At 37.2% G+C, this 62,183-nt stretch overlaps 1 protein-coding gene across 1 annotated transcript; it reads right to left on the bottom strand.

Annotated features, from left to right (window-relative positions):
• Positions 1–4,806: 4,806 nt before the first annotated feature.
• CPB1 (carboxypeptidase B1) lies at positions 4,807–38,903 on the bottom strand. The gene is made up of 11 exons (XM_045813620.2): positions 38,778–38,903; positions 38,591–38,666; positions 31,860–31,984; positions 24,016–24,115; positions 23,827–23,928; positions 22,881–22,982; positions 19,780–19,890; positions 19,601–19,691; positions 18,513–18,715; positions 6,970–7,054; positions 4,807–5,175 (listed from the first exon to the last, which is right to left on the bottom strand). The coding sequence occupies exons 1-11, from the start codon at positions 38,846–38,848 to the stop codon at positions 4,988–4,990; spliced, it is 1,254 nt and encodes a 417-aa protein (XP_045669576.1). The 5' UTR covers positions 38,849–38,903; the 3' UTR covers positions 4,807–4,987.
• Between the last annotated feature and the right edge of the window lie 23,280 nt (positions 38,904–62,183).

Raw genomic sequence — 62,183 nt, 5'->3', positions numbered from 1 at the left:
CAATTAATGGTTGCTTAAGTGTTTGTTCATTGGCTGCTCTCTTTAGGGTCTGGATGCAGGGTTCAATAAATGCTTTCAGAAAGTTGAATTAATGAAAGTCATTTATAGACCATTATAAATAGTCTCTTGAGGGGTCTTTAATTTTGAACATGGATTATTTGGGAGAAGGCAACACCTCTACTCAGAATTATAGGTAATCTAATGGAGTGAGTAAATTTAGCTAATCAGATAACTTATTAAAATTTCCTTTTAAAAACTACTTCTTCACATTGACAAATGCAGGTAGATTGTCCTATAGGAATCTTCTCAGAGTCATTGTTATATATTTTTATTATCAGAATAATAGCACTGGGGGAGATGCCCATGTTATATGTACAGCAGCAATAGCTTCATTCCTCTGTTAGGTGTGTGTTGGAACATATCCCCCAGGGAACTCCCCTTGCCCTAACCCTGCAGGTAAGGGAGAGGAGGGTTTTACAAATGCCTTCATGTTCTTGACATTGGACAAGCTCATCAGCACTAGAAACTCCCAAAGCAAATGTTTGCTCCATTGCTTCTGAGGTTGTATTTGGTAGGGGGACAAAGGAAAAGGAAGAGCTTGATGTTGCAGTTAGACACATGTAACCTCAGAGCGGCTCCTTCACCCTGAGCAGGCTGCCTAGTCATTCTGGGCCTTGGTTTCCTCATCTGTAAAATGGAGATGCAAATTGAACTCTGGCAAGTGCTGTGAAGGCTAACTGAGATAGCAGATGTGAAGGACTTGGTGGATGGTAGGTGCTAAAAAATATGCTCGTGCCCTCCCAGCAGTTGATAAAATTGCTAGGTTCTACAAATAGACTTACAGTTGGCCACTGGACTATCAGCATGTATCGTGTGGTAGATTAAAGCAGTGGCTGCAGGGGTGCCTGGGAGGCCCAGTTGGTAAAGTGTCTGCCTTCGGCTCAGGTCATGATCCCAGGGTGCTGGGATCGAGTCCCGCACTGGGCTCCCTGCAAGAAGAAGCAGGGAGCCTGCTTCTCCCTCTGCCCCTCCCCTGTTATGTGCCTGTTCTGTCTCTCTCTCCCTCTCTGACAAATAAATAAAGTGGTGGCTGTATCCTTTAGGGGTGAAATGTCTTTTTGTATTTTTTTTAATGTAGCCTACTTCAGAAAAAATTTTTTGTGTTACAGCTTTTGTTTTTGGAGTTTTATTTTCTGATTCTTCAAGCAATAAATGCCTACTGAAAATAATTTAGCAAAAACAGAAAGTTTGAAAGAAGAAAATAGAAATAACCCTTAATTCTAACATTCCTGTATGTTTTCTTAAAGCCTGTTTCTGTGTGACTAGTTTTAGAACTGTGGAGAAGGCTTGTATGTCTGTTTTTCAGGTCAACTAGGAAGGACACTTCTGTTTTAGTTGGGGATCTAGGTGAATGTGTGAAGGATCGTGGTATCTCTCAGGATAAGATTCTGATTATAAATAATCTTGGACTTCTTAATCTGTTACATATTTCAGTTCTCTGTTTCTGGAATAGGACATCGTCATGTGGTGCTTTTAAGACTTCCCACTCCTCCCCAATTTATTTAGCCTCTGAAGAATAGATACAATAGATGGATTTCAAGAGTATTCTGGAGCTTTTTCTCAGAACAGGTGTGATTTCTTGGCAGGCATAGTTCTGAACAATCTGTATTATTGCATTGAAATTTGTAAAAGATCTTGGCATATGTACAGAATAGGTTGAATAGCTACTGGACAACATATCATTTTAGGCTTCAATTTGTAAGGTGGTGTGATGTTTCATAGGTCAAATTAATCTCTTTAAAAAGAAAAGATCCTTCTGGATCTTTGTACTCCTAGGAGTTTTGTAGTAGTATATGTCCAGGCACAGTTTAAAATATTGCTTTAGGGACACCTCCGTGGCTCAGTTGGTTGGGTGTCTGCCTTCGGCTCAGGTCATGATCTCAGGGTCCTGGGATTGAGTCCCACATCAGGCTCCCTGCTCAGCATGGAGTCTGCTGCTTCTCTCTCTCCCTCTGCCCCTACCCCTTGCTCGTGCTCTCTCTCTCACTCTCTCTCAAGTAAATAAATAAAATCTTAAAAAAATAAAATAAAATATTGCTTTATTTTTTAAACTGTATTTTTATGCATATTTCAACATTATCACTATAAAAGATATTCTAGAAAATAAAAGAGATATTCTAGAAAATTAAAGTGAAGATTCTCTTGTGATTTTACTAGAGTCTTTCAAATAATTCTCCATCTTCAAATCAAATCCAATAAACTTCTGGAGTACCTTTAGATATCTCATAATGGATATGTTGAAAGAAAAATTTGTTGCCTTTAGTTGTGGATATTGGATTCTTAACATTTAAATGAAGCTGCTGTGCAAAATGCTGCAGGAAACTTGTCTTCTTTAGTTGGAGGAAAGGTGGCATTTCTGGACAAAGATGTGGGTGTGTGGTTCAGGCAGTGTCAGACCTGGCCAGAGGGGGAGTGACTGCCTGCTCAAATGAGATGATCTAAGAGGATCATCAACACCCCATTTGGCCCCCAAATAACCTCATTTGCTGTCATGGTTCCTTCTGTCTTTCTTTGGTGTCTGAAATTTTCTTTGAACAATTCTTATAGGTTAGCTGGCAAAAGCAAGTGAATACATGGGATGTTATTCTAGATATGAGGAACTCTCATATTCCAGACTGGAAAACCAGTCTTGCTATGTTGTAGCAACACCATTTGAGATAGGAAAGATTCAGGGAGCCATTTTTATGCTGTTGGTTAATTAGTGGCTTGGGGAGATAAGAGGTTGGGACTGAGGAAGGGCTTAGAGCCTGTCCTGGGATCTCAGTGTGGAGTAATTTAAAGGAGAGAGTAAGAGAGTCAGAGGCTCCAGGGTGGGCAAGGCTGGGCAGGAATGCTTGGCAGTCCATGGTCTGCCTGGAAGGAGGTCATATGGTATTATTGCGCTGGGAAGGACTAAAGCAGGCATCTCTTTCTGTTTTTTTTCTCAGTTTAGCTCAGGCAAGTGGCATTCCTTTAAGTGGGCCAGAGATACAGCAACAATGTTTCTGGTGTAAGAAATCTTGGATACATGGGATTTTAAATGATAATATTTGCATATTTACTTTACTAGTCCTTATTTTTCTTAAAAATTCCTTGAAATTTTTAGACATTTCTAATTTCTGATTTAAAGCATTTAGTTTAGAGACTTTGGAAGGCTCTTTATGGTTTACACACATGACTTCTGAACTTTGGGTCACACACAGCATTTCTTAGTTAGAAGTTAATGTTACCTGCTAGAGGTGAAGTATGGGAGTGTCTTGTGGAACTATCTATGGATCGAATGATATATGTCCAGCAAGATAACTTCACTCAGGTAGCTCTCCAATTCCCAACATGGATATAATTTAAATAAAACAGGGAAAGATAATTTAGCTAAATTACATCTATTTTTTTTATTATCGTCAGTACTGCTTGAGAATCATGGGAATTTCTTTTTGCACTTAAGTGTCTGTCTGTGTATCTGTTTAAATGATGTATTACTAAATTATTTTGAAGATGATTGCTTGACAAATTGTAGCAGCTGCACTGCTACCATCTAGTGGACAATTAATGAAATTAATCATTCTTTGGCTTGACAACTTTCAAAGGACTCTTTGAATAGAACACTACCATAGATATTTTAACATGTTTTGCTATATTTGGAATCCTATTTTCCTTGGATCCACATAGAAAACAGTGAGCTCATATTTTAAAGTAAATAGAGTACTACATTTTAAATTAAGAGATGCCCCCGAATTGTAACTAAATACCTATTCTTATATTTTAAAATTTGAACTTTGTGCATAATACTCTCTGACATTAGCATGTTCATTTCTAATTCTGGGAAACTTCAAGTCATGGAGTAGTTTTTGCCTCTTTTGTTTAAGGCCCAATACTCTCTTGTTTTACCTCCAATCTGCTTTGTAACACCCTCCTGTAACAATCTCCTTATAACATCCTCCTGAGACCCTCTTGTTTTACCTCCAGTCTGCTTTCCACCTTAGTTGGTTGATGTTTTAAAAATTCTGATCATGTCATTTGCAACTGAATCTTTTCCAAGGCTTCCTATTGTTCTTAGACCAATGTTCCAAACCCTTAAGCTCTAAACTCTGCCTGATAGTCCCCCCGCCCTCCCTCCTCAGCCCTTCTTCCCTCAGGGAATTTCCCCAGGGAATATAGAAAACTACCTTTCTTCCTATGAATTCTGCATCCTCATAGGGCTTGGAAGGGGCACTCCCTTTGTCCAGATGATTGTGACTTATTCTTCAGGTTCCAGCATTCCCTGAGAGAGCCTTCTCTCCCACATCAGGGAGGCAGACCTTGACCCTGTATATGTTCTTTTAATGTAATTTTTCTAGCAGTTACTTGCTTAATATAAATTAAATCCTGAATTATTAAATAATTAGTGAAATAGCTGATTATTTATTTCATGTCTGTCTTCCCAAATGTCCACCGAAGGCAGAACTGTCTTTCTTTTTCATTGCTCTGTCCCTAATTGTTTGACATGAAATAGACAGTTCACAGAATAAATAAGCTGAGATGAAACCTGAAACAAGATGGGGTTTTTTCACCTAGACTACATTTTCCTAAATCTTCCCTTGTATGTCATCTTCCTCATAAGCCCCCAATATAACCTGTATATCTCTGCACTCTGCCAGTGTTGACAAATACCTTGAGGACCTTAATTCCTATATAGCTGATCCACATCATTACCTGTGGATGCCTTGCTTAGTCATTGGTTCACATCATTTCTTTTTTTTCCCCCAAAGAAGTAGACAGTCTGTCAGGTTTCTAGTTATAATGATTCATTTTTATTATGATCAGTATTAAAAGATCTGTAGTTTAATAGACTAGAAGCTTAAAAGAAAGATTGGGATCTAGAAAATATCCAGGCAGACAAAAATAAGAATTCAGGATAGAAAAGAAACAAAGAGTGAGCACTTTGAAATAAGGCTGTCAGCATTCTCTACTAGTACAGATGTTCCAGGACGTATCTGGCAAGGTGCTTGACGGCCAGCATTGTCTCCTCACAGGTTGGCTGAATCTGGGATTCAGGGAGGACAAAGCCGTATCTGCCTTTGTCCCGGAGTTCAAAGGTAAAGGAGTATTTGATTCCTTGGTCATAAGCCCAGTCATCAGAGCCCCCAGCAGCAGGATCTGAAATGTGCAAAGAGCAGAAACAAACAAACCAACTCCAAAAACTTTAAATACAGGAAGGAAATTAAAAAAAAAAAGCTAACTTTCTTTTATAATTACAACTGTTTCACTGGGCAAAATATTATAGGTAGGCCAATTTTCTAGAAAACTGGATTATAAAAGATATGGGGGGCTGTTTTAAAAAAAATCAGTCCAATCTTACCTCTAAACCTAATTAATGGGAATGATGTGTTTAATACCCTAGAAAGTATGTAATTTATAATATAAACTTCTCACTGTGCTTGTATGCAGTGGTAAACTATGTCATACGTAGTTTGTTTATAAGATACAGGTACTTTCTGGGAAAAGAAAGTTTCCTAGGAAAGTAGGGAAAGCTGCATGATGACTGGTGGTAGGAGAGAACTCCAAACCCCAAGGAGACAGCACTGACTGATGAAGGTGGAGCATGTGGAGGGCGGGGCTGGGCCTTGTTTGTGTTTCCTCAGGGCCTAGCAGGTGGTGTGGCTGAGGTTCCGCACTCGTTCAGTTCTTCATTCAGTTACAGTTATGATGTCACTGCCTGGTAGATTTCGTATCTGTTCAGTCACTAGGTCATTTGTTCACTCATTCATTAATTCATTCTTTCATCTATTACAGTCAACAGTGTACAGCCCTAACGGAGCAGCAGGCCGTGGGCTCTCCTCTGGAGATGCTAGAATAAAGGAAATATGTGACTTCTGCCCTCCAGGGTTTACAGTATAATGAAAAAAGAACCCTCACTGAACTAGTCTGCGTAAAACATAGAAGTTCACAGTCTATGAATAGGTGGGCTACTTCTGCTAGAATCCCCTTAGGAAAACACTATATCCCATGTAATTCAGAGCAGGTTAAAAAAGGACAAGAATATAGAAAACTGTATTCTATAGAAAACTTAAAACAAAACAAAACAAAACCCAGGATTGGAGCCTCTCCAACTTCATGGGAGGCCCTGTGATGACAGGACTGGACCTTTCCCATTGTATTTCTAGTCCTTTCAGATCTGGGGCAAAAATAAGTCATACAAAGGGAAAGGGAATTATAAGTAGAAATTTAAAAGGGCCTGCAGGATGTGCCTTCCCAGTGAAATTTAAACTCTGTAGCATCTAAGTGAAATCTGGGGTCTAGCCCCTAACTCTCTTGCTGTGTGTCTCTTGCCACTTGCTCGAATACACTGAGTGACTGGTCTGTGGGGCTGATATCTACTCCTGGAAAGTGGCTTGAGCCTGAATTAGCCCTCACACCTGCAATCTGTTTAGTCAGGAAAACACTCCTTCTTACACTTTTCTTCAGCAGTTGTCCTTCCAGGTAAAGCTTCTGTGTCATTGTCGTGGGCAGTCATCCCCGATGCTGTGGGATGCGCTGGTTGGTGCTGGCGTGTGCTCTTTCCTTGTGCACCCTCTGTCATAACATCTAGCACCCCTATATTTAGTTTTCCTGCTGCCCTACTGTGGGTTCTTTGAAGACTGTGCTGGTTCCTCAACTTCCCTTTCTCCTTTTCTCTTGCCTTCTCTCCATCCTTCCTTTCTTTCTTCCCTAGTACCTAGTGAGGACCTGGCACATAGTAGTGGCTGCTCAATGGATGTTTACTGAGTGCAAGTGTTTTCTTGGGTTGGAAGGGATATTTTTTCTGAACAGAGAACTGATGACATGTCGTATAAAAAATCCACTGTCAGGCAAAGCCACATGCTTTAAATGATCTGAAAGGAAAGGCTCTGGGAACCATTTGTCGCCTTTTTAGGCATGTGGTCTCTGCACAGTTCTGAAGCCAAGACTCACAGATTGTTGTAGCTCCTGGGCCATATGTGTACTTGGTGCCGTGCAGGGTGGCAAGTTCTTTTACTGTAGCTTTAGCCAGGGCATTCTGCAAAAGAACCAGCAGTTCGTGAGTAAATAAAATCACACACTGCCAAACAAACAAACAAACAAACATCTGTACGTTATTTTTAAGACATCGAAGAGCTATAAGACACAATCTGGGTTAGTTTTTTTCCTGCTCAGTGCCCATCCAATTTTTCTAGCTAACCTGGTCATATGATCCAAGCAATTCCTGTGAAAATATGTCTTCCCTAATGCCCTCTCCAGGCACTCACTCTGAGCTTCCCTCTGAATGTGTCATATTGTGGCAACACCATTTGCTGGCCTCCGAGTTGTCAGTGACTTTTTCTGTCTTTTATCTCCATGTCTTCAGGGTCCAGGCCAAGGCTTACCACTTAGTGGTTGTCCACCTATTTGTTGGAACTCTGTGGGTAATTAGCACTCTTCTTATCCTCCTATTTGAGAATTAGGTCTTTATATTCATTTTAAGTCATTGTTGCAGTAAGATATGGGTCCTAGCAATAACTTTTATTTTAGTCGGAGGGCAATCTCTTTTCTTTTCTTTTCTTTTCTTTTCTTTTCTTTTCTTTTCTTTTCTTTTCTTTCCTTTCCTTTTCTTTTCTATTAACATAGAACTTAGTGTGTCTTTTTTCTCAGATATTCTTCCTTAGGCTTGTTAAACATCTTGTTTTTTTAAACCTTAGTTTAGGCTAGAGAAATGAGGCTATAGCAATTTTTAACTGTCCCAGATATTACATTTATTGATTTAGTAAAATGTCACTGTGTATTAAGAATTAGGTTATGTGTAAGGATTGGTTTGGCAAATCTATATTGTCTCTGGAGCTTGTAAGAGAAAAGCAGGAGAAAAGGAAGTCTTTGTGGTTGTACAAAGAGGTTGTCTGCCTAATACAGGTAAACAAAAATCAAATACATACAAAATAACCCCCAAAAAACAAAACAAAAACTACCTGGAAATGTGGCAGGTTATAAAGCCAGGATAAGGTAGAATTACATGAGCTGAGGCAGGAGTATTAACAACTAAACATATGAATTATTGGATACCCAATGCAGTGTTCATTGCCAACATAGAAATACTTAGGCAGTTCCAGAGATGAGGGTGGTTCCAGCTTGGAAGATTTTTAGACTGAAGAATTAGACAACATCTACTCTATTTCAAAATGAAGAACATTTGAATTCCAGAATTTAAAAAAAGAGAGACGTATTAGCTTACGTGTATTTTTTCTTTATGAAGCAGCTTCATTTTCTCAAAAGAACCATTGCTTTTCTGCCTCCCTGCCCCCCAACTCTTCAAGGACAAGGGCTCTGTATCCCCAGTCCCCCTGTGCTGTAAACTTCCCAACATCCACTGATATACTGCATATTTAAATGAATCACTCGAAAAGTAAGGCCTGACTTGGCTGTCTTGGGAATACAGATTTGAAAATCTGATTGTTTACTACAGGAGAATTAGCCATAATTCATTCTGGTTATGAAACTAGCTATATTTCATACTTTGGCATCATAATTATGTCTTGTACATATGCTTGGAAAGCGATGAGGTTGATGATGAAATCAAAATACTCCTCGTTTTACAAAGTAGCAGCTTCCCTTAGTCCTTGTTCTAATATCGAAACCAGTTTAATAGTGTCTTATGTCAAATTGACAAGGACATGTCTATAAAACTTCAAATTTCCAGCTCCCAAATTGTTAATGCTTTACCAACCAAGTGGAAAATTAGAAAATTTAAAAAGAATTAGAAAATATAAGTCATGATTTTCTGGTCTGGGGCACTGAAATGGTATAATCAGTTTCTTGGAGCTCATTTATTGTTCTTAGAGTTTTAGAACAGTAACTTGAAAATTTTAGAATTTTATTTCCCTTTTTCTCCAGTCTGGTAACCTAATATGTGCTTTCTCTTAACTGCATGGAATCCTTACTATTGTGATCGAAATGTATAGCTCCTGTTGCTTAATCTTATTCTAACCAACAAACTAGAGCTAGGTCTTCTCTCTACCCTTTAGTATAGGGCCTATTGCAGATTGAAATGAGAATAATCAATTAACAATTGCATAGTGCTCAGAATAGATTTAAAACCATCTTGTGGAGATGTGAAACGTGGTGAGGTACTATTTTTTTGGTAAGTAAATAGTACCTTTTCAACTATTCTATAATTTCTTTAACTTGCCATTTGTCTGAGGACATCTGTAGTTATTTTTGGTAAGGAAATAGTACCTTTTCAACTATTCTATAATTTCTTTAACTTGCCATTCGTCTGAGGACATCTGTAGTTATTTTCTGTAGCAGAACCTCTGATTCTAAAGAACTCTTATTCTTCTCCTAGTTACCATTCTGAGGCTTTTCATCTGTTCTGGTTCCCTCTTTAAGCTTGAATTATTCCTTCTGGTTAGAAATACAGTTCTAATAAGTTCTGGAGATCTAAGGTATAGCATTATGACTATGGTTAGCAGTACCGTGCTATATACTTGAAGGTTGCTTTGAGAGTAGAGCTTTGATGTTCTCATCATAACAAAACAACAAAACAGCAACAACAACAAAATGGTAGTTATGTGAGGTAAAGGTTGTGTTAACTAATGTGGTGAACATTTCCCTATATTTATTTGCATCAAGTCATCACATTGTACCCCTTAAACTTACACAGTGTTATATGTCAGTTATATCTCAATAAAACTGGGGAAAAAAAAGAAGTATGATTTATTAGGATTAGTTCCAAACATAAACAGTTATGAAGACTAGAGAAGATTTAAAACAAGAAGGTCATTGTCGTTATCTGTTAAACTCCTGTGTGCCTGTTGACCTTCAAGTCTGTTAATATGTTTATTGGTGTGACATAATATATGAGTTATCTGACAAAACTGAAGGGGCCTACTTGTGATCTGTTATCGCTTCTGACTTAATCAACTTATCATTTTAGTCATAACTACCATTAGGGCCACACAAAAATGTTCAGTTTGCCTTTCCTTAAAGTGATAACCAAGTGCTTTCTAAGACTTCATAGGCATCTTCTGGAAGTACTTGTTCTGCCTCTGGTGCTAACTGCAATATTTAAGATTGATGTTAGTTTAAAAAGGATGGTAATATGTTCCTGTACTGCTGCACATTGCAGGAACATTTAGTTTGTGTCAGCCTTTGCTCTCCTTGTCCTCAGTTGCTCTGTCCTCTTGATGTCAACCTCATCACTCATCTTCTGAGTGTCACCTCATCACCACATCTTTCAGTGGCTATCTCACCTTCTCATGAAGTCCAGCTTCCTTTCTTGGCGTCAAGGGTGTGAGCTAGCCCCTCCCTTCTCTTTCAGTCTCCCTCACTTGCTGTGCATTCCCTGTTCCTTCTGAGCTAGGTTTCCCTGAACTTCTTCCGTATACACCTGTTCCTGCCCCTCCTTACCTCCCTTGCTTTGGGTATCCTTCTCCCTTTGTTGGAATCGTCTTCTTGTCTTTGTTCACTTGGAGAATTACTGTTGTTCTTCCAGATTCAGTTTTAGTGTCACCTTCTTTGTGAAGCTGCCCCTAAATCTCATAGGGAGCATCGATCCCCCCTCTTTTGTGAAGGCTAAAATCACTGTCAGAGTTCCTGTTACTCTGTTCTGTAATCAGTTGTTTTTGCATTTATTTGCCTCCCAGGCAAGCTCCTTGTGGGAAGGGATTCTTGGCTATTTATTTGTATACTCAATAGATTGTATAGCATCTAGCATATGGTTGGTTGATTGAGTCTTATCCTAGGACTGGTGCATTACAGATGGGCCTGATTTGGCTGGGTGTGCAGGACGCTGAGCTCTGCAAAGGCTGTGACATCTGTGAATGGAGATGGGGGATGTTTGTGGGGAGGGTGGTGGTACCATGTAGTGATGGTTGCTGGGTTGCCACATTTACACAATGACTTCTGCTGTGCATTTTACTTATTTCCATTAGTTTTTTTTTTAAAATGAAGTCTGTAGACCCTTTCCCTCTGCCCCTCTGAGGCCAAGAGACAAAAAAATCAGAACAGAGATTAATTGACCAAAATATCATATTTTAAATTCCAATGATCTTAACAAAAATCCCTGGAATCAGTGTGGGTCTTTTCTTTTGAAGAGTTCAAATACTTTCACAAATGTTACTCATTTATCTTTCCAACACTATCTGTCCACATTTCATCGGCATAGAATTTTCTCGCAGAATGGAATGCCACGTGGGGCAGCACGCTCAGTGGGAATGTTCCAACCAAGATGGGTGACTGACCCCAGCCAGGAATGGTAAAAGAGAGATAATTCCTGCATTTGCTAAAATGTTAGAGTGGTAACTCCTTTCCCTTGTACATTTCTGTAAAAAGGGACTAAGACAGCTGACGAAAGACCTGCAGAAGCAATAGCACATCAGAAAGCCTGATCCACATCTTGAAACTCCAATTAAAGACACTTCTATACAACCTGTCATTTGAGGGACATCTTACATCCTTGCTCAATGGGTTCAAAATAAGAACTAACATTTACATAAAACCTTAGACTTTACAAAGAGCTCTTGATAAGAGCTAGATATTTTTATCCCCATTTTACGGATAAAAGAACTGAAACTCAGAGAGGATAAAAGAACTTTCCCAAGGGCATGCAGCCCCATAAGTGGCTGACTTGAGCTAGGTTCTTCTTGCTTTAAATCCTGTGCTCTTTTTCACTTCTCCTTGTGGCCTTCGAATACTTCAAAAGAAGTGTTGCTGGAGCTGGTTTTACCAATTGTAAAGAACAGAAGGAAGCTAAATATAAATCAGCCTCAGAGAAAACTTTGCTTTCAGTCAAGGCCAAACATGGCCAGCCTTTATTAATCCTTAGATATGAGTTTCCTACCATGTCTTATGCATGTTCTCTTTTGTCACCTGTTTTCTTAAAAAGAGGCCTTGGTCATAGAGCAAAAGACAGAGAGAGTCTAAAATGTCACATCTAACTCAAAGCCCAAGAGACAAAAGACCAACTAGTGTAATGTTTCCCAGGCTCTGAGCTCCAGGGGGCTGGTAAGATGAATAGGGCGAGGGTGTTCTTTTCCACTGACCTGCCTTTCCGATAACATGTGACCAGGAAGCCCTTGTCTCATGGCTGTGCTCACGGTCCTCATTGCAAGCCAGTGTCATGGGAGGTGGGGGGCTGCCTCTTCTAATCTTCCACTGGTCCCTTATTATGGTACAAGAAAACAAAAGTTCCAAACTGACTATGGGGTATAAGCCAGTTTGAAGGAAATTTTCTCCAGAACTTTGTTTCTAACTTGAAGTTCTGAGTTTAATTATTCCTCTGGGTGAATACATGTGATAATGGAAGCATCAAAATGATCTTTAACTGCGGTTTCCTTCCTTCTGTTCTGTGATAATGGGTAACTTACACCAAGGGACCAATGAGGAATTTAACTTTTATAATTTTGATGCGAGAGGAGAAGCCCGCAAGGCCTACAAGCAGGCACTGAGGAGAAACCCTTTGGGATTTGAAAAAACAAATATGTTTCTGAGAAAAACAGGAGGGTAAACAAGTGCAGGCTCTGGTTGCAAAGCCTGAGATTAGAGAAAGGCAAGGAGTTAGGGAAAGGCTTGGCTTGGGAGAGCAGGGCCTGCCTATTTTGGCAGAGCCCTTGGGGAGTGTGGGAATGCTTTCACTGATGTAAAGCAATTTTTTTCTTTGGCTGATCTGCATGCATATTTTTAAACTCTTTAAAATTCAAGGAAAATGTGAAACGTGAGTCAGCTGAAGTTGTAAAGTCTAGAGAATATTTGTGTGTGTGTGTGTGTGGAGGTGGTACTTCTTCCAAATAAATATTAGAAAATAAACGCTGTATAATGGGAATGTACTGGATCTCTTGCACTTCAGATTTGCGGAACACTGTAAACTATTTGTAAGGAGGGTGAAAGCCAGGGGCCTTTAGCCAGGAATGTGACTCTGTTCTTATCTTAGCTTAAAGCAGGGTTTCTCAGCCTTGGCACTCTTGATCTGTGGGCGGGAGAATTCTTTGTTGTGGGGGCTGTCCTGTGCATTGTAGAATGTTTATCAGCATCCTCTGTACTCTACCCACTAGATGCCTGTAGTACTCCCACAGTTATAACAACCAAAAATGTCTCTCCAACATTGCCAAATGTCTCCTAGGATGTAGGGGAGGGGGCAAAATTAGTTTGAAAGAAATCAGATAAAAGATATAAGTATGGTGAACATGAGTGTATTTTGGAGAAAATTAAAAAGGAAGACAACTCGTTTTGAAGGTGCTCTGAATGCCTGTCTTCTTTGCCGATGATAGTACAAGTGTCTATTAAAGACTGCTGCTAGGTCAGTGCTGCTAAAATATCCCTGTACTAGCAGGGTTGCCAGACCTTGCCAAAAATATAGCATATCCAGTTAAATGTAAATTTCAGATAAACAGTGAATACTTTTTCAGTATAAGTCTGCAATATTTGGAAAACACACTAAATATTGTTTATTATTTATCTGAAATTCACATCTAACTGGGAGTCCTGTATTTGACTTGGCAATCCTGTTTGCCAGGTTACTAGCTCCAGGGCCTGCTATGACACGGGGACTCATTGTGCCATTTAAGTCTCTCGGTAATCTCATTACCTCACTTGCACTCTTCCTTCACAGCAACACTGGAAATGGGTTGATCCTTCTTCCCTCCCCATTTTTCAGTGCTGTTGTTGGACATGTGTTGGCTCTTTTCTCTGCCTAAAATGCACTCTTCTGTCCTATGTTGCCCAAATCCTGCCCATCCTTCAAGGCCCAGAATAAATGGGATTTCTCCTTTCTATAACCTTCACTGACTAGCCTCATTACATATTACCATTTCCTGCCCTAAATTCCTACTACTGTGCTTAGTTTGAAACTCCGAATTTTGTACTTCTCTTGTATGGTTTCTGATACCTGAGTCTTACCATTTCAATAAGATCTTACATTCTTAATAATTAAACCCTGGTTTATGCTGAGCACTTAATAGGTACTCAGTGAAATTTCTGGTAATTGTCTGATGAGCTGTGTTCTGACCAGGCCTCTGTAGGACAATTTTAACAGGTCAAGAAGTCTCTTAAAATGTATAGTGATAAATCAATAACCAGTTTCTCTAATTAAATAAATTCTGCAGTTGTCCTCTGATTTTTAAAAAAATTTTATAAGTGAAATTTAAAAATTCTGAGAAAATACGTGATGTGGATATTTTGTGGTCCTGTCTGCCTTAGCTGCTGGTAGCCTGCTTGACAGCGGGACTATAGCCTTGTTATTCTTGTTATTAGGCAGGGACATGGGGACAGCTGTGATTGGGTGTGCACATGGCCCTGCAATTATCCACCTTCTAATCACAACATTTCTTTCCTCTGATTTTTATGTTTATCTCTAATCATGGTCTTGCTTTATGCTCACATGCTTGGTGGAGCAGTGGATTTCTATCTTGGTGGCTCATTAACTCAAATTTTAATTAAGAGATAGGTGCCTCTGAACTGAAAGGTATTAGATTTTAGAAATGGATTCTTATCTTTTGGTCAAGTTTAATAATTTTTCAGAAAGACTATCATCTTTCTCCTGGTTAGTGAATATATCCCCAGAGAGCATAGGGCCAGAATCATAAAGACTGGATCCTTAGAAGTTTGGCATCTCAGCTGACCACTGCAAATACTTAGCAATGTCCAGGCACAGAGGTAATAAGGTATTTGTGGGATAAAAAACTATTTGATGAATGTTCTGCAAAACGGCTACATGGGGTACCAACATAGAACATGGCCACACAAATATGTGTGGGTGTCTTTGGAAATTGGGGAAGTCTAGGAAATTCTTCAGGATCCACTGGTCTAGGCCCAAGGCTGGCTGTATTACTGTGTTGACTTAGGCAAGCCTTCATTGTTTCAGTTGGAAAATGAGAAAGCAGAACCAGAGAAATTCCAAGATTTCCAGCTGTAAGCTTCTGTGCTTCTAATGTAGAAATGTGGTGTGAGATGTGTGCCCTGGATCAGCACCTTTGTGGAGTGCATATCAGCTTCTAATTTGGTCATTCTGGGGAATGGGGCCAGATACTTAGTTGACCAGCTATTATTCTGCATTCCTGCTTTTGGACTTAGAAATGGTATTATGATAATAATGATAATAATTATTAACAGTGCCATGTAGGCCTTTTTTTTGGTGGGGAAGGCAGACCAAAGATTTGGAGTTTCTTCCATGCTCAATAAATGCAAAGATATGGATAGGTTTGGGAACCTTTTCAATTAAGTCTCCTTGATAAGAGGAGATACAATAAAGAGATCATACAATTCAATATTTCATTATCCTGAAATATATGTATATTTCATATACATATGAAATATATCATTTATCTGACAATAAAGAGATCATACAATTCAATATTTCATTATCCTTCAGAATTTTGAAAATGTAAAGTATATTCTTTTTGTGGGCCTTAAAACTTCCTTTGAAGATAGTGATAACTTCATATTGAAGAAGTCAATGCTGAGGAACTGGAAGGTGTGTGAAACCATTGGAAACTCACAGTATACTTTGTATTTTTTCTTTAAATAATATAGTATGTGTAAAAGCAGTTAGCAAACTGAAAAGCATTATATATGTAAGGTATATTTATGATCTTTCATACTTTTTACTGATCTGCCATAGATTTTTTGGTAGCTTTCTTTGTCATCCATGCTATTACTTCTCCTGTTCTTCTACTTCATTGGTCTTTTGCATTCTCATCTCTGCCTTTCTTCCCTCTGAAGGTTGTCTCATGATATGAATAATTTCAGGCAATCTACATGTAAGATCTTTCAGAAATGAAGCCACATACATTTTTATCATGACTCAGATATCAAAGATTGCTATGTATGTCCTAAATTTGGGCTGAGAATCCTAATAGAAGTACAGAATAATTTCCTTCAGTTTAAAGTCTTAGTCTCCTTGAAGCATTTTTTTTTGCTACAAATATAATCTTAAAAGTTTTATAAGTGTAAAGATAAATAAGAAATATATCTATATCTATATGCTGAATTCTGGATAAGACAAAGCCCACTTTGCATTACTTTAAGAACTTCTGAGTTATCCATAATGTGGTGTGCCAAGAATGCATCTTATAAATCTTTTCCTACCTTTAGTTTTCTACAGCAGGGTCACAATTTTCTAGCTGAAAATTCATATAGAAGCATTTGATTTGGATGGAACATTTATCATGCCTAGATCGAGACTTTTACTTTTTTTCTTAATATTCTCATTACAAATAAAAACCATGAAAAAACCAATATTTTTCTTTATGAGAGACTCAAATTCTCTTTTGGCTATATATATATATATATATATATATATATATATATATATATATATATATATATACACATACACACACACACACATACTCATTAACACTACGGTTATGAGTTGTTCTAGCAAAATGTGTTTAGGAAGTAAGTGAATTGGAATCATGCAAAATAAGAAAAAGATTGAAAGGAACTCTAGTTACTCAAAAGATTTAAGTTGCTTTGGGGTGCTGAACTAAATTCAGATTCCCAGTGAATCAACTAATCAAATTAACATTCACCTTAGATTTCACTAGTGGGATTTAAATATTTCTTTTAAGATGCTAGGCAAAAGCTTAATCATAGAAAAAAATTATTGGAAATTAATGTAACTTTTAAATCAATTAATGTGATATAAGTGCAATTAAATTTTGTAGTTTAGCCACCTATCTTATCATGCTTGGAAAGGATAAGAAGTAGCATGTATTTCTTGAATTTATTAGTTTTGTGAATATAAAATTAAACATCCAAGATAAGATTATTTTATGGTTTGTGCTTTTGTTGAGAATAGATTATGAATATTTTATTGTGATATAATTCTGTTTATTCCACTTCTTTGTTAATTAGAATTAACTTATTCCCCAAATAGGAAAAGGTACTGAAACTTTGTGAAGCAGCTCATTTCCAGAGAACACTTTTTTTCTGTTAGCATTTGTCTTCTAGAATTCATGTTTAAAGCTAGTTATATTAAACAAACTGGATATATTATTGTTACACTTAATATGGTTTATAATTTTAGTTTTAATATTTTACTTTTTAACTCCTTAGTGCTTAGTTATTATGGCTCTGTCTTTTTCTTTTCTGATGTGGTACAATTTAAACATATTCACATGAATAAAGCAAACAGTGTAGCTCCACCTTCTCTCCTCTGGGACTGAAATCAGGGATTGAAATGAGGAGCTGACCACACCCATCTCTGGGATAGCAGGACTGTGAGCACCCACTGGGAACATTCAACAGATGGAGCATAATTGGAAAACTGAAATAGTTAAAGGTTCCAACTAATGATGTTTTCCATTGTTTTTTTGGCTCTGGATAAGGAAAATGGGAAGCTTTATGAAAAAATAGCATTTTTTTTTTAAATGAGAAGGACCTGGCCAACTATTAGCTATCAATTTTCTAAGAGGCTGAGTCATTTTTCTGTTTTGCTCTTCACAAAATATTTATAGCATTACACGTTTTATTTGGTCCCTGAAAGACTGAAAATACAAACAACAATTTCCAGTTGTTAAAGTTACTGGGTCTTCAAATTTATGCATTTAGGTAAGCCAAATATCTATGTCATTGTCTAAGTGGAACACTTTTTTTTTTTTTTTTGGGCATAACTCAAATGCTTCAAATCTTACACTTGTTCTTTTAGATCACCGATCCGAACTTCTGGCAGCCAGATGTTTCATAAATTAGGAAAAAAATATTGTTCGAAGTGTTCAAACCTACTGATTTAAAAAAATTATGAATTGATATGTGATGTTTGTTAATGTGAATGTTATAAAACTCTTATTTTACTTAACTTTTCATGTGGTTATACCGTGATTTTCTAACAAGATTGCTAATCTTTTGAGTCATGGATTCTTAAATTTTTTTTGCATTGTTTCCTGTATCTAGTAAGGACCCATTCATATCATTTGTTCATTGATTGCTTTATTTCTGTGTCTCACCTAATCAAATTGTGAAATAAGCAATTTTAAGATCTTATCACTTAACCCAGTATCAACCAAATGTCCCAGATTCCTAGTGACACCTGCCATGCTTCTGCCTATGTCAAATCCAGCTCAAGGCAACTTGACAAAATTGACTTTCTTAATGTGTGTGAGACGAAGCTACTTTGTTGATCCCAGAGGCATCTGAAATCATCACGTGAGTTAGTATTGTGGTGAAGCAGGAATAAGTGTACCTATTGTCATTTTGAAATGGCAATACCACATGTACCACATTTTGAAATGACATGTACCACATGTCTAAATTGTCCAATTGTACCAATGACTAAACCGGTTTAACATGTTGGGAACTGTTTCCTGTATCAAAATCCTATCTCTTTTAGCTAATTTATCTAGCCAATTCCAGATTCCTTGCAAATCTGTAGTAAGTTTTTTTTTTTTTTGCTTCTACTATCAAAAATTAATAATGGAATCATTAGAAATTGTTCTTATAATTTTTACTCAGGAATAGGATTTTAAAAATCTCAACAGTGAAATACCATACTTACTACCATGACTACTTACCAACTCAGCATTGTTCTCTGGGAGTTTATAATCATAGGAATAAGGGTAGAGCATCATTTGGGAGTATGAGTGGATTGTCAGATATGCTTTGATGGAAGAGAGGTTGCTGCGGATGAAATTAGCCAGGGCCTTGGTCTCTCTTTCGGACTCTGCAGCAGGTCCACAGTAAGTTTCATCACAGGGGCTTCGAGAAGCTCCGATTTCTAGAAAAACAGGTTTTTAATGGAATGGTCACCTACTGAAGTTATCACAAGGCATGTTTCAAACTTTCAAATTAGAAAGTTAAAAATAAGCTGTTTTCACAGGAGTCCTTGTGATAATGTATGTATGTATATATTATAAAGCATGCATGCATTTAGTCACAAGATTAGGGTGGTATGTTTTTAAGCTAATGGGGTAAAAGTAGCATGTGAGGGGCGCCTGGGTGGCACAGCGGTTAAGCGTCTGCCTTCGGCTCAGGGCGTGATCCCGGTGTTATGGGATCGAGCCCCACATCAGGCTCTTCCACTGTGAGCCTGCTTCTTCCTCTCCCACTCCCCCTGCTTATGTTCCCTCTCTCTCTGGCTGTCTCTATCTCTGTCGAATAAATAAATAAAATCTTAAAAAAAAAAAAAGTTGCATGTGAAATCATCAGTGTGTCCCTGTGTAGTAATATACAATGAGATCAATATAGTCTGAAAAAATTAATAAGTAGGGGACAAACTAATATCCATGAGAAATTTCCTTACTACTGTAATCATTTTCTGAAAGTTAAATTACAAAATTAGGATTATATCACAGTTTCATTTAAATAATTCTTCAATGACTGTGTCCTCTAGATTATACATTTCGATGTAGTAGGATTATGTCTGGATTGCTCAGTCTTATGTTTCTAGCACCTAACACAGCTGGGAACATAATAGAGCACACAATACTTTTTTTTGAGTGAATAAATAAACTGTTTATTGTCTGTGCTTTCAGAAAGTTAGAATTCTAAAATATAAAACTTTACATTTTTTCTTATTTTAGACACTGTTGTGTTTTCCTGTGTTATTTTTCCTCCTGTGCTTTCCAACAGACGCTTGCAAAATGGTCAGTCAGATACTTACGGCACCAACCAGCATCAAAATTTCTGTTGGGGTCTGTGCCAATGCAGGTAGTTCCAGCCTGGGTGGAGCGGGTCTTTCTCCACATTCGGTTCTGAAAGTGGATTATGTGGTTAGCCAAGTATAATAAAAGGTGGGTTGGTTTAAATTTCATCAGGCCCTCTCAGTATTGGTTCATATACCTTGGTCCAGGTGTAGATGTAGCCGTCGATATTGACCACAGGCAAGACATAAAAGTCTAACTCGTCGAGAAGTTCTGTCATGTGGATCTCATGTCCATAGGTGCGAATAGCCTATGTATGAATTAGGAAGAGAATTTCATGGAAGTATGAAATGTGTGATGCTACTAAAATTTACATAGACTGGATGAATATTGACTTTGGTAATGAAAGCCATGTCCCCTATTGAGGTAGACATTATTAATATTTAAAAGGCAGTTAGCAAAATATTACCCATAGTTTTGGTTAAAATAGTTGTTTTTATTTTTATTTTTATTATTATTTTTTAATTTTTTAAAGAAGATTTTATTTATTTATTTAGCAGAGAGAGAGACAGCCAGTGAGAGAGGGAACACAAGCAGGGGGAGTGGGAGAAGAAGAAGCAGGCTCCCAGTGGAGGAGCCTGATGCAGGGCTCGATCCCAGAACGCTGGGATCACGCCCTGAGCCAAAGGCAGACTCTTAACAACTGAGCCACCCAGGCGCCCCTAAAATAGTTGTTTTTAATTCTTCTCTGTTTCCAGGATATTCTTTTATATCCATATATAACTCACATAACTATTTGACTTTTTACTTTAAAGATTAACAAAGATTTAATAAAATTATAGACTTTTAAGAAACATACATATATTCACTTATTTTGCAATAAGTGTAAAGATTTAATTTAATTTAATTTAATTTTTTTTTCAAAGTGAGTAGGATATGAGGGTAAGACCTATTCTTAGTAAGTAAGGAATGTCTATGGATGGCTGTGCATGTTTCTAATATAATCTAGAAACTTATTTAAGTTTTGTGAAACCTCCTGTAGATGGTCTCACTAGAGAGAGTGTCCAGTAAGGAAGAAGAATGAGAAAGCCTCCCATTATGAAGTGAGCTCACACTGATGGATTCTGGATGGCTGTCACCTAGGCTCCAGGCTGCATAATGATGAAAGTATCCTTCTTACTCCTCTATACTGAGTAGGGAATCCTGTAAGGAGACTAGTTCTCCCTGCTAAGTAATGTGGACATTTCTCCATGAATGAAGGACTTCATACTCATTTATTATGTTCTCTTAGTCATTGTTCCTCAGCCCCAGGATCATATTAAACTTAAATTCAACTCTTTCCTAGGCTTTCTTGAATAGACTTTAAAATATTTAAGGCTTCTATATATTAATAGTTTTTTTTATACTTTTTGTGACTCTATACATGTGTATTTATTACAATAACACATGATGAAATAAGTGATTTTTAGGCTGAAGGAGCCATAGAACCACGTTCTAATCTTGGAGATAACCGAAGTAGTGATAAAAGTTTTTTCCTTCTAGAGGGCAGATGGTGAGATATCCATTGAAGTTAAATGGTTCTTTTTTTTTAATGATTTTTTATTATATTATGTTAGTCACCATACAGTACATCCCTGGTTTCCGATGTAAAGTTTGATGATTCATTAGTTGCGTATAACACCCAGTGCACCATGCAATACGTGCCCTCCTTACTACCCATCACCGGTCTATCCCATTCCCCCACCCCCCTCCCCTTTGAGGCCCTCAGTTCAGAAGGGGGAATGAAACATGAGAGACTATGGACTATGAGAAGTTAAATGGTTCTAATTGGATACATAACATGTCTAGAAACCAAAACCATCACAAATAGATACAGAAGTGTTTCACACAAAAGATAGTATATTGTATATAATAATTTTCTTAATTTTAAAAGCACTTCAGTATTTTAAACTTCTAATTTTGAAGTAATTTTAGACTTAGAGAAGAGTTGCAAATTCAAGGAGTTCCCATATACCCTTCACTCAGCTTCCCCTAATGTTATTGTCTTACTTAACTGTGGTACAATGATCAAAGTGAAGGAATTAACATTGGTACAATAATATAAGTTAAACTGTAGGTTTTATTTAGAGTTCACCAATTTTTCCACTGTTATCCTTTTTCTGTTCTAGGATCCAATATACAATCCCACATTGCACTGGTTGTCATATCTCCTTAGTCTCTTCTTATCTATGAGTTCCTCAGTCTGTCCTTGCCTCTTGTGACTTTGACACAGTTGAAGAGTACTGATCTGGTTACTTTGCAGAAGGTCCCTCAATTTGGGTTTCTCTCTCTCTATATATATATTGGGTTTGTCTCTCTCTCTCTCTATATATATTTTGATTAGAGGAAGGTTATGAATTTTGAGGAAGAATACCCTACAGATGATGTGTCTTTTCAGTACATAGTATCAGGGGGTATATGATACTGATTATGTCTTAATGCTGGTGATGTTATGGGTGATGTTAACCTTGATCACTTGGTTAAGTAGTTTCTGCTAAGTTTCTCCACGGTAAACTTTGCCTTTGTAACGTAATAACATATATTGGGGGGGGGGGAATGGGGATACTTTGAGACTGCAAATATTCTATTTGTCTTTAAACTTTTACTAATTTTTGCATACACACATAGGCTTTCATGAATGATTATTACTGTGGTGTTCTAATGATAATTTTCTAGTTTGTTCATTCTTTGTACATCCATTAGTTGTAATTCTTCTTTAAGAAAGAGATGTTCCTTCTCTCCCTTTTATTTATTTATTGAATAATGTATCTATATCAATATGGGCTCATGGATTTTTAAAAACTTCAGTTAAAGGGCTTTCATATATATCTTATCATTAGACCTATAAGGAATGACAAACAGTATCATTTACAGTAGGGACTGCTATGTATTGTTTTTTTTTTCTGAAGTATACAATGATTATTGTTCAGGAGATAATGATCAAGCTGGTGGCTTATCCATAATCTTTAACTTTTAAATAACATATCTACTATAATACTGGTTAGTCTTTCCACCGAAGGTGGGTGAGAAAGTTCAAATGAGTTAAATATAAATAAATACAATTTGGTAACTGTTTTAAAGTCTTACCTTAGAAAGGTCTCTTGGTGAAAGTTGAAACTAATGCCCAAAAATGGGAACTTGGAATTGTGAGGTTTTTCTGTGTTTTTATTCTCTTTTATTATAGCTGGATTATAAGAAATTGATTTAAATACACAAAATACTTTCTACTTCCCTCGGCCAAAAATGATTCTACATACTAACCTCTCTCACAAACCATTGGCAAAATGCGGGGGAAATCCATTCTCTGGCATGGAAACCACAGTCCATGAAAATGGCAGGCTTATTTGGTCCAGCTTTGCCAACCTATTGCAAACAAAAGGAAAAGGGAAATTGTGATTCATCACAGTCAGGGGTTAACATTCACTACCCGTCTGGGCTTTGGATTCAACAGGTGAAACTTGACAGCAGCAAGAGATATATCCCATGATTAAATTAAAACATAATACTAGCACAGTATGTTCTTGCCTCTAGACACAATGTTTGAGCTGAAGGCTTACATGGCTGTTTATTATTTTTATTAAGCTTGACAAGCTCATATTTTCAGAAGATGCTGATTACCCTGCTTAATTGTACTCACGTGGAGGTTATTTTCAGCTGCTATTATTAGGTGACATGACCAAGACAACTGGATGAGTAATTAGAAGTAATCATGATTGTTGCTAATCTTGTAAGAATTTTTCCTTCTCTCTCACTTACTCCTTGTCTTTTTATTTTCTTCATTAGAATTACATGACAAAAATGGCATTAGAGGACGACAGAAACAAATCGTTGATACGCTCTGTAATGTTGTCTGATAGACATGAAGTTTATGAACCTCTTTAGCAAATGGATTTGCAAACAACATCTGGGAGAGAAGAATTTCATCAAGGTAGGTGATCATTTACATTGCTTACAGGAATGTGGGTAAATTTATAGGACTTCTCTTATTTTATTGCATTTTCCTTTTGAATAAATCAAAATAATGATTTAAAAATCCACATATGATAAAAGAAGCTGGGGAATCTGTTTGACTCCCTGGGGCATATAGGCAGGGAAAGAGTTATAACAATGTTTGGGATAAGCATGTCTGTGAAACAGATGTTAATGTGTTAGAATTCATTGATTTAAAGCCTTCAGACATGGCAAGGTCATGGGTAAAAATGATTACCTTGAGGAGGTACATAGCGCGTCCTTCAAATGTGGTTCCAATGGTTCTGCGAGAGATGAGGTCTGGATTCTCACTGGTGACTTGTTGAGTCCAAGCCTCTATCTACCAATGCAACCATTTGTAGATTAATGTGCCATTCTTAGTTCAATTCCCACAGCAATGTCTGTCTAAATCATTTGCACATCATACCGTTTCCCATGTGTTGTACTTCTCATAACTGTGTCCAGTTGCACGGACCTGGCTGTCAAACTGACCTTCCAGCACAGATCTCAGGTTGCTTATCAATACCCTGCAATAAACCAAAGGAGGTGCTCCTGTGAACATTAGAGTATTTCCCAGTGAACATATGCAAAAAACCAGAGTCACTGCTTTAGTAAATTATGCAATACTTTCTCCACGGAGTCACATGTGTCCTCTGAGTGTTCCTCATGCCCTTCAACCCGAGCTGCTCATCACAAAGAGTGGATATATCACTGGAGAGTGCAAGCAGGGCAGGACCTTTCTCAGCCTAAACTTGACATAGTTAGGTGTCCTTGGACCCTAAATTCAGAAAATGATTTCCTCTGGTACCCGGGGCTTTCTGGAACAGGGCCTTGGGCTGCCACACAAAAGTTATGCACTTGAACCCTATCTGTGGACTTTCTTCCTCAGGACTTTCCTGGTTTTAGCACTAAATGTCCCATGTCCCAGGAACCAGTTGGTCCCAGGTAAACTGGGACAGTTGGCCACCTGAGAGCCTTTCTCTAGGTTTTGAGAAAAATATCTTGAAAGGTGGAAATTCAGAAATATTAATAACTAAACATTTATTAGGCAAAAAATGCTGGGTTTAAAGAGCTAGTTTCTGCTTGCTTGTCTTTTGGTTGATTTAAAGTAACCAAAGAATTGTTCTGAAGCAAGATAGTATGAAAATTGGTGACAGACCTTTGAGGCCTGCTTATTTCTATAAATGACTGTCCAGGTGAAAGTTTCTTTTTTTATTATTTTTTTAATAATTTTTTTATTATGTTAGTCACCATACAGTACACGCCTAGTTTTTGATGTGAAGTTCCATGATTCATTACTTGCGTATAACACACAGTGCACCATGCAATACGTGCCCTCCTTAATACCCGTCACCAGTCTATCCCATTCCCCCACCCACCTCCCCTCTGATGCCCTCAGTTTGTTTCCCAGAGTCCATAGTCTCTCATGGTTCATTCCCCATTTATGGAAATAAGAAGTAGGAAGATCAGTAGGAGAAGAAAGGGAAGAAGAAAGGGGGGAGTGAACAGAAGGGGGAATGAACCAGGTGAAAGTTTCTATTATAAAAGCAGGCCAGAAGGTGTGGACACGTGTGACTTCATTTGTCTTTGCTACTGTTGAGTGAAAGATGTGTTCCAAAAGGACAAAATTTTATGAACATTAATGTCCTTGATCACAGCATTGTGAATATTATGGACAGAAACTAGTTTGCAGAAACTTCTATTATCCACAGTCAAGCCTTGAAATGTTTTTATCTGACACACAGAGAATTGCAGCCACACATCAAAAAGTCTACTTCTCCTCTGGCTGCCCCAAGGGCATTCTGATGAAGTATGTCAGGGACATCCTCTGAACCTCCCTCCTGGTCTCTCCTTCATTTGGTTAACTTGGGAATGAACTTGTGTCTGTTTATGGAAAATGCAATAAATTAATACTAAATGATATTTTCTTCCTAGCAAGAGGCACATACTGTCTTAAGGTCTTAACTGTCTTAAGGTGGTATTAGAAAGAAAAGGGAAAAGGAGAAGATTTAAAAATTTAGCTCGTAGAAAGAAAATTTCTCCTTGAGCAGCCATTAGTACTTCGTTAGCGTATTAGGTTTTATGGCTGCTGTAAATTACCGCAAATGTGGTGTAAAACAATATGAATTTATTATTTTGTAGTTCTGTAGGTTAGAAGTCCAACATGGGTCTCATTGGGCTAAAATCAAGGTGTCAGCAGGGAGGTGCTTCTTTCTAGAAGCTCTAGGGGAGAATCTGATTCCCTGTCCTTTCCAGTTGCCAGAGGCTGCTCACATTCCTTGGCTCTTTGCCCTTCTCTTTTAACTTTGAAGCCGGCAACAGCAGCTCGAGTCCTTTGCATGCCACATCACTTTGACCCCCTCTTCTGCCTCCCTCCACCACTTGTAAGGACCCTGTGATCATGTTGGACCTATCTGGACAATCTAGTGTAATCTATTTTAAGTTCAGTTGCTTAGCAACCTTAATTCCTAACTCCTCTTTTCCATGTAATGTGATATATTCAGGTGTTCTGGATGTAGACATTTTGGGCAGGACCACCGTTCTGCCTGCTTCAGTTAGGCACTGTTACTATAACAATGATTATAGTAAGTGCTATAATTATATCCAACACCCAAATTGGATTGTTAGGGGATAGGATAGAAGTAGAAGAAATCCAGAATTAGGAATCAAAAGGTCAGGGGTCAGAGTTTTGCTTAACTTGTAAATTGGCTTCAGAAAAATCATTTAATCTCTGGGCCTTACTTTTATAATTTTTAGAATGGGGCATTTGATTAGCTGGCATTATATGTTCTTTTCAATTCTAAAATGCAGTGACTTGACTCAAATCTGTAGGCTTTGGTCATTGGTCATAGTTGTCTTTCAAGGTTTATGAAAAAAAAATTTAAACTGAAGTTGCTGGTTACCATAAACTTCATAAACTCCAGGAAACACCTAAACTAGATAGTTTAGGAAAATGATTTTCAAATATAACATTTATAAAAACTAAAAACAAAAAACAAAAATCAAAGCAAAACAAGCAAAACAAAAACCTTAACAAAAAAAATCGACTGGCCAAAATCTTAAAGAAAACAGCTATATTCCCAAATCATCAGTTTGGAAGAACAAATCCTGTGTAACAAGGGTGAACTTTTCTGGTTGAATGGCAAAACTAAAACTCCAAGAGGAAATGGTAAATGACATCTACTTTCACTTTAACAAGATTTTTCATTGTCAGTGAGTACAATATCATCTTGGTCACATGGCTTGTTAGTGGATGCCCAGAGAAAAGAAATCATCACTTAAATGCTCCCAGGCATTCCACAATCTCAAGATCTTCCATAGGCAGCTGTATCTAAGACCATAACCATGGCCAGCTCTGATCTATCAGGAACCAGCTCTGAGTAGAGGGGGCAATAGACCTTCCATAGCATATTGCTATCCTTTCTCTGCACCTAATCCTCAAATTCACATTATTTAGGAGAATTAGTGACTTTGTAGGTATTAGTGTTTTGTTTGATAGTCAGATGAGGCATTCTGTTAGAGTTATTACTATGTTAACTATTAAACCTTTACATCAATAATTAGGACAAAGAAGCAAACAAACAAACAAAACCCTGTTAAATTTAAGATGACAGCCAGGAGTAAAAGTAGCCTCTAGTAAGTTGCAAAAGAACGTCAGAATGAGGTTGAAATGTGGTGCTGACTTTTGTCTGAAGGCGGGGGGATTGACCTCAAATTATCCTTTCCAGCCTTGTGATTATTTGATTTTATTAGATTTAGGACAAAGCACTACTTTAGCTATAATACAAATATTATTACTAAATAATGAGCTTCTATTCTAGGAGATTAAAACAATGCCTCTTAATGTAATAGGGACTGCATTACAGCTCCAACATACAGAGGCATGTACACTATTTTATACTTTTATATGTTCCTTTTATAGTGCTATCCAACTTCTTTTTTATAAATATGCAGGCAAATTAGATAACAGGGACTCCCAACAAAACAAGGAACAGAATGTCTGAGAAGTAGAGGCATGACTCACTTTTCTCTCCCTTATAGATTCTTGAAAAAGGAGAATTTGGTTAGTTTCTCTACTACATGCCCATTCTGTTGAAGAACACTGGTATGTACCCCTTGCTATCCAAGGACACATTCCTGTCTTAATCTGAAATTCACAGAAAAATAAGGTTATAGGAAGTTAGTAACAATCGGTCTCTCCCTGGATTGCATAGGGCAAAGACAACCTTCCTGTAACTTGTAGGAAGGTGTTCGATGAAAGCCTGCCCATCAAAAGGTCTGTCAACGGCTTCAGAACAGTAAGTTGGAGATTTGTACCATCCAGTTCTTAGTCTTTCTGTACCTAAGGGTGCAGCATAAGCATAAAAATACAGTTATTTTTCTTGGTGCACACATTCTGAATTTTTTCCCATGGTAACTCAGAAACTGGTTACAGCTGCCAAAGTGATACAAGTCTTGGTGAAGAGGGATGGAACCATGGAAAAATCTGCAAAGCTATTTTGGTGGAACTTGTGCAGTAGATGGTTCCTGTTGGATATAAACACAACTACAAATTCTTGCCGGCAGGAAACTGTCTAAATACAAATTAGTTACCATATGAGGTCATATGGGATGCACAGGGACTGCTTACAGCCCCAGCAAGGATATTGCTGGTGTGTTTCTCCAGGATTTCTAGGGACTTATTATTATTTAATACTTAGAAAATTGTATGCTACAAGTGTGCTAAGCAGCAAACAGAGAAGCAAAAATTAATAAGAGCCTAGCTCTCGGGGAATATCCTATGTTCTAGATGAGACAGCATTCATACCCAATTCCCAGAAAGTTTATGCACCAAAAAAGGATGTGAATTTTCCACCCGGTAAAGGGAGATTGATATGTGATTAGAAGCCATTTTACTACTTTGTGATATAGGTAGAATTAGGACATCATTCAGGTAGCTAGGGTTAGCTTATGGTCTCTGATCTTCCTTTTGTTTTTCTGAAAGAATTATAAAGAAACTGTCATTTAAAAATATATTACTGAAGGCTCCTAGAGGCTGGGGTTTTAGCAGTTCTTCCTAGTGTAATAAGAAGAGCAAAAAGTCACAGACATGAATCGTAATCAAATTTTGAAAATTAACTGTGTTATATCTTTGTTTTAAAAAGACAGTCAATCCTTAAGGTCACGTTTTGACACTTCCCTCAGGCAGAAGCAGATCGCTAAGCTATATGAAGCATGATAATGGGGTTAAACAAAACAGTTTCTGTTGACCTTTAAAAAATGTATCATTTTCCTCTTTGTACAGTAGTAAACCACAGCAATAGTAATATCAGTTGCAATGTATGTACATATTGTTTTAGTTCATCTTCACAGTCCTTTGAGAGAGGCATTATATCCTCATATTATGGATAAGGAAACTGAAGTTCAGAAAAATTAAGCAAATTATCTAAGGTCATACATTCAGGAAGTTGCAGTCAGGATTTGAATCTGGTCTGTTATTTTTCTAGAGCATTTACTTGTTGTGGTATGTTTTACCACTTCTCCTGATGAGGTACAGACGTTATAGGTAACAATTCTGACATCTTCACTAGCATAAATACTATTCGATATTTTTAAGACGTAAAAAACGAGAAAATTTCTGTTAAAAATTTTTGAGTTACATTTACTCAAAATATAACGAAGGCTTGAGCTTGTGGTGGGGTGTTGTTGGATAAACATTTGAATGTTCAGGAGCGGAGCTTGACACTGCCTCTTTGCTTCTTACTGATCCACTCCCTGGAGGAACAATTCTGTTTTGGATGAAAGACCTCATTTCTTTCTTCCCTCTAGGGCAAATGCCTCCAGGTTAACATGGTCTCTCTCAGTTCTAAGCTTACCGTATAGTCTGGTCTCTGCCTAGAGTATGATTTTTTTCTTTTCTTTGACTAACTCTGGCTCATCTTTAAGTTCTCAGCTGAAGCCTCATTTCTTCTGGTGGCCTTCCCTGATAGCCTAGAGCTGGTCAATTCCCCTATGTCTCTAGTTCTTTACTCTTCCTGACATCTATTACACAATTTTGCAATTCTATGTTTAAAGTCTATTTTCCTTTGAAGGAAGTGGGGCCATATCTGTCCTTTTTGGTGCTTGATATATAGTAAGTAGGCACTTACTATCTATTTGTTTGATCAACAACGGACAACTGCTTCTACTTAGGAAGACATTCTCATCTGAAAAGGCTTACATGGACCAGTGTGGTATTTGGGGAGAGGAGACATGGGGTGATCAGCTTAGCCAACTCTGTTCTAGGCCTTTGGGGAATCACTTTCCTTTCTTTTAGTCCTTCCCTCCATGACTTTTACCATTAGAAATAGTGGTGGGGCCGTGGGGGGTAAAAGGACAGAAGAACCATTCAGTCTGACCCTAATCTTGTCCTTAATCTAAAGGATATGAGGAAGAAAAACAAAACTGGAGGTATAACAATTCCAAATTTCAAGTTATATTACAAAGCAGTAGTAATTAAAACAGTATGGTACTGGCATAAAAATAGACACATTGATCAATGGATTATAACAGAAAACCTAGAAATAAACCCACAATTATATGGTCTATTAATCTTTGACAAAAGAGGAATGGATATACAATGGGAAAAAGACAGTCTCTTCAACAAATGGTATTGAGAAAACTGGACAGCTACCTCAAAAGAATGAAACTGGATCACTTTCTTTCACTATACACGAAAATCTAGTGTGAGATCCAAAAGCATAAAAATCCTTGAAGAGAGCATAGGCAGTAATCTCTCTGACATCAGCTGTAGCAACATTTCTCTAGCTATGTCTCCTGAGGCAAGGGAAATAAAAACAAAAATAAACTATTGGGACTATATCAAAGTCAAAAGTTTCTGCACAGTGAAGGAAATAATCAAAACTAAAAAGGCAGCCTGTGGAATGGGAGAAGATATTTGCAAATGACATATCTGATAAAGGGTTAGTATCCCAAATATATAAAGAACTCTGATACAACTGAATACTGAAAAAGCAAATAATCCAGTTAAAAGATGGGCAGAAGACGTGAACAGATATTTCTCCAAAGAAGATATCTAGATGGACAACAGACACATGAAAAAGTGCTCAACATCACTCATCATCAGGGAAATGAAGTCAAAACTGCACTGAGATACCACCTCACATCTATCAGAATGGCTAAAATAAAAAACATAAGAAACAATAAGTGTTGGCGAGGATGTGGAGAAAAAGGAACCCACTTATACTGTTGGCGAGAATGCAAATTGGTGCAGCCATTGTGGAAAACAGTATGGAGGTTCCTCAAAAGTTTAAAAATAGAACTACTCTATGATCCAGGAATCACACTACTGGGTATTTACCCCCCAAATACAAAAATACTAGTTCAAAGGGATACATGTACCTCTACGTTTATTGCACATTATTTAAAATAGCCAGATTATGGAAGCATCTCAAGTGTCCATTGATAGATGAATTGATATAGAAGATGTGACATATATATATATAGTGGACTATTACTCAGCCACTAAAAAGAATGAAAGCTTGCCATTTGCAACAGCATGGATAGAGCTTGAGAGTATAATGCTAAGCAAAATAAGTCAGTCAAAGACAAATACCATATGTGGAATTTAAGAAACAAAACAAAAAAACAAAGGAAAAAAGACAGACAGAGAGAGAGAGAGACAAACCAAAAAAGAGACTCTTAACTATAGAGAACAAACTGATGGTTACCAGAGGGAAGGTAGTTGGGGGCGTGGGGGATATAGGGGGTGGGGATTAAAGACTGCACTTATCATGATGAAGAAAACTCAAATGATAAAATATATGAATAATTGGTTAAGTTGAAATAAATATTGATTGAGTCTGGTGTGTGCACAGAAAAAATTAGGAGCATGAGGAGTCATTATAGCTCATAATTGGTCTGGCTGCTAACTTGGAAAGAAGACTTGATATGATTTGGGACTAAAACTGTGTCTAGCTGGTAACAGAGTGTTCATTGGTTTTGCCTGTAGTGTATATATCATTTGTAAACCAGTAGCAGGTCAGATATCTTGCTGAATTGGGGTTCAAGAGTCAAAACCATTTTTTCAATTGGAGTAAGAACTAAACAAAATATCTACCAGGCTTAAAGTCTTAAGATTTGGAATCTAGGGCCAGTTTTGCCATGACCTATTTGTGGGGCTTTAGGGAAGCCATGGTCTTGCTCTTAATTTTACTTTCCCAGGGTTATTCAGAGGCTCAGATGAGGGCATACGTGGAAGAGAGTTTTAATAGCTGTAAAACATAAACTTACTCATATTGTAGTTCATTCCGCTCCAGAAAATCTTCCACAGTGAAAATATCTTCTGCTTTAACACGGAAGTCAACTGTACTGTGAGGTTTGATTTGTGTGACAGAATCTGGTTTCCAGAAGTCAATCTGAATAAGGAGTAAGATATATTGTATTTGATACCTATAATTCAATGGGTGAATTATCGTCAGCAAGCACACTATTACTCTACTCCATTGAGTTATTTTCAAACTCAAATTATCCATGAAATCTCTTAAAAATGTCTCCTTTGAGTGAACAAGAGTTGGGACCAAGCAGTTAGATGTCAAAAAAATGTTTACACAAACATACATGGCCTTAATTGATTATCATCAAGCATGAAGAACATATAATTATTTCCCATAATGCTAGTTAATTGCAGTATTCTATAATGGTTCTTTTTTTATTGATTGATTTTCTGGAGCAATTGCTTATTGTGATAGCAGTGTTTGTGGTAATGGATAAATGTGCTGAATGAATGATGATGAATTAACTAGAGCCACAAAACTTGGTTGAGAGAAATTGAGCTTTGCTTTTTACTTTTTAATTGATTTATTTTATTAATTTGTACTTGGAACTCAGCATTCACAGTAATGTGCAGAACCAGGATCTATATCACTGACCTGTGGATGATATGTTGGAAAGGAAAATGCACCCTACCCCAGTGGTCATCTTGGTATCATGGACAGAAACAAAATGCTCTCAAAGATCCAGACATTTTCATTTGTTCAGTTATTCATCAGCTGTTATTAAGGACCTACTATGTGCTAGGCTTTATGCCTGAAACTGGGAATACACTAGTGAGCAAATGAAACAGCTTCTATCCTTATAGAGGAGATTTTGGAGAAAATTATGCACAAAAATAACAGTAACATATTTGATAATTCTAACGTTTTTCTTTGTGGATGTGTGGTTTCAAATCTCCTTTTCCATGGAAAAACATTAACCAAGGATGTGTTGTCTCTCTTAGGTTTCTGTTTTCTTGTTTCTTCCTTGAGCAGAGGAAAGTCCTACAAGCTTGAGGTGAGCCTGACAGTGGGTCTTTCTCTGCCCCTGTGTCTCACCCAATCCCTGTGTAGGTGTTTATGAGCTAGTCTCAGGCTGGAGGTGTGACAGGTGATAGTTAGGACTATTGCTTGGAAACTTAGAAGGGAGTTTAGGCAAGACTTAGAGGTCATTTAATAGAAGCTAATTAGGTAAGATATTAAGATGACTTAATTTCAGATACACTTGACTGTGGAGAATCCAATAACCTATATCCTGTCCTGGTAATCTTCAGACCACTGTAGATGTCTAATGGGTGCTGAGTCATGAGTCAGGGCCATAGGTAATGTCAGGGCAGTAGGAGGCAGGGACATTGGGACAATATAATCAGAAGAGATTCCAGAAGAAAAATGTGAGTGTGGTTGTCGCTAAGGTGTTGAAAGGAGACAGTATCGATGATTTGATAAGGATTGGCTACACAATGTGATCTAGTGAGTCAAAGATGAGAGGATAAAGATGAAAGGTTAAAAGATGGGGGGAAGTATAAAGACATGCCGTGATAAGAGCAGAGAAAGCGAGGGGCTGTTGATGTTAGCCAACTTTGTAAAGAGAAGGACACTGAAGATAAGCACATTATGGGAGAGAGCATATTTTTAAAAGTTAACTCTGAATTTGTGTTTCTAATAAATGCTTTTCATTCCAAGGTGGGATGGGACAGGGATGTGTATCTTTATTATAGACACAGAGGTTTAGAATTGGTAAAGCACACAAAGTCCTCCAAGCATCTGTAGGCAACTTGACAGTGCCCCACCCATACATAATGCTGGGACCTTTCAGTGTACTCAGGGGACTCCCCATTGCCAAGATCTGCATCTCTGTGTTTGAAAGTTCTTTCCCCTAGAACTGGAAAAAGCCAAGCTGACAGCTTGCAGCAGGCAGGAGGTGGCAAAGAAAACTCTTTCCAGAGAAGTGCTCAACAGTGAGCCCGGAAAGTGGATGTCTAAATACTCCAGTTCCCTCATTTCTCAGGTGGGATAATTCTAAGGTGTGTGATTTGCATGCTTTCCTAGAGTTCTCTGTAGGATTAAGCTCTAGTCATGCTCTGTGGTAGTTGTCTTAATAGTGTCCCTTTTGTTGGCTGCCTTCCCTTCTCTACATCACTCCTCACTTCTCTACTAGTGTTCCTTGTACTTCCCAAACAAAATCTTTGCCCTCAAATCTTTGTCTAGGATTTTGCTTCAAAGAATCTATATTAAGATGCTAGCTTTTCACTTAGAGCAGCATATACCTGCACAATATCTTGGTGATGGCTCTAATACAATCTTGAGTACATCTAGTACCACTTCAGAATAATCTAATTGCTTTATGAATGGGTTTTCTTTGCTGTATTAAGTTGAAAGTTGCGTTTCCTAACGTCTTACTTCTTGCTCATTGGTCTTGGCTCTCCTAAATATTAGGAGATTGATCTCTTTCTCTCTCTGTATTTATCTGCAGTCTATATACATTATCTGTCTGTCATCTATCTGTCTATCTGTCTATCTATCTATCTATCTATCTATCCATCTATGTATCTATAGATATTTTCTCTCTCTATATATTTATATATCTATATATATAGAGGGAGAGGGAGAGACAGAGAGAAAGAGAGACAGAGAGAGACACACACACATACAGACTTTTAAGATTCTTCAGTGAGAATGATGGATTCTTTTAAATGCGGTAAAGAAATCTCATGAAAATGTTTGACAGAAAACTTGCAGATCTAATGTGAGGTACCTTAAGATTTCAGTTTGACGTGGAGAAAGTTGGTTGGCAAATATACCAACATCCAACACTATGAAGTTTTCCAAGTGTGATGCAGACTTAACTATACTAGAGTTAGTTCCCAGTGCTTCTTAGGAGAAATGGAGCCAAAAATCAGGAGCAATATAACCTCATAGATGTTTACCAATGCATCAAGTATGGATACAAATAATAAAATATTATTACAAGGAGATAAATATACATTTCAGTAATTACCAAGACCTTGTGAATGAGATCTATATCTAAAATATGGAATTAGAGCAAAACAGGATATGAGATATGGGGAATTGAATTATATGTTAATAAATTATAAAACTGGGATTATAAAATTGTAAATCCAGGAAGCTGAGTTACAAAAAATCGTAAAGAATATATGTTGGGAGATAAAGGAATATCTTTACAGATAGCTCTGTGGGAATGTCAACTTAATCAGCCAGCTGGCTAATAACTAACGAGACTTTCTTAAAATATATTAAGAAACCAGCACAAAAACAAGAAAAGTAGTATATCCGCTATACATTCTTTTGGGCTTATAAGAGAATAAATATTGGTATTGGAGATCTTTGGTTCTTTGCAAATTTACACAAATTTGTTTCTTCACATTGCATTTGACTATTAGTTGAACATCTGATAGACTCTTCATTTATCTTACGGAATTTTCTCTTCCTCTTGGAAGAAGTGACTTCTAATTGAGGCTTAGTTCCAGACAGCAGGGAGGAACTTAGTACTAAAGTATAGTGGGAGTGATGGGAACACTGGAAGACTGTAATCATGTTACTCTGGGCATAGATGAACATGCACCTTACCCAGAGAAACAGAGTTCAAGAAAGTACAGAGAAAAGAGGATAGGTTTTATGGTTAACGTCTCCAATAAAGGAACAAGTGCAACTCTGATTGCAAGGAGATGAAAGAATACCCTTACTATATAATTACAGATGAAAAGGGGAGGCTGCCAGAGTCCCATGTGGTCACAGCTCTCCAGTATATTCAGCTTGTAAAAGGATATGTTCAAAAGCTGGGAGGAAGGACACATGGCCAAGGATGAATACAAAGACGAGATGCCCTTGTAATGATCTTATCAGGAAGGCTACAGTCTAGAATATGCTGCACTTGCAAGATTGCTAAGGAGAATAAAAATCTTTTCATTCATGTTGGAAATAAAATGGATGAAGAAGAAACATGCAGTCCCATTGCTTGGAGCTAAGGCATGATGTTTTCAGCTGGAAGAGAGAAAGTCACCTCATTTAACTATTGTTTGGCTTTTGTCTTTTCCGAGGGGTACACTATCTCTTGTTTCTTCTACTTCTACTGAGAGATGAAATTACCATAAGTAAAGAATTTTTCACGTTAGGATTTTTAGCAGAAATACCTTCTTTGGAGAGAGAACATTAAGGCCTAAGATGGATGAGGAGAGAAGGGATTATACTGGCCATGTAAATTGCATTCACAATTGTAGTTCTAGAGATGGTAATAATAACAAATACTTATATAGTGTGACCTATATAGTTCTTTCTAAGTGATTTACTTATATGAAGTCCTTTAAATCTCACAACAATCCTATAAGGTAAATACTATTGTTCTCACTTGACAAATGAGAAAGTTGAGACCCAGGGAGGTGTCCAAGTTCCAGCTAGCAAGTGGTAGAGACAGGAGTTGAATCCAGGAGTCTGAGTCCAGATTCTCTGGTCTTGACTATTGTAAAATGCTGAATTTTAGGTACTAAAAAAATAACTGCACATGTGATCACAGAACTTTTTCAGCACTCTTGGAGGAATCAGAGCTTGAAGGAATCACTAAAGAGTGGAGGGGGTGAATCTTGGATTTCATAAATAGGAAAACAGGTGAATTCCAGAAGTAGGAGCTCCTGGGGCCTAGCATGGATTCTGGCAAAGCTGCAGAGTAAACTGGAAGCAGATGGATTGTGAATGCTCAGAGAAGGAAGCTGTGATCCCTGGGAGCCAGCATGGTTTAAAGGAAGAGTAAGTCAGGCCTAATTAACTTCATCTTATTATTGAAAGAAACCACTAGCCTAATAGAATGCTGAATCGGGATCTTAGCAAAACATTTGACCAAGTCTCTGCATTTATATTCTTCTTGATAAGATGGAAAGCTCAGTGTTAGCTACCGCTAACAGTGATGTGGGTAGTTGAGCAAACTTATTTGAGGATAGTTGGTTAAGGCATCACTTTCAGTACTTAACACATTGAAGACTCATGATAAATATGTATTGAATGAATGAACCATGAAGGAGTCCTCTAATTCTGTGGTGACCCTGATTGACTTAATATTTTTATCAGTGACAAAAGATAAAAGTTGGGAAGGCATGCTTTTCAAACTTGCTGGTGATGCAAAGTTAGGGGGAAGAATTATTTCCTTGGATGACTGAATTCATTTTTAAAATGATCTCAACATGCTGAAAACAGGCTATAAAGATAAATTTTAACAGGGTAAATCTAAAATCCTGCATTTAGGTTAAAAAATAAATTAGGCAAGAAGAAATAATACCTTGTTTGAGGGTGATTCGTGTGAAAAAAGAATAACCTAATGGTTTCAGTTGGCCAATATGTTTGTTATAACCTAAGATTATTCTATAACTGTTGAAGATGTTGAAAAGAATCTCAGGCCCCGTTAATTAATGTCTGCTTTACAGATGAAGACAGGCAATGGTCCTATAGTATGTATTAATCAGAGCATACCTGGAGGTCCACTGTCAATTCTGAAAGCTACATTTTAAAAAAGAAATATAGACAGAAAGATTGAGCTATATCCAGGGGTGACCAGAATGATCAGGTGTCTATAAACCTGTGCTAAGAGAGATTATAGAAGGTCTAGAAGAAGTAAATCTTAGAGGTGAGACAATACTTGGCTCAGCGAGGTCCAGTGGGCTAGAGTTAGAGAAGGTAGCTTTTAGCTTCAGGTAACAATTGGACTGACTTGTAAGGCAAATGGACTATTCTGAAAAACAGTATTCCTGCCATCCTTGGAGGTACTCAAACAGGTTTTATTAGGGCTAGCAACCAGGGATGGTATTTCTACGGAGGAAATTGCAGATTTGAATGGAAGACTGAAATAAATGACTTTTTATTTTCTTCCAATTCTAAACTTTTGAATGTTTCTGATTATGATACCGTATCTTCTTTTCCCCCCCATACCTTAAAAGTTAAAAGAAAAAACTTATAAAAAGGTAGATAGATAGATAGATATAGATAGATAGATGGATATTTAGGGGCTAATAAATTATTTTGGTTTATATTTCATGAAGAAACAGGTTTGGCCCAAGTGAACTATTTGTGGTCAGCAATAGCTTCCTGCTAAGTACATATATAATTAAAAATATCAGTTCTCATCCCATATACAGTGGATTTTTTTTTAAAGTAGCATAGAGATTTTGGTTTCTTGAAAGTAAAAATAAAATATGGAAATCATTCACGGCTTTTTACCTCCTTTGCCCCCCACCCCTTCATGTCATATCATTAAGAGGGCCTGAATCAAGGTCATGAAAACTCAAGCTGTTTGATTTGGAATGAAAGAAAATCAAAGGGAACAGATGATACATGGGATGTGGAAATGAATTTCAAGTTGGACAGAAGCCCAGTTTTTCAGTAATATCCAAGTTGATCATTTTTCACTTTTGCCTTAGAAGGGAAGTGACTGTAAATTAGATGTTCTGTGACCTTTGTGACAGTACCATCTCATCCAGTTGTCATGTCCTGTCAGCTCTGTAAAAAGTTATCATGGATTTATAATACTATAGGGCTATGGCAATCTAATTTAGGCAGACAAAGAAGGTATTGTGGCATTAAATGTTTTTCAAGTTATTTCTTGCTATGGTTAATATTTTAGTCATTCTTCCTTTGATGGAATCACAGTGCATTCTAAGATTTTAAAGTAAGTGTAAAGCAAACCTATATTACAGGATCATTATTTACCTGGGTGGTGCTGGCCAACTTATGAAGTAAGGTGATGTGATTTTCATCTTCAACATTGACACGAAACACCTTCTCACTGAATGGTGAGATAGCAGAAGAAGAAGAGAAATTTAAAATTGGGTAATGCATTCAAATTTTGGGGATAGCAAGGAAGAGGACTTGCTCACTTAAGGAGTTGCTTACTTACCCTTCAAAGTGCTCACCAGAATGGTGAGCAGATGCTAGGGCCAAAGTCACAAGAAGCAAGAACGCCAACATTATGACTGACTAGGTCCTTTGGGTGTGTTTCACCTGCTTTTATAGTCCAGGGTGTTCTTTGTTTTCTTCTTCTGATTGCAGATAGGCACTATCAAATTTTGATTAATGGCTTTCCATTAATCTAGCATTGTTGCCTTGGTAGCTGTGTAAAGTCTGAGAGCATATCTCTCTCAACACCTGTGGATATAGAGCAAATAATCTCAAGTTCAACCTATCTAATTTGGATGTCAGACCTTGAATAGTTTGGGGCTAAATGAGTTTTAAATAAAATCCATTTTGTAGTCTTTTTTTTTTTTTGGTAGTATTATTTTCATTTTGAATTGAGAATTACATACAATGAATTATATAGATTTAAGTGTAACAATTGATGAATTTTGACAAATGCATACACTCATGTAACAAAGATCCTAGTCAAGGTATAGAACATTTTCATCACACTAAGAAGTTCTTTTGAACACTTTTCCAGTGTCTTTCTGTATTCCCCTCAGGCAATCACTATTTGAATCTCTAGCTTCGTATATTAACTTTGCCTGTACTTCAGGCAAAACTTCATGTAAATAAGGTCATACTGTAAATATTCCTGTGTGTCTGGCTTCTTTCATTCAAGATAATGTTTTTGAGATATATTAATATTTTTGTTTGCATTATTAGCTTGTTCTTCTCTAATATTAAGTAATGTTTCATTGTATGAATATACCACAATTTGTTTATCCATTTTCCTGTTGATGGGTATTTGTGTTGTTTCCAATTTTGTGTTATTATGAATAAAGCTGCAGTAAACATCTTTGTACAGACCTTTTTGTTGACATATGTTTTCACTGTGGGGGAGGCAAATATCTAAGAATGGAATTGCTAAATATTAATGTAAGTGATGGTTTAACATTATAAGATTCTGCCAAACATTTTCCCACAGTAGTTTTTCCATTTTAAGATTCTACCAGTATCCAGTAGCTCTCCATTTTCTCCAACATTTTGGTATTATTAGTCTTTAATTTTGACAATTCTAGTGAGTATATAGTAGTATCTAATTGTGCTTTTAATTTGTATTCCCCTGATACTAATGATGTTGAATATCTTTTCATATATTTATTGACCATTTGTAAATCCTTTTTTGTGAAGGAGTTATTGAAGCCACTTGCCTTTTTAAAGAAATTGGTTATTTTGCTTTATTATTGCTTTGTAGCAGTTCTTTATGTATTTTGGATACAAGTCCTTTATTAGAAATATATATCACAAATATTTCTTCTCAGTATGTGGCTTTCATTTTCATTTTCTCAATTTTATCTTTTGATGAGCAGAAGTTTTAAATTTTGATGAAGTTTCAGTTAATCCATGTTTTTCTTTTACAGTTCATGCCTTTTACATTCTTTCTAAGGAATCTTTGCCTTTCCCAAGGTCTCAAACATATTTACCTACATTTTCTTATAAGAGCTTTGTCATTTGGGTCTTATGTATGGTGTAAGGTAGGGATCAACAAAACTTTTAAAATATGGATATCCAGTAGATCCAGTACTATATATAGAGAAGTTTTCTTTGCCCATTTAATTACTTTGGTTTCTCTGTCAAAATTTGTTTGGCCATATATGTGTGGTGTAATTTTGGATTTTCTGTTATGTCCCATTGATCTATTTGTCTAGTTTTATACAACTATTACAATGTCTTCATTATTATACTTTAGAGTAAGTCTTAAGGTCAAATAATATGTCAATCCCTCAACTTCATTCTTATCCAAGTTTGATTCCAAATACTTTATATTTCCATCTATATTTTAGTATTAACTTATCAATTTCTATGAAGAATCTTGCTGGAATTTTGATTGGGATTGCACTGAATCTATAGATCAATTTGGGGAGAACTGATAAAATTACAATATTTAGTCTTTCAACTCATACACATGCTATCTCTATGTATTAGTCTGGGTCTTTGTCAGAAAATGGAAGGGTCTGAGATGTTATCCTAACTACAAGACACAAAGTTATCCTGCCATAGTTTCATAGATGCTGGCAGAAGACATGAAAGTTCTGGGTCAGAATCAAAGGGCTTTATTATGCATGACATAGAAGGCAGCATAGACTTTATGTTTGTGTCAGTCCTTTAGTTCCCCACCCCATGGGGGATGATATGAAGGTGTCCCAGCTGGATACTGGGTACAGAGGTTTGTGTCACAGTTGAAGGTATACAGAGTTTAGGAAACTCTCAATCTCATGAGGGGGCTGCTAGCAAATCTGCTCATCCTTTGCTTTAGAGGAGACATTAGCTTTATTGTCCTGGAGGGCAAACAGAACTTTCCTTTGCCCCAAAGGGAGATGTCATTTCTATTTTCCAAGCTCTTTGCTATATAAACATTTTTGAAAAGATAGTCCAGAATAAAAGCTATTGCAGGATGTGCAGGAACAGAGGGATCCATGGAGAAATTCTAACAATACCTACCCTTTTCTATACACTCTTGACTTCTGGTAATTTTCTCATGAGTATGCTACTCTGTTGATCACTCTGATTAATCTGACTGACAGGGGCTAGGACCAAATTCTTGCAGTTTATCTAGTGTGGTATTTAAATAAGGTTAGTATCAACAGGACTCCAAGCAGCACAATGAAACCAGTCTGTAACATTGATCTCAGCCATTCCTCTCCAGGGTACCAGACCCAACCAGCTGAACAGATTCTGTAAACCATCAGTGTCTGCTTTAGAAAGCCAGGTAGTTTTCTTCTTCAATTTCAGTATTGACTGTTTCACTTTCCCTGAGGCAATAATACAGTTACAACAGATCTATTAGCTACTGCACAAACTCTTCCATGGCCTGCAAAGAGAGGGTATATGGCAATTCTATTATGCATAATAACCCTGGTCTAAAGTAGCCAAATGAAAGAGAAAACTCATTATTCATGCAGCTGAAGTGCTCAGCAATAGTGCTGGCTTCACAAGTTCAGTTGATGATATTTATATTTTTACATATATATACACACATACATTTTTATATATATACACACATTTATGCATACATACATATACACATACATATATATACATATTATGTATAGTGTGTGTGTGTGTATATATCTTTTGGAAAGATAGTTTCTTCTAAAAAATTAACCCAGATCTTTAGATTAAATCCTAGTGGACTGACTTGGCACATGCACCTCTCTATCCTTGAGGCAATTCTGTAGTCACGATGATGGGATGTGGTGATTGGCCAAGCCTAAGTCATTTGACCACCCCCTAGAACCTTAGCATACACCCCGTGCAAAATATCTAATACAGCTATTAGTGCTGCTGTTGTCATCCTTCCCAGGATGAATCTTGAGCAGTCCTTACTTGTATATGAGCAGTCCTCACTTGTATAAGGCTCCCAAGTCAAGGTCAATATCTTAGATCAGTGCCCTAGCTTCTAGAGAGGCTAGGAAAGTGGGATTTCGAACTTTAACTTTCGTAGTGGGAGCCTTGTATTGCTTTTTAGCTAGAACATTCTCCAAACTTAGAAGAGGGGTTCATATCTGGCCAGTTAAAAAGAATGACAAATATACACTAAAGGGGGACATAATCATTTGTGGATGACATGTGGTCTTGTATTTGGAACTTTAAACATACTAAACAGTTTATTTTAGTTGATGCTTTGTGAATGCAAGAGGAGGACAATTAGGATTTTCAGTTAGTAATTAAAATTTGTTTTTGTTAGTTGTAATAATTTTTCCATAGATATTGAAATTTCTGCTTCCCATCTCATGTTTATATATTTAAATTCTTCTTTTTTATGTACAGCTTGGTGATTAGTAAGCCCAAAGGCACCTTTATGTCTGTGTTTCATGTAACAGCGTGAGATTTTGGAGAGTCTGTAAACTGCCCCAAGTTGTTATAATTCATCCTATATGATGTCTCAGTTTCTGGAAAAGCATTTCTCCAAACACCTTCCATGGTGTTGAGTAAGAAAGGGTTCTGAGGTCAAATGTGTTTGCTTTACTCTAAAACAAACAAGCTGCTTTAGTGTAGGGCTTTTGAGAGTCTTCAGTGTGTATGGTAAATCATCAAAAAGGGACTCTGACAGCATTTCCCAAATATATCTCACGGTAGAGTCCCAGGTTGGTTAAGTCTAGGTAAAATTAGAAGACTTAGGACCATTGCTACATTCCAATATGTTTGGCTGTGAAACATAATTCTTCAAAAGCATCAGTTAAGACCAGTGATTTGGGGAACACATTTTGGGAAACTCAAGACTGAGTTCACAGATGGAATCACATTAGCTTAAAAGTTTGGTTCTGTGGATTCTTGGTCTGTTTTGTTCAAGGCCAAAGAGTTTATTGTGACTTCAACATTAAGGTCACTGGGTTAAGTGCTGTGGAGTACTTAGAGATGAAAAGGGCTTGATTTCTGTTCTTCAAGCCCTGCTGTGCCAGGCATGCAAGTGGTTAGGTACAGATATTAAAGGAATAGTTTTCTTGACATCTTCCTTCTTTGTTTTAAAGTGTGGGTTTAACAATTGGATCAATTGATGATTCTGGGTAAACCATTCTCTCAACTTGTGAGCCATGTAGAATCACTGTTAAAGGACTGAATGATATATAAGAAGAGATAAATTAGGGAATGTGTAATTTCTGTTAAGTCAGAGAAAACAGTTCTAATGACTTGGAGGAGTTCAAGTACTTTGTACATGTATTTGTGTCTGTTGATATTAAATAGGAGAAATTTTATAAACAATTATTTTCTCAGAAATCTTGTATTATCGTCCTTATCATCCTCGTCATTATCATCATATTCTATCATCATTGCTAGATCATTTACTATGAAAGGAGAACTTTGGTCCTTCGATTCTGATCTTATAATACAGTAGGATTTTAAGTGATAGAGGGAAAGCTCCTAAATGGGGAATAATTTCCAGAAAGAGTTAGTTTTTGTTTTTGTTTGCATCTAATTAAGACAACTGATCAGTTCAATCAATTCAGGTAAAATTCTGCTCAAATCCTTGTCTTAACTGAACTGTCCGGTTGTTTGCGAGGCAGCCAGAATTTCCCTGTAACTTGATGGGTATAACTGATTAATGACCCAATCTGTTGGTATTGCTCCAAGGAGGGCAAAAACAACCAAACAATGTTATCCAGGTGCTCCAATGGCCTGTTAGCATTGTGTAATTATATTTAATACCCCAATAAACTGCTTTTTTATGGATATGAAGAGGGAGGCTAGTAAACATTTTCTTGGCAGGCTTTTCTCTCTGGCATCTACTGATGTTGATATATATTTATATATATGTTTTTAAACATGATCATCATCATTAATGGGTATAGTCTGCATATCCCTGGGGGGAATGTTGTTTGTTACTGAATTGCAGACCAGTATTTTTGAAAACTGGAAGATAAACAGGACTGCTTCATCCCATAAATCTTACCACCTGACTCATCAATTTGAGGTTCCTTATTGAAACAAGGAAAACGTCTTTAATCAAGCAAATATTTGGAAACTGCAAACATATCTCTATTTGGAATTTGGGAGATAATTAAAATGGACAGGTTATGATTGATTAACTCTTGAAGAATGGGTGAGTTCAAAGGCAGTTGGTTCTCTTTCTATCCTTATATCAACACTCCATCAACAGGAATTAAGGAAACAGCATAACTAGGCTCTAGCTCCTTGCTGAGGGCAATTAATCAGGACAGAAGAGTGGGGAGGTAAATTGGAATGGTGCCAAATAAATCAACCTGTTTTTGTACCTACATTTATCTTTGTTAATTCTAATACACAATCTTATGATATTTGTGTATTAGATTATGGATTTTAGGAAGAAATTCTGAGGTATTTCTGATTATTAAATGAATCAATTAAATGTTATATTTCCATATTAGTGTCTTTACTGAAAACAAACTTGTAGGAAGATGTACATTTCTACCTTTAATTCAAATACAAGAAATGTTTCTTTTACCTTTTTGTAAGGTAGTAGGGAATTATCTTTATTCTTAAAATGCTGTGACACAACATGAAAGTTCCTTAAAACCTTTTGAAGAAAGGTCAGGGTTTTAATAAATAAAATGTTAATAATATTAAATGCTGTATGGGTAGAGAAATAAAAGCATAAAATCAATTCAAAAAAGAAAAAGTCGATATTTTCTGACAACCTGTTTAATATTTACCTGATATGAATCTTCGAAAAGGTCTGTGTTCTGCTTTGCATGGCTCCAGTTCAACTTCATTTTATTCTTAAAATTAGTTTGGAAAGGCAACCTCCAGGCACACAGATAATGCAGCCGATGCTGTTATTTGGCGGTCTGGTTCTAACTACCAGATTGTTTTTTCTGTTCCCAGATTCTAACTCATTGAGACTCTTGTGTCTATTATATTACTATGAGGTCATTTATAGGCTAACCCTATGACGACCAGTCTGGTTGACATTTGAGGGTAACAGATTGACAACAGAATCTCCTGGAGTCATTTGAAAAAGTTGACGAAGTGCTTAGAAAGATAATTAGTACAATGGATATTTGCACTTGGATTTTCACCCTTTAGGAGGGATATATTTTAATGTTGGAATGTTCTACAGTCCCTTTGAAGAATTAGATATCTTATCACCACAGTTTAAAATAATAAGATCCTTCCAAAGAATTTTGAGAATTAAATACTTAAATTGACACCTTGATTGAGATTAAAAAAAAAAGATTCAGAATCTTTGTTCAGTTTCCTTTTACCTCCAAAGTTTTGGTCTCCAAATGCAAGGAGGGTGAGGTTGCTTCACAATTAATGACCTAATTTTGCAGCACTGCATGCTGTTCTCCAACGTTGATCTGACTTGGAGGCAAGTCTGTTAAACATGATGTCAGCAGGAATTATTTTGACAGTTGCCAGAAGCAGTAACATAAGGCTCAAGAAGTTTTCATTTTAGAATGTGGTAGCCTAGAATATTGATCTGTATACATACTAATGGGCAATCAAAGATGGTAGCACAGTGTTCAAGAGAAGAACCCACAAGGAAAAGTGATCAAGTTAATCAAACGAAACACCAGTTTTCTCAGGAAACATTGGAAGGTAAGGTTGAAACACAAGAAATATCCCCGCTAATTTCAAATTAGACCAGCAGAATCAAAAGCACATTCTTCCTTTTGATGGTGTCTGGTATTGCACTACTGCCACGAGTAGTGATTCTAAACTGCATGAAATGGCATCCCTGATACATTGAACATTGGCTGTTGACAGGTCCCCCTTAATCTGAGGAGAGTGCCTCTGGATGGGCTACAGTTTTCATTTTCAGGATTGATGATCCAGCATCAGATTATATGATAAACTTCCTCAAAGCATGGTCTTGTGTTTTCTAACAGTGTTAGAAAACATTCAGTGTTTGCATTTCAGAATGGTAACACAAGGATAAATCAAATAGCAAATTAAATTTAGGTATGCCATCTGCTGCCTTTGTTTTATGAATTCCAGCCCATAGGACATTGACTGGGCATGAATGTATAAGCCATTGTCTTTTATTGTCGGGCTTACCACAAATATTGGACAAATGTTCATCCATGCTGTCAGTCTTCTTGGAAAGAGTAAAATTCAGCAAAAGTGAAATTTTTTTTAGTTGTTGTGAGTTTTTGTTTTAATAAAAATGAACCACAACAGAAGAAAAAACAGCATGTATTCGTTTCTCCGAGTGCAACATCTCAGCAGGCTTTAGGAACTCATCCACAAGGGGTAAATTGTCTAATGCGTAATTGTAAGCAGAACTGTAAAAAGCCATATTAGGTTTCCATGATTTTATTCTCTTCTTCTGGTAAAAGGTCATTACTTCTCCCTGGGCCCCTAATGGTTAAGCCTTTTACAACTTTTTCATTTCCAAGAAAGTTCTTGATTTCTACTGATGGTGACCCTTATGCCATGTCTTCACTTCATAGTGGTTTCTGTAAGACATTATGTCTTTCCAGTGTTTCTGAGGAAATTTTCTTAATATTCCTTTAAAACTTAAATTTTAAAAAGTCTCCACTTTTGGAGGGATAGTAGATAGATTTTTCTTAAGCAGTTTGTTGTAAACTATGACTTTATAGACATGAAATTACATTTTGGTGCTATCATTGAGAAGCATTTTAAACTTTTGATATCTATTGCTAGTCTGGATCTTTAGCAGCATTTGCTGAGATGCAGTGGTTACCAGGACCAGTAAGAGCTGCTTTTCAAGGACTTTTGTAGATTTTTAGCTAACACCATAAAATGAGTTCTCTATTTCTGAGGCTAATAAAAGTCTTAATGATATGTGCATCCAACAGATGGGACAGAGGGCTATTTTGGCAGTGGGCAGTTGAAATCTGCCCTCAGTTGTTTGTATAAGGCTCTCACTAAGTCAATAAAAGGTAATTTTCACACACAATTTAATTCAGAGTATAAAATGTGGGGAAGAGTAGCTGGTTTAAGTCCAATGGGCATAAGGGTAGCATTTGGTAAAAGTTTTGTTTGATGGCAAATTTAACTGACAGACAAGTTGATCAAGAGAAATACAGGACCAAGTCGCAAATTGTAGACAATGGCAGGGCTTCAGAGGCAGAGCAAGGACACAGCTGAAGTAATTATCCCCAACATCTCTGGCATAAGCCTTGATGATTTAAAAAAAAAAAACCCAAAAAACAACAAAAAACCCCCTCTTTCTCTCTCTCTTTTTGTTCCCAGTTTTCTTCCTTTTTCACTCTCTTACTTACACATGTTTTTTAAATCACGTATCTGCTTATGCTTCTACTTAGCATGTTATCCAACAAACAAACTGTTCACATGAATCACTACCACAGTGTGGGAGCATCATTGTGGACATTAGGTAGATCCAGAATATATACTCCAGCCATGTAGGGTCAGGCGTCTGGCCCAGACCTCCTGATATGAGAGAGGGACTCCGTATATTCTTCCTGGTTATGGTGAGGGGTATCATGTTTAATGCAGATAAAGCTTAAATGGGGCCAACAAACAATCTGGAGACAGATTCATAAATGAAAATTATGCATATAAACCATTAGTAACTCCTTTTTCATGCACTTATTAAATGATTTGTTAATGACTTATTAATAGCTTACATGTATTTTGGGAATAATATTAAAAAAGTCAACAATGTTTTTAATGTGCATTATTTTATCTGATGGCTGGTGATCTCTGAATGTGGTTTAAATATATGCCTGGCAGGTATGCAATACAGGTTTGTATTCTGGCTCGTTTATTGTTTAATCTTTGAAGGCAGGTACTGTATCCCTGTACACCAAGAATACATGTCAAATGGGAAATGACTTTATAGTCATGAAATTAGTAACATTTTGTTAGACTGCTGCAGGTTTTCTCAATCTTATCACTGTTGACCTTTGGGGCTGGATAATTCTGTGTTGTGCAGGCTGTCCTGTGCATTGTAGGATGTTTAGTACTATTTCCTGAAAGTACCAATCAGATGTCAGCAGTAATCTCCCTTACTCCCTCCGAGTTGTGGCAACCAAAAATGTCTTTAGACATTGCCTAATGTCTCCTCAGGGCTAAGTTTCTCCTATTGAGAACCACTGGCCCTCTGATAGGATTAGCTTGCTTCCAAATCTAGCTAAGGCTTCCTTGAACTTTAGTAAGATTGTAGATATAGATGGAAAGACAAATCAGGAAAAAGATATGTGTAGTATGTTTAGATTAGACATTGGTCATGGCTTTTTGATGGCTCCATCAGCATAATAAGAACCTACTGAAGCTTTAAATCACAAGACAGTATCAGCAACAATGAGATACTTACATGCTAGCATGAAAACTATGCTTGTTCCAATAGGTTATTCTTTGGAACTGTGCAGAACAGAGAGAGGTTGGCAGCCTGGTAGGTGGCTATGGTTTTGTGAGATGAAATGGAGCAAGCAACTTTACCAAATCCTTAAGCATAGCTTGAATGGTGGAAGCTGAGATGTGACAAGTTGCCTACAAAGAAGGCAGCAGTTACTGAGTGGGAGGCTTTTTTTGAATAGAGTTATTTTGATTTCTTTAACATTCCATGCATTCATTCCTTCTGAACATCTACAAGTGCTTTCAGTCCCTCAGGGAAATTGGGTTCCTTTCATACTGCAGCTGAGCCTAGAGGCTATGACCATAGTAAATAGACTGCGGTGCTTCTTACTGTTCCTCATCTTTCTTGGGCTCAATTCCTTCTACCCTTTCTAGGTGAAGACGAGCTGGGACAGGAGCAGCTAGGACCTGTGTACTTATATCTACTTCCTTTCTGTTGTTTAGTTATGATGCTATCTCCCAAAAGTGAAGTGAGGAAGATGGACCCATTTCTTGCTAATTCTTGTCACTTTATGATCCAAGTAAATGATTTTTGTTGTCCTTGACATTTTCCCATAGACGGTAGAACATTCTGGACTTTGGCCTGCTTAATACTGTTAGTTAAAATCTTTGCAAGCACTAGACATTCTTCCTTATTTTGTACTTTTTTCTTTCATCCTTAGCACATAATTTTAAAAGAAAACTATTTAGAATTTTAAAGAGCTAATGTAATTTGCTAATTTCTGAGTTACAGAATTCTTAAAAATGTATAACTGCTCACTAGGTGATTTTAAAAGAGGGTAGTTTCAAGACTGAAGTGAATGGTGCATTTTCATTGGAAACGAGACTGTGCTTTGGTGAGAGTTTGAACGTGGATGTTGAAGTACATTTCAGAGGTAGGCGATTATGGATAATTGTCGAAAGCCTGCTTAAGTGTTCAGATCTTTTTTGATAATAGATCTGTTTCAAGTTGCCTTTGGTCATTCCAGATGCCATAGTTGTCCAAACAGACCAAGCATTTCCAAACGTCCGTGCCTCTGTTCATGGTCTGCCAGCTGCTTGAAATACTTTCCTTTCTGAAGTCCAGTGGAGGAAATCCTTCACCTCCTTACTGTAGTTCAATGAACTCAGAACACAGTGTTTCTTGCAACCCCCCATTCCATTTTTAATATGTCGCAATTAGCTGTGGTTCTTACAATGAATACCATGTCATAATTGAATTGGTGACTTTTTTCTTAGTGGTATATAAAATAATGATTTATTTTTATAAATGATGGTGATTTAGACTTAATGAAATACAGTATATGAATGTAAACTGCCAGTGTGTTATCCAAGTGGAAATGTGCAGTAAGCAGTTGGAAGTGATGGGGTCTTTGGAGAAGTAAAGGTGTAAAATACATTCACCCATCTCAACATCCCCCCGAATCTCAATGCATTATAGCATCAACCCTAAGACCCAAAGTACTGAGAGGCCATGTAAACTAAGAATTGATGAGGAAGTAAATTTACAAAGTTGGGTAACTATCACCAAAATTCAATTTTAGAACCTTTCTATTACCCCAGATAGATCTCTCAGGCCCTTTGAAGGCGATCCCTGCTCTCATCCCCAAGTTCCAGGTAGTCACTGATCCACTTTATATCTCTTAGGTTTTTATTTTCTGGGTATTTCAAATAAGTGGAATAATAGAAAATGGGTCTTTTGTACCTGGCTTCTTTCATCTAGCATAATGTTTTTGAGGTTAATCTATATCGTAGCACCTATCAGTAGTTCATAACTTTTTTTTGCTGAATAATATTTCATCGTCTGGTTGGGCCACATTTTGTTTATCCGTTCACTAGTTCGTGGGCAGTTGGTTTGCTTCTACTTTTTGGTTATTATGAGCAATGCTACTAAGAACATGCACATTTAAATCTTTGTGTGGATGTTTGTCTTCATTTCTTTTGGGTAGAGACAGAATAATTTCTTGATCAAACTATGGATTTTTGTCTCAAGAGCAGGATGTTGTTCTATAGACATCTTTGAAATTTTCTTTTATGTGGGGGTTGTATTGAGACCTTGAGTTATATACCTAAAAATTAAAATACTAATGAGTATGTGAATATGAGAAATGCAGCTAAAAGGCTGTTAAAATTTACTTGGCATCTGGTACAATTTACTGTCATTCACTGGTAACTACCGCCAGTCTTCCTGTCTGGAATAAAAATGACATATACATTATATTTACTACTCTGCTAATACCATCAAAAAGCCTAGCAATTGTCATTTCCAGACTGTCTGCTGTGAGGTGATGTAGCAATCTAATTCTTTAAAACTGTGTCCTTGAGTGTATCATTTCATTCCCTCCCTTTTTGTCCTTTTATGGTTTAAGGGCATTTCACATTTGAAAACTGGGATTTAGATTGATTCTTAAAGGGATGAAGAGGAAAAAAGTTATTTGTTTTAAAACCTTTCTAAATCCAGAAATACATGCAGGATAGTTTATTAATTTACCAGGGAAGTTAAGAGATTGGAAGGATTTCCCCATCTTGATTTGCTCTGTTTCCTGACCACTTACACTGCAGAGCAATGTAGAACCTAATTCTACATTTGCACATTTCTGACAGTATGAATAGGGAAAATGTTATGATGACTAATGTTAAAATAACATTAACAACAACTCTTCTCAGAACATTTCTGCTATACATTCGTAACAATCAATTAAAATTTAGAATTTGGTATTCACTCATCCATTGCTAAACTAGATTTTTCCAAAGATTTTTATGTAGCATCTTCCATGTGCAAGGCACTAATCTAGGTATGTAGATGACAAGTGTGAACAACGATTTAAATTGTACACAGTAAAGAAGCAGTCTAGCAGATGATTTTCCCAACTAATTTAAGGAAACTTAATTTGCCTTAGGAGAAGAAATTTGCAACTTTTGGTTACTTGATTTAAAGATCTTTGGGGCTTCCCTTTGCCTCTTTGGATGGAATAACTTGGTGGGCATTTTTCCTGAATAATTGTGGGTTTGGTATTTAACAGCTTCTAAGACCAGGAAGAACATGACTGAAAAGAAGAAGAATCATTCTCTAAGGTGAAAGTTCCAAGACCTCCAAGATGAGCTCTTTTGACCCCTATGTCTCTTGTTGAAACCTAAGGAGAAAGATATAAATATTGCTTAAAAGTAAAAATATGAAGTTAATTACAAACACTTCATACAGAATAAAAAATATTGTGCTGTGTCCTACATATTTAAAATTCTTGCACATTTCTCACACTGTTGATATTGTACAAGATGTTTAGTGTTTACTTCGGCTGAATGTGACACAATAGATCTTGAGTTAAAAATGGCTACTCGCTTGGGTATCAGATTCCCAGATGAAGCATAATTTGATTTTTAAATTCAGACTTTGCTGAATCACAGCAAGCACTCATCAGTGACAATTATGGAGTGAATAAATAGATAATAAATAATTAATAAATAATAATTAATAAATAAATAATAAATAAATTAGAGAAAATGCTAGTCTGAGTGTTGAGAAGAAAGCCTAGAAACTAATGATGTTATCATCTAATAGAAAAGCCATTTTCAACATAGGTATATATCAAGTTACATTTCAGACTTACCAAATTCTAATTTAAAGGGCTATGTCACCTTACAAAGACAATCTTACTGTAGCACAATATCTATATTTTCCAAAGTGTGGACATGCATAATCCTGGTTGAGCCACACCAAGATCACTCCAGTTTTTTTCCTAGACTTTTCTTATATAATATTAATAAACATTGATTTTCATATTGTGATTCTGTGATTTATAATAAGAACTATATATTTGGTCTTTGTCCCTGTTCCTGGCACATAACTCCTAAACCCTTGGAATTTCCTAAATGATAAGAGTGATAAAGATGTTTTGATACTCAAAACAAGCCCCTTTCAACCACATCTGAGTTACCGTTGGAATTTCCTAGTGGTAAGAGTGATAAAGATGTCTTGATACCCAAAACAAGCCCCTTTCAACCACATCTAAGTTTAGTTTAACGAGGTGACTTTTGGAATGCACCTAAGGATGGGGGCAGGTTGCCAGGGCCTCGATTAGGAGGTTGGAACTTTCAGTCCCACCTCCCTGACCTCCTTGGAGGGGAGGTGGGGTGGAGGTTGAATCAGCCTCCAATGGCCAATGATTTAATCAGTCATGCTTATGTAATGAACCTTCATAAAACCCCAAAAGGTTGGGGTTTGGAGAACTTCTGGGTTGGTGTACACATGAAGATTCAGGGAGAATGGCCTACTCAGAGAGCATGAAACTCTGAGCCCCTCCCCACTTACCTGGCCCTATGCATCTCTTCCATCTGGCTGTTCCTGAGTTATATCCTTTTATAACAAACCAGTAATCGAATATGTATAATGTTTCTTTGAGTTCTGTGAGTCACTCTAGCAAATTAACGAAACCCAAGGCGGGGGGGCTATGGGAACCTCTGGTCTATAGCCAGTTGGCCACAAGCGCAAGTGACAGCCTGGACTTAGAATTGGTGTGGGGGCAGTCTTGCGGGAGTGAGCCCTTAAGCTAGCCATTAGTCCTAGAACCATATTGGGATCTGATGCTATCTCCAGGTAGTGTCAGAATTGAGTTAAATTGTAGGACACCCAGCTGGTGTCACAGAAAATTGCTTGGGTGGTGTTAACAACACTCACACACCCACACCCGCACCCATGCATATATGCGTGCGCGCGCACACACACACGCACTCTTAAGAAATATCAACCAATGCCAAATTAGTAAGTGCATTTTAAAGATTCCTTATTTGTCAGTTTAGCTTTTAAACAGAAAAAACTGCATTTGGTACTGAAGTATTAGAATGGAAATGTAGCTATGTTCATCGTCTGCTGGGATTAGGATCAGAGAGATCTGAGTTCCATAAATATACCTCCACAACTGCAGGCCCACTGGAGGAAGTGGAGGTTTTGAATACCAGAGGAAACAGGCCCTAAGGAACACTCAGCCTCCTGTTTTCTCCTGGTGTTATACATATGCTGATGGTGGCCAGGTGGAGGATTTGGCTAGCCCAACTAATTGCTTCTATCTGGAGGAATAAGCAAATAGTGCAGTAATAGTACACTACCCCTAGATACAAATTAAACAGTACTAAAGTGCACTTAGAAGAAATTAACAAAGCTCCAGAATGGGAAGTGACTTTAAAAAATTCATTCTCTTTTTATTTCAATTTTACGATTAATGGGAAATGAATAAATGAAAAGACCAAGGAGAGAGAGGAAATAGTAAGGGATTATTACCACAACACAAAGCCTTTCTAGATATTATGTTTGAATGGGCTGACTAAAGGAGATGGAATTTTAATCATTTTCCTAGTTTTAAAGATTACTATTACTTTAAAAAATTATTATTTTGGAAATCCTCAGGCCTAAGCTACAGAAATCACAAAATTTAATTTATTCTAACAGAAACAATGGTATAGCTGTTCTCTCTCCAGGTGGATGTGATTTTTTTTTTATAACGTTGTATCAAGGCAGGTGATACAGTCCTAGGCACAGTAAGAGCTGCTTGTGCTTGAAGTGAAAGTCATACTTCTATCAACTTTGGTGTGTGAAAAATGGCTTGCCATTGGCACAGCATTGGTGTATATTTCACCAAACATAAGGGGAAAATAGATTTCCATACAGGTAAAAGGCATTCCACATTACACCAAATTCAGTTCTGCTTCCTTTTCATAGTTTGAAAATATTATCTGGTCGGTTGAGTGGGTCAGCTAAGGACTATCACCATATTATTTATTGAGAACTTACTCTGGGCCAGGCACAGAACTTTCAACTTAATGTGGATTATTTATATTGATTTTCATAATTTGTCTTTGAATTACTCCTATATTATATTTGAAGAAACTGGGACTTAGGAAAAAGTAACTGCTTAAGTTCGCACAACTGGTCAGAAGCCAAGATTTTAATCAGAGACATCATGTTTATTTGTAGTTGAAACAACAAGCAGGGAGACTTACATAGTCTGGAAAGGGATGAGTCATATGAGAAAGAAGCATGGAATTTTAGGTGTGACTTTGACACAGATGCTTTTACCTCCCTCCTGATTGGTTCTTCTTCATGAGGAATTATGAACAAAATAATGCAAAAAGCTTCATGACCGAGCATTGAAATAATTCTCATTTTCTTTGGCCAAGCGGCATGGTATCATGCTTTCCCCAATTGGCATTCTTATAAATTATTGTTATTTTTTCAGTTTTCTACCCAGATGGCTGAGTTTTTTTGTTGCAAAATTAGTTCAGATGGTCTTACACAAAATTACATGAAATGCTACACGTGCTTTATTGACATGAAATATTTAACATTTAATGAATTCCCTTGCCTCATTGGTAAGTCTTATCTATTCAGTACAATTTAAAAATAAATTTCGTTCGTGAGCCTCTTGTTTTCCTATTGTTTCCATATTTATTCAGTATTTTTCTTTACTTATTGGGAGACTTGGTGGTTTTCTGGATTACTCAGCAGTGGCCCAGAATGCCAGCTAGAAAATTCAGTGGCCTCTAAGAGAATAAGCATTTAAATGCTTCTAGAATATTATTTGAGGAGGAGGGTGGTAATTGTGTGTGAAATATGATTATGTTTTTGAGTGCCAGTGTATGGTTGTGTATTTGAGGTATGTGGATAATGATTTTAAGTGTTTGAACTTCTTACAGTCTTCTTGACTGTCCAGAAATATTTTTATTTTTGTTAGTATTAATTTCTATTGTGATATGGGATTAACTAATGAAACCTTCATTTCTATAGGAAGAATTTGATATTTAAGTGATAAAAATTATACCTGTAAATATTCTACTTTGGAGATTGGATAACTTTACTGATTGTATATTGACTAAAGTGAGCAAATAATTGCCCATTTTCTTTCTGAGCTGTGGAAGGTGCTTTCTTTTACTTATGATTAAGAGGACTGGCCTGGAGCAAGCTGCATCCATCTCATACTTTGGCAGCATGCCATGGTGCATTTCCCTTTTTGCCCAGACTTCATCTATTTGCCGTGAACAGACCAATTCAAGGGCCTGCTCCTGATGATCATGTGCTGAGTGTACTGAGAAGTGGATTATGGAAAATGAGAAAAGAAAATGAAGCGAAGGAAGAGAATGGGAGGAGGAAGTAAGGAAAGACAAGTACAGAGAAGAAATAGAAACTGCAGGAAAAAGGGACAGAGAAGGGGGATAAGAGATTCAGGACATATCTGGGGAAAGGGAGGAATGGAGAGAAACAGAGAAGACTCTTCTTCCTGTACCTTTCTTCTTCTAAGTCAGGATTCTCAACCTGGGATCCATGGAGGAAGTTCAAGGGGTCTCTGAGTTGGGATTTGAAAAAATTACCTCCTCATTTTCTCTCACTTCTAACAGAAATTTGGCATTTCCCTCAACTGTGAATATAGGCCACAAATCACTGTAGTATTAGCAACATCGATGGCTTTGTCTTTAATAGAAATAACAAATATTTTCATATCACAATGGAATTATTATAGATATCTTGAAATATTGCTTACACTCTTAACTATGTTGAAATTATGGTAGTTACTAGACTTGCCACTAGATCTTCTGTTTTAATGCTTTAATAAAAAAGCACATATACTATATATCATACATTTGGTTTTAAATATTTTAGAACTGTATTTCAATATAATCAGTTTCCTTTTCAATCCTACAAATTTTATGTATTTAAAAATATTATTCTGAGAAAGTTTCCATAGGCATCACTAGATACTAAAGTGGTCTGTGGCACAAAAAGGTTAAGAACCTCTGCTGGATAGCAGAGCTTCCCACATGAATAGTTTACAGTGTGCCCGAGATATTTATGCTCTCAGTCGCCAGCGTGGCAGGGCCTCCATTAACTTTATGTATGCTATGCTATGAGAAAGGTTGGAGAGCACCGATCTAAGTTACTAGGGATTTCACTCTTTTAACACTCTGGTCCTCCAAAGACATCTCACTTGTTCAAATTATATCATACACAGTGCTGGTGTGGGTGGCTGTTGAGCACAGATGGCCAGTTACCGATATAATTTGTGTATCTCATAGAGCATAATGCTGCTAACAGTGTCTTTAAACATAGGTAGCCATAAAAGGGGTAATTTCTTATCATTGCTCAAAACTTTTTGTGAGAGGTTTGACTGGTGACTTTCTCTTCATGTAGTTATTTTCCCTCTTTTTATGTAATATGTAAGTTCAAATTTTAAGAAATCCATAGTCACACTTCAGATGTCATTTGGTTGTCTCTAGTTTATATTTGCAGATAGTGCCTCCTCAGTTTTTGAGTAATGAAATTGTAGTTGGTAATGAATCATAGTTGATTGGATTGTTGGATCTTTTTATGGGCTTCTGAATTTTTCTCTGTGTCACTTGGTGTCGAAGTCCCCAACTTTGCGGTAAAAAGCTTTTAAGAAAATGGAATTGTTTCTCTTTAACCAACAATGATAGTCCAAGGACTGTACTGAAGGTGTCACACTCAGATGAACAGTATTGAAGTATAGAACAAGATCACTAACTGGCCATCGATGACATATCTTGTTTCTTGGCATCTAGGAGACTGAAAATCATTTAGTTTTCTTTATCTAGGCCACAGCTGTCTTGGGCCTGATTCCAATCATTTCGATCTGGTGAGGATTCTTGTTGGCAACATAAATGCAGTTGAAGAGGGGCTGTAATGACATGGTAGTGACAGCTGAAATGCATTTCCTCATTTTAATCTACGTGAATGTTCTCAGTAGTATTGCTGGAGACCATATGCTTATTCAACTCTTACAAGTCTAGGAGATTTTCTTTTAAAGGAACCAAAAGATATTTCTTTCTTCATTAAACTCTGGACAAAGAGCAATTGTGAGCCAGTGTTGGTTAATTCATCATATTATAAAGTATGAAAATCAATAAATAGAAAAATGCAAAGTACCCCTCTGTGCTTCCCCTCCCCCATCTCCAAGGAATTCATTCATCAGGAAAGGGAGCATCACAGTAGATTTGTTAGCTTAATTATGATGTATTTTCTTTTAACCAGTTTGTATGCAATAATTGATCAAAAGTCTTCATAACAGGCTTCCCAGAGCAATTCATTAGTTCAGTAAAACAATGTGAATAATAGTTGGAACACACTTGCTTCATAATCATTTTGCTAGGAAAAAAAAAACCCACAGCAGCTGTAGTTCAGTGTAGATGGCCATCAGAAACAGTTGATTTATCAAAATGAATTGATCTTGGCAGTTTCCATTCTGGGGCTTAGATAGAGCAACACAATTAGAGTTCAGTGCGGCTCACATAGCCAGAACAAAGTAATGTTGGCTCATTTTCCACTAACATTATGGGTTACACCATAGATTGAAAATTCAGGATTTACCCAGCTGTACAGATTAAGCCACAGAACTAAGTGATCAATAAATGGAGTAAAAGCATTTCCTGCTCTCCCTCCATAGGAAAATGGCAGGTCAATACCTTCTTTTAAACCTGGACCTGCTATCTTATCCCAAAGCACAGAGTATCAATAGTAATATAACCCATTCCAGCATACCGGGAAAACAATGGGGCTAGAGAGTTAAAGCTGAACTTGCATAACTACTCCCCACAACATTCCTCCCCCACCCCACCTGGAAATAGATGATTGCTCTGACCCTCCATAGGATAGGGTTGTACTTTGGGAAACCTTCGATCAGTTAGTGCATATAATCCTGATTTTTAACCGTAGATCATAGCCCTATACAGTTGCATGCATCTGTAACTTTGGTCTTTTTCCGATCCACATTCTCTCTCTTCTTAAAAACTGTGGCTTGATTCATTTGGTTCAGCAGCTGCCTCCTTACAGCACTTGCCTCCCAGATACACAGATTACATTGATAACCGGCCATCTGTGCTCGACAGTCACCCACACCAGCTCCAAATCTTTTTGGTTTCTATTTCCAAGCTGTCAGTGGGATACTTGACCCTCAGGTACTGGGAAGCAGTCAGAGATGCAAAGAGCTTTGGATTACACACAAGGGATGCAGAGCTAAATGACTCCATGAAAGTGGCCTATTTGGGATTGTGACCTTCCCCCTTATTAAATGCAGATAGATTCAGCAAATACGTAAAACTTATTTTCATATTACCCACCTTGTCTTACCTGAGAGGAAGCCGATTTTCCAGGCCAATGCTCATTTTTTATTGTCACTAAACTTTTAGGATCCAAATCAGGCTCTCCTTCACACTGCCAGGAAGAATGCTCAGCTGAATACATTATCTGCTTCCAACATTTCCTTATTCTGGAGACTTTGTGGTCTGCCTAACTATGTTGCCTTAGGTGCCAAGTCTGTTCTGTGGGGACCAATTGGGGAAGTTAGCAGGGAGAGGCAGTGAACTTGCTCACAACAGGCTAGGAAATTCATGGTCACAAGGCTAAGGGAAAACAAACCAAACTCTCAAATCCCACTGTGAAAAGTCTGTGGCTTGCTTCTGAAAGCAGGGGTGAAAGGGCCATGCTTGGGCTATACTTAGAGGACAGTGTAACTGAAAGGAATTTCTTGAAGGTCCAAGTCTGTTCAGTAGCCTTAGGCCCTGCCTTGACATCCAATCTACTCCAGGTTAAGCAGCATTAACTCCCAAGAGCTGCAAGTTCTTTTGATCAAGTGTATTCATGAACCACAGTGCAATGGAAAGAAGTTAGTATCTGGGATAAATAAAGACTGGAGATTTGATTAGAATGCTACTTTGTTTTCTATGAGAACTAGCCATTATTGCACCTTCCACTGTGCAAAAGACAGACTGATTAAACAAATGATTATGAGGACTAAGAACCTAGGATTGGGGGGCGCCTGGGTGGTACAGCGGTTAAGCGTCTGCCTTCGGCTCAGGGCGTGATCCCGGCGTTCTGGGATCGAGCCCCACATCAGGCTCTTCTGCTATGAGCCTGCTTCTTCCTCTCCCACTCCTCCTGCTTGTGTTCCCTCTCTCGCTGGCTGTCTCTATCTCTGTCGAATAAATAAATAAAATCTTTTAAAAAAAAAGAACCTAGGATTGGGGTCATAGCTTGCCTCTGGAGCTAATCTGGGTTATCACCCTCCTCTTTGTCCATGTTCTTAGCATGAAGTACACAGGGATTGGTGATTACTGAGCAAGGATGAGTTCCTCTCTTTAATGGTCTTCAGATCATGTGATTTCAGGGTATTTTATGCATTTTCACCAGATCCCTTGCAGTTAACTAGTAGCTCTTGTTGCTGATTGATTCCCTCTACTCATGCCCTTTCCCAAATTAAGATGGCCTTATGGATCTTATTTTCCACATATTTAAGGTCATCAGTTATGCCCACTAGTGGAATGCCAGAGGGAGATAGCATGGCTTGGGGACAGAGCATTGAATTGGGGGCAAGGCGCAATGGGGCAGTGGGTAGCTGTGTGATGTTGGACAAGGCACTTTTCTGAACACTGCAGTACTCTGAAAAATGAGAGGATTCCTTTGACAATAAGATCCTATTGTGACCCTTAGAAAAATCAAACAATGCCGAAGCTGCCAAGCACATGTAACAGGTCTACATTAGTGTTCATAAATATAAACTACACATGTTAGCACCAACGTGGTATAAATAGAAAATAAGTAGTGTATCTTGGCACATACTTAAAAAGTCAATTTACTTCCTTTCATCCCCTCTCCCATTCTATTTCAGTTTATAGTTTTGCTGTTCCTCAGGAATCTTGAGGATGTTATTTAATATTATCAAGAATGGGACATAATTGGCCATTTTATGGTACGGTTGTCTTTAGTAGTTTATGAGAAGGGCCATCCCCAGCGATGTGCTTCTGGTGTTGCATTCTCGTTCGGTGCCCAGGGCTTCTCCTCACCTCGTCTGCTGCCTTCTCCCCAGAGCCTGATGTTGGAGGCAATGCATGCTTAAGTAGGCTCTGTCAGGAAAACTTGTGGTGACCCTGGACACGCTATTTAACCTTTCCATGGATCAGCATCCAAATTGCAAAGCAAAAATGACAGAAGCTGCCTCTTTCACAAGTTTAGGAGGTACGACTAAGAAAAGGGATTGTAAAACACTCTTGAAAATCCAAAGTGCTACGGTCACATCTGGTAATGTTAATAATTCACCAGCTCACGCCTGGCAGTCATCACCAGACCCTTAAAGCCAGTTGCTTTGCGAAGTCCAGGTCATTTCCGACTGGAAATGGCAAAAACATGAATGATGAGAGCTTTCGCAAGTATTAGATGATTGTTAACAGGAGAACTGTGGATATTCTGAAGTTCCTGTGAGGTATATCAGCGCTATAAGAAAGCGTTTCTCCTCGGCTTATGGTGAGGTCACTAAGATTGTTAGTGTGGCTTCTTTCACCTGCACTAATTTCATGAAAGTCTCTTTAGAACAAGGTTTTTTTTTTTTTTTTTTTTTTTAAGATAAAACAGATTTTGCTTAAGTTATACGACAGCCACAGTGAGGCTTTCTTATATATGAAAGACATTGATAATCAGCCCCATAGGGTTTATGTAATTTGAGAATATAGTTTTAAAAATCATATTACAGGTGGAAGTACTTAAGATTAATACAGAGACCATTTACCTTTTTATTACATGCTTTATTAGCACTTAGCGGATTGATTTATGAAAGAAAAAAATTGAATGTAGTGTGTCAAAAGAGAAGGACTTTGCTGTAAAAATTAACAAAAGAAGGTGACACTATACTTCTCAGTTTAAGGAGAGAAAGTTGTAGAAAGTTTTCTGCAGAGTGTAGCGGATGTTCTGGGAGGTGATCTTCCAGGAGAGGCTACCTAAAGAAGAATTAAGAGGGGACTCCTCTGGGAAGGTGGTGATTGTGGGAAGGCCGAAAGAAACATGTTTGTAATGGGGTATGGGGAAAAGTGGGAGACCAGTGTAGACAGAGGGAACAGCATATGCAAAGGCCTCAGACAAGAAAGCGGTTGGCATGTTCTGGGAGCTAGTCGAATAGTGTGGCTAGGAGGGCATCATCAACAGTGTGGAGCATGGCAAAGTATATGCAGTTAAACATTTAAAAAATATGGTTTGTAAAGTAAAACCTTAGCTCACTTGCTCATGAATCAGAAGTTATTGTGCCTATAATGAAACTGTCTACATAAATTTTGGCAGTTATTCCATTTCTAGGGATTCTCAGGACATGATTTTATGTATATACATACACACACACACACATATATATGTACACACACACGTACATATATAGTACTTTATATCCAAGGATGTTTATGATGGTGTTGCCAACTTTTATTTTTTAAATAGAAATAAGTAAAAAATAAAACTCAGTTTCTATGGCTTTATTCTTTATTCAGCTTTCTGTAAGATTGATCATGTTCTATAAGATTGTCACTTCACTTTTTCTTCTACTAATTTGAAAGTTTTTTATTCTTTTTCTACTTTGTACTTTCAATATTTGTGTTCCTATTTAAATTCTAAACAGTACCTCTGTCCTCCTTTAACTCTGAAATCCCCCTCCTCATTTTCTTTGTTTTGTCCTATATTTTAGTCCCCTTGTTTTAAGGTCATTTCTGTTCTAGTTTCCAGATGATTAGTTCACTGTTAGTTGTGCCTGTTCTACTGTTTAACATTTCCATTTTTTTTTAAAGGCTT

The sequence above is a fragment of the Ursus americanus genome, chromosome 20, assembly GCF_024610735.1.
Source record: "Ursus americanus isolate L20-20 chromosome 20, mUrsAme1.1.p, whole genome shotgun sequence".
Lineage (NCBI taxonomy): Eukaryota > Metazoa > Chordata > Mammalia > Carnivora > Ursidae > Ursus > Ursus americanus.
This window is presented reverse-complemented; position numbering and strand designations above follow the sequence as displayed.

Excerpts from the sequence above, each read along its gene's own strand:
- CPB1 (XM_045813620.2), bottom strand. The coding sequence starts at position 38,848 with ATGTTGGCGTTCTTGCTTCTTGTGACTTTGGCCCTAGCATCTGCTCAC. Across the intron at positions 22,983-23,826 it reads GCGCTATGTACCTCCTCAAG|GTTGGCAAAGCTGGACCAAA; the intron begins GTAATCATTTTT and ends TGTTTGCAATAG. Across the intron at positions 7,055-18,512 it reads CAGAGAACAATGCTGAGTTG|AATGCCCTGGCTAAAGCTAC; the intron begins GTAAGTAGTCAT and ends GTTCTTTTGCAG.